Below are 69047 nucleotides of genomic sequence, written 5' to 3'. Positions count from 1 at the left end.
TTGGCCGGGCAGACGCCCGTCTAGAGAGGAAACCGTACTGTGTGAGGGTCTCCTTCTGTACCGGGAAGGCGGCTCTGAGCCATCAGAGGACCTTACTGCTGATCTTACCGCCGGGGAAGGCCGTGACTCTGGTCTCCAAACCAGCGGTTCTCAGCCTGGGGGTCTCGACCCCTTTGGGGGCCGAACGACCCTTTCCCAGGGGTCGCCCGAGACAGCGGTCGGCAAACTCATCAGTCCACAGAGCCAAATAGCAGCAGCACAACGATGGACATTTCTTTGGAGAGCCACATTTTTTAAACAAACTTCTTCTAACGCCACTTCTTCAACACAGACTCGCCCAGGCCGTGGTATTTTGTGGAAGAGCCACCCTCAAGGGGCCAAAGAGCCGCATGTGGCTCGAGAGCCGCAGTTTGCCGACCAGGGGCCTAAAGGGTTTAGAGGACCTGGCTCCAGGAAGGCAGCTGCCGTCACCCAGAGAAGCGGAGTTCAGCTCCAACTGAGTGTCTGGGAGGAGGGGCCCCGGGGCCCTCTGACCACAGCCTTCCTGTGCCCGTTGTTCCGTTTGCTGTCTTCCGTCCTGAGTCCCGTCGGTAAACGTGGCCCAGCGGACGCTCATTTACCAATATTGGCTTTCCCGCCTCAGTGGCACATGAGCTGCTTAACAGTAACCGCAGATCGGTTCTCACCCAGTGTGCTTCTGGAACCCCCCCGTGGGCCTGGCCATTCTCTCCCGGGGCCGGTCTCGGGTGTGCCGGCCCCTCACACCGGCCAGAGGAACTCAGAGGAGCGGAAGGGAAGTGGCTGCTCTTTCCTCACTCGGCCAGGAAGCGGACGGCGCTGGGGTCAGGCCTGGGCTGGTTCAGCTTCCAGCTCAGCCGCCTGGCAGCCGTGTGACCGTAAATGAGCAAGCAGATTGCTTAGCCCGACTGGGCCTCAGTTTCACCGTCTGCAGAATGGGGACAGCGATGACACGGCGGGACCGGGGAGCTCCGGGCACCGGGACAGTGGTGTGCTCAGGGAGGAGGGAGGCTGTTTCTGTCATTGTCATCCCAGGCCCACACCCCCTTCCACGGACTCCAGGCCTCCCCCCTCACCTCCAGTGAGAGCATCGGGGATGTGCCCGCACCAGGTGATGGGGAACGGGCAGGAAGGGGCGGTACCCAGCAGGGACGGGCAGTGTCCCCGCTGACAAAGCCTCTGGGAGGGACTAAGTCTCCTGTTGGCAGGCGGCACGCCCTGTGGGGAAGGTGCAGTGGGGGACTCCCTGCCCCCGGTCTCGCCGCCAGAGGAGGCCAGGTGGCTGCCGGCTGCCATGGAGGCAGGGGCCAGGGGCTTTGTCTAAGGCTCTGCTCACATCCCTAGACCAGTGGTTGGCAAACTCGAGCCACATCGGCTTTTTGGCCCTTGAGTGTGGCTCTTCCACAAAACACCATGTGCGGGCCCGCACATACAGTGCGATGGGAACTTCGTGGCCCAGCCAAAACCAGCGTGGCTCAGTGGACAGAGCATCAGCCTGCAGACTGAAAGGTCCTGGGTTCGATTCAGGTCAAGGGCATGTAGCTTGGTTGAGGGCACATCCCCAGTGGGGGGTGTACAAGAGGCAGCTGGTCGATGTTTCTCTCTCATAGACGTTTCTAACTCTCTATCTCTCTCCCTTCCTCTCTGTACAAAATCAGTAAAATATATTTAAAAAAGAAAAAGAAAAGAAACTTCGTGGCCCATGCGCAGAAGTCGGTTTTCGGCTCTCCAAAGAAATGTCGATCGTAGTCCTGCAGATATTTGGCTCTGCTGACTAATGAGTTTGCCGACCCCTGGCCTAGACCTTTCCGATCATGGGGGAGGGGAGAGTGGAGTCTTCCAGGCCCGGGGGGTGGGAGGAGGGGGGAGGAGAGAGGCCCTGGATGCAGGCTGTGCAGCCACAGCTCTTTCCTTCTCCTCGCCCCACCGAACCCCACCCCGGCCGGAGCCTCGGTCACCCAGGGAAAACTCGTTCAGGTGAGAAGCTTCCGGGTGCCTGGGTGCTTAATTTAATCCTCATGGCAATGCTATAAGATGTCTTTTTTAAATAGGTTTCTTTTAAAAGTATGTTTTTATTGACTTTAGAGACAGATGAAAGGAGAGGGAAGCATCAGGTGAGAGAGAAACATCCACCAGCTGCCTCCTGCGTGCCCCCTACCGGGGATCAAACCTGAAACCTGGGCCTGGGCCTGGACCAGGATCAAACCAGAGGCCTTTTGGTACATGGGACGGTGCTCCACCAACTGAGCCACACCGGCCAGGGCGAGGGGTTCCATCACTAGTCCCGTTTTACAGGTGTAGAGGCCGATGCCTGCAGGTGAAGGGACTTGCTGAGTCAGAGTTAGTCACGGAGGTGGAGTTTGCACCCAGCGGCCTGGGATCTAACGTTCACGTGGGCTGGGGAGCCGGGTGTGGGCGGAGGACCGGCCCGATGAGCCCGAAGGGCTGTGCTTGAGAGGGTCCCGTGGGTCAAGCTGAGGATCAGACTTTGTCCTCAAACTGCGGGATTTTAAGGAGAGGAGTGACACGATGAGGGGAGCTTTATTGTTTTTATTGCTTGAGATTTGGCCTTTTTAGGGAAATCATTTTGGCAGCATGCTGAGGGGAGGTTGGAGGTGAGAACCCAGGTGGGGAGCAGAACGGGAGGGGGTGGGGAGGAGAAACAGCCCGGCCGTTTCATCCTCGCATTTGGACAGCTGGTGGCGCTCGCGGGGAAGGGCTGGGGCCAGGGGGACGGTCGGGAGCCCTCCAGAGTGCCTCGCGCAGGCCTGTGGTTGCTCATTCTTAGCATTTGAGAAACGAGACAGTACTTGGGACTTAAAAGGAGAAAAGCTGTTATCGAAAAGCCTCCACAGCTCCCATTCTAAGAGCATCTATCCTCTATGATAACAGGTAATATCTAAATCAACCGAACGGTGGAACAACCGGTCACTATGACGTGCACTGACCGCCAGGGGGCAGACGCTCAGCGCAGGAGCTGCCCCCTGGTGGTCAGTGCCGCTCAGCCAGTAGCCGGGCTCACAGCTGGCGGTGGTGGGAGCCTCTCCCGACTCTGACTCCGAGGCAGCACTGCCGAGCGGTATGGTAGGTTGTAGCAGAGGGTACAGCGGGCCAGGAGCCCCGGTGTGGGGTCCTCCCCGGTCACCTGCAGCTGGGTGCCCTGCTACACCCCCAGGGGTCCCGACTGCTATGGAGAGGGCGCAGGCCAGGCTGAAGGCCCACTCCACCCACCTCACCCCGCCCCGCCCTCCATGCACCAGTGTTGTGCACGGGGCCTCTAGTATATAAATACGGCCCGGCACAGAAGCACCCAGACCCTTTTGGCCTCAAGGGGGGGAAAAGCAACGCAGAGAAAGGAAAAAATAACCCACAGTGACAGCCACCGTTCAACCTCCTCTCGATCCTGTGCATGTACAGATTGCGAGCACACCAGGCGATTTTAAATCCCAGCCCCGTGCTCCTCCTGCCTTCTCAGTGGCTGCTGGCCACCTCCTCTTGGGGCCTGGCCAGAATGAGCTCAGGGGATGCTCATTTTAATTCTGGAATCAGTAAAGCATATCGGGAGAGGAAACCCACAGGCGAGGAAGCACACTGTGAGTTCCAGCGCCGAGGGGAGCGACTGTGAGGCGGTGCGTTTGTCGGGGACAAGACCCTTTTACTCATTTTGGCGTGGGGTCCGCCCGGCGGGTTAGTTTGGTTGTTATGGCCCAGGATCCGGTCTCTTCTACTCTGCGTTCCCCCTTCCAGCCACACCTTCAGCTCCGCCACGGAGCTGGCTGCCGTCTCGCTTTGCTTCTCCTGGCAGCAGGGGAGAGGGCCAGCATTCCTCATTACACCGCCCACCCGGGGCTTTGCGTGAATGCTTGAAAGGCTTTTGTAAACTCTGATGCGCTATCCACATACTGCCATCTCTTCTTCGTTGTTCTGGTTGATGATTTAACGGACACTTGCTTGACTGCATTGCAGAATATTCAAGCAGATTCAGATTCTATTTTTAAAACGACTGTGTGCTCAATATTCTACTACTGTGCCGTGTGTAGCATGCTGCGTACTTCCATGCTTAGTCCTCACAATAATTTTATTATTTTACCAAAGAGGCTCAAAGAAATTACCTTGCTCAAGAATATAGTTTTTTGTTGTTGTTGTTGTTGTTCTTTTTTAGGCCCTCCTGAAACTGGGTTAGAGCCCTAGCCAGTTTTCCTCAGCGGTTAGAGTGTTGGCCTGTGGGCTGAAGGGTCACAGGTTCGATTCCAGTCTCGGGCACATGCAGACTTCATCCCTGGTCTGGGTCAAGGTGCTTGCAGAAGGCAAGTAATTGATGTCTCTCACATTGATGTTTCTCTTTCTTCCCCCTTCTCCCCTCCCTCTCTCCTACTCTTTTAAATACTGTTGAGATGAATGAATGGAGGCTGCTGTTATAGCCAGTGCTCTAGCCTGAAAACCGTTTTCTTTGTAACTGACGGTTCTGTCTCCCCTACCAGAGTGAGATGCGTGGTGTTAAAACACAAAACTCAGTGAAGTAGATTTAAGGTCTAATGGGCTTTCCCGAGCTATTGATCCTTTCTGACAACCGGAAGGTGCTCGGACGAGCTGTACGAAACGGAAGGTTTTATTCGCAGAAAGCGGGTGGGACGGAGAAGTTAAGAGACTGGATTGCAGGCAGACACCTCTCAGGGCAGGGGTGGGGAACCTTCTTTCTGCCAAGGGCCATTTGAGTGTCTGTTACATCATTCTTGGGCCATACAGAATTATCAACTTCAAAATGAGCCTGCTGAACGTGGTCCCACATCTAATGAGCTCACCCCGAATGCCTTGACCAGGCCAGACCAGATGATTTCCCAGGCCTCCCGGGGCGGGACCCGGATGTTCCCACCTCTGGTGAGGGAAGGCCGTGGGTCTTATCAGGCAGAGCACCTCAAAAGCATCGATCAGGAAATTCCAGATGGATTTGGTTGAAATTCCACTCCCGGGCCCTCTCCGGTTTGGCTCGGTGGATAGAGCGTCTGTGTTTCTTTCATGGCTGGATTCTCGGGGCCAAGAATCATGCTTAGGACACAGTGAGGGTCCGATAAATGCTGCTTGGCAAATGAAGTGAGAGCTGGGGAGATGGCAAACCCGTCGCCTGCTTTGTGTGTGTGTGTGACATCAGAGTGTCCTTTTCTGATGCTGACTTCAGGCAGCTCATGTTTCAGATGCGGCACTGACGTGGGTAACTGCGGGATACTCTGGTTTCCTGAGTTAAACATTCATTGCGGCTGAGTGATGAAATCCTAACGAGCCCACTGTGCTTTTTTGCGTTCATGTCACAATCACTTCCCTTTCATCAGAGGAACTCTTGAAGCAGCAGGAGAAAGTGACGCTTGTAACAACCCTCGGCTTGTTTTGCTAGACCAAGTGCAGTCCCTTCCCTCCATAAACCAGCAGTAAAGTAACCACCATATTAATGCGAGTTGGAATACGGAGAAAATATGGGAAAACCTCTGCTCTATTGGTCTTTTTCAGATCATGGTAATTGGTGTTCTCCATTTTTCTTCTGTTAATCCTCACCTAAGGATATTTTTCCCTATTGATTTTTTTTTTTTTTTTTTTTTTTTTACAGAGAATGGAAGGGAGGTGGGGGGAGAGAAACATCAATGTGAGACACATCCATTGATTGCCTTCTGCACGAGCCCCAATCAGGGCTGGGGATTGAAACGGAAACCCCCTAGTGCACAGTCTGACACTCTAACCACCGAACAACATTGTATGCGGGCGAGGCCCAAACCTGGAATTCTAAGTAAAAGATAGGAATTCGTGGTATTTGACACAGATTATGAAACTGCTTTGCCAATATGTTATACCGACTTATTCAACCACCAAACGATGATAACTTATTTAAATCATATTATCAATGTAGTAGGGAGAAGAAAAACCTCTTAAATCTTTCAACTTGCATTTAAGAACACTGCTAGGGGGAAAAAACTTGAATTAAGACCTGTTACTGGTTATATATGTCTCCCCTTTTAGAATCATCACTAATACTGAGGGGGAAAGTTTACCTGCTAGTTGGGCACCTGTCTCTTCCCTGTGGAGGCAGCGTGCTGTGAGGGTAGAAAGAACAGGACCTTTGGGATGCGAATCCATCTTCCCAAAGAGCTGGACATACATGCACCAACCCTGTGAATTGTTAGTTTCATCCATTCATTTAGACTAAAGGGAGAATCTGATCTGATCAAAAGGGAGAATTGGACCATTTAGCTAATACTTAAAAAAAAAAGTTTGATTTTTAGAGAGGAAGGGAGGAGTAACATCGATGTGAGTGAAAAATCCACCAGCTGCCTCCTGCACGCCCCGTACCAGGGATCCTACCTCCAACCGGACATGTGCCAGGCTGGAAAATGGTACTAACGCCTGACCAGCTGAGCCACACCAGGGCTATTCTCATCTTTTAAGAGTCACTCGCACACTATCCTCTGCAAGTAAGGATCCATTTTAGGAATTTAAAGAGCTCATTTTTTCTCAAGTCTCAATTTTCTTCGATTTTTAAAAAATAGTAAGATGCTTACACTTACTATGAAGCCCTTGCTTAACGTGAGATGTCACATATCAACTCACCTTCATGACAGCCCGAGGGAGGTTGATACGCATTATTACCAACACCTCACAGAAGAAAACACCTGGTGTGTAGGGGAGACTAAGCACCTTGTTTGAACCTTGGCAGCCTATATTGTTAAGCAGCCGATTGACTACCCCAGCCGCCTCTAGCAAGTCAGAGGCAAGTCAGCAAAAAGCAAGCGAACCACCGCCGTGGCTCTGAGGAGAAAGACACTGCCGGTCACTCTCACAGGAGTGTGCTTGTCCCTTCGGGCCCAGACTGGACGGAGGGAAGGGCGGCCGAATCTAAAACTAAAGCGCAAACCCATTTCAGGAGTGTGTACCGGCAACCCCTTCGGATGCTTCTGAACTTGGAAGCAGCTGGGCGGACTGCTCTCATTTAAGCAAGTGCGGTGGGCTGTGCCTTCCCGTCCGGTATGGAAGGGCTTCTCAGCGACACAGTCCACCATGAACCTCTTTCTCCAGGCTTCTAGGCAGGTGACGGCCCGGTTATTAAAGAGCCATGTTGCAAAGGTGGGAATTTGCTGTTAACCTTTCCTCATCTTTCCAACCCAAAAGTGTGTGTGTATGTGTATGTGTGTATGTGTGTGTGTGTGTGTGTGTGTGTGCGCGGGTGACACAGGGGAAGGGCACACGACTGACTGTTAGTTTATATACGTGAACCGTTTGCTAGGAAAGGTAAAACCCAGACATTTGTATTTTCCAGACACACCGATGCAGGCAGTCCTGGGGTTACACTGGGCTCATCATACGTGTACGCCGTTTCATGGTGAGTCACCATCTCCCATTTATTTTATATATAAAAAAAAGTCCCATCATTTCGACGTCTGTACATGTGTGCTTTATGTATTTTAATATTTGTTTACCACAAGTAAAGGTCAGGGACTGTTATTCTTCTTTTAAATGTCTTGTGCTGTTTCACTTCATTACTGCTGTGTCTGTGCTCCATGTGAGTGACACAGGTGCTTACGTCGGTGGGTTCCAACTTACAGCGAAAATCGGGTAAGTCGCGCCGTAGGAACCATCTCCGACATACCCCGAGGACTGCCTGTACCCAGCTTATCAATCTGAAACTTGGTACAATAACATCTATGGTACAAACATAACGTTCTAAGTTCAGACAACCCAAGAATCCAGAGGCTTATTCACCAGTGCGATTAAATCGGGGATAAAATACCTCTCAAAGTTTTCCATAATTTGTTTTACATCATCCTTTCTTGGATACTCTTTGTAGAAATCACTCATTTGTCTTAGCTAGTTAAGATTATTTAAGTTCTCGGGGATTTGAGTATCAGGTGCTAATAGTCTTGTTTGGTACCAGATCATCTGCAACTGTCTAACCATCAGTTTCTTAAATAACTGTTTTAGCGGGACTTCTGCAGCGTTTGGGCCGTCCCGCCATGGAATGCTGCACGGTTCCCTCTGAGACTTCCGGAGGGGGGGCAGAGAAAGGACAGACAGGCAGTACTCTGTGGTACATCTATTTTCCCAAAGCAGCCTAAACTGTGTGAACTGAAATAAACTTAGTTCCCACCTAAGGCAATTGGCAACAGACTGGTCAGAAGGCCTACCGCCTCACTGTTTAAGGCAACCTTGTAAGGGAGGGTTAGCTGCTTGTTAACAAGGACAGATGGCACAGAGTAGGCCCAGTTGGTTTATGTTGGCTCTGTTATCAAAGCTGATTTTAATTCGGTCCCTTAGGCCTGTGCCTTCAGGGGAGAGTCAGCGTTGGTCTGGGTTCATAACGCTTCAGGTCCGGCTTTGAGCCAGGGTCTGGCCCGTGCTTCTGGTACAGCAGCTTCCGAACCCGTCCGGCTAAGAAGTGCTGGTTGGTTTGCATGGTAAGCCCTTCCCTTCACTAAGATTCAGATCATGACCAAAGACCAACAAGCAGGGGCTTCTGTGTGGGTGCAGCTCAGCAATGGGGATGGGGAGAATCATCCTGTACATCTGGTTAGCCATCTCCCTCCCCTCCCGACATTCCCTTCGCCATTCCCTCGCTGGCAGTGATCCTCGTTGTTATAGAGGGAAGGGAAAGAGGCACATGGAAGTTATGGAAAACGGCGAGTCCAAACGAGAGCCAAGCCTGCCGCAGTCACAGGCTCCTCCGTAAGCACCACCTCCACGGGCCAGGACACACAGGCGGAGGACTGGGGGCTCGTTAGGTCTGTAAGGCTAACTCCTCTGGATGCTTTCAGAGAGGAGTTTCAAAATTCCTCTCATTAGCCTTTAAGTAAAGAAGAGGAAAGGAGAAAACTTAAAATAAAATAAGCCATATGCACAAAGCTCAAAGCACATAAGCCAAATGATTTAATTTAATATCAGCAAGGGCCAAAGGGTATCTTAATAATGAAAACAAAGGCAGTAATGCTTTCCTCAAATAAAACATTTGAAGGAAGAAATATTTCTAAAAAAAAAAAAACGAGGGGAAAAGTTTATTTGGAAAAGTTAGCCTCTAATACAAGGCTTTTTATCTATTCTTTCACTCTGTCAATTACAACAATATTTTAAAATACATTTAATACAATATATAAGCCACTGAATGTCTGTCATCGTCCTACCTCCATTTAAGATACTGGGTTAAAAATATTTCATTTTCATTCTGGTCCGTCTTCCCTTCTGTCCTTATACTAAATCCATTTCTTTACTTTTCAAACAGGTGAAATGAGTCACAAAATTTTTAGGTTTATGTGGAGAAAATGTGTCTTATGAATGTGTCCAATAATTCTAACCAAAACATAATTTTCTTTAAGAAACTTCTCAGGAAAAAAAAAAAAAAGGAGTTATTTATTGAATTAAAAACACTCAGCAACATCCCTCCCAATCTTATCCTTATATGTTTGCCTGGGACCAAATCTCTTTGGCTCCTTTTAACCAACAAACATGAAACAACAACAACAACAACAACAACAAACAACTAAGCACACAAAGAACGAGAATCGCAGACACAGCTCTGAGCTACACATAGATATGAATGAAACCACTATGAATCGAAGGGGGAAAACAATAACAAAAAGATCCTAAGTCTCATGGTTTAACTGAGGTTCTAGGAAAACCTAAGCTGAGTCCAGCTGCTGTTTGAAATATCTGTCTACATTTAATTAGAGATGTTGGATTTACTAAGGAGGCACAAACAGATAGTCTTGCATATTTTAATACTAACTTTTACAGTGAAAAAAGAATACTAAGTGATTTCAAAAGGGACAATGATCTATAAGTACTCAAAATATATCTTTGAAAAGGAGTAATAAACATCCTAAGGAAAGAAACCAGATGGGGTGTTGATGAGTGTACAATGTGTCTAGAATAGACAAGGTATTTCCAAAATTTTATGCCTTAAGTTTCCTATGTGTATAGCAGGCAGGCACACATGCCAGGCAAATACTGATGCTAGGAAAATATTTCAGTCAGGATTTTAGAAAACCCCCAACTCTCAGCCAAGGTTTCTACTCAGTCTTTCAGTGATAATGTATGACAATGTGTTGCAAATAATACTGAAGCAAGATTAGTTTTAAATTCTAGATTTGCTTCCATCAAGTTATTTGTCTTTTTAACGGAACACTTCAAAGAGATGAATTCAGCAGAGTGGTTTGTAAAGTTAAGGCTCCTTAAAGATTCTAAAGACTAAAACTTAAGGCACATATTATAATCTTCATGACACTGTTAAAAGCTAAGATTAAAAAAACAAAACAAAAACATACCCGACTTCTTCCCTTCATTCTTTGCCAACCACTCCCTCCCCACAGGATATGGCGTTTTAAATTTGGGTAATGGTAAGGAGTGAAACAAAAATTCCATCCAGGAACACCTGGTAGGATTTCCACACAAATGTCCACTGCTTGCTGTGAGCACCACTGGAGGTTACAGGCCAGCGGAACATCTTCCGAGATCTTGGGCCACAAGCTGCTCCGTTTACCCTGCAGCCCACGGCTCAGACGGGACTCTCCTCCTCTTTGGCGCTTTCTTCGGTGCTTTTTGGCTCCAGCGATTCTGCTTTGCTGGTAACTGCTTTTGGCATCTCATCCTCTACACCGGCCTCTTCCTCTTTCTGCTGCGCCGATTTTCTTCTGTCAGTCATTCGATAATTGATGCCCATGCCAATGAACAGATAGACGCCTGAGAAAATGAGAACTATGCCACAGGCCCAGTACGTATATTTGTAGTCTCCGTAAATGTCATTGAGACGACCTAAAGATGTCAAAAGAGAGAGAAAACAAAACAAAACAAAACAAAACAAAACAAAAAACACTGAAAACACCCACCAGTAAACAGTTATGTGGATAAAAGTAATATCCTTTTCTAAATAAAATTCAAGGACCTACCCAGAAAGATATCAAAAAGAAACTACCTTTTGTTTATGATGTCACGCTTGATTTTGGCTGGCCTTGCATACTGTCATTTTTAATAACTTGAAAATAATTAAATCTTGGCATATTTGAATTGGGAAGGAGCTAGAGATCACCTAGAATCAGTTTTCTCAATACATATGGTGGTGGTGGTGGGGGATTGTCGCAATAAAGGTTTAAGAGCCTGGCCAGGTAGCTCAGTCGGTTTGAGTGTTGTCCTAATAAGCCAAGGTTGCAGGTTTGATCCCTGGTCAGGGCACATACAAGAGTCAACCAATGAATGCACAAATAAGTGGGACAACAAATTGATCTCTCTCACTCTCTAAAATCAATCAATAAACCTAAAAAAAAAGGTTTAGGAATGTGCCCAAGGTCACAGAGCTAATTTCAGTCTCCCAGACTCCTGCTTTCTCTGACGTCAGCACTTCCCGAAAAGCATTCCTGTGAAGACTTGTCCTGTGCTAACAAAAATGACCGAATGTTAGTGATAACCTTTGCCTCATTCTGAGTGCTGCGTGCTCGGACAGGCAGATGCTACCATCGCTCTCATTGTATAACGTAAAAACTGAAGCACAGGAGCCTTAAGTAACTTGTCCGAGGTCACAAAGTTAGAACCGTTGGCTTTAGACCCAGGAAGTGTGACTGAAGCTGCAGCTGTGCCTCTGAGCTGCGGTACCTGCTGGTGTCTCCAGAGTCAGAGTTTGGGGAATGGCCTATCTTATTCTCGCTCAGAAAAGCCGCACAAAGCAGTTAGCATGGCAAAGGCTTGGCAAGGTCCTGCAGTAAAGAAACCTCGTTGGCTTGGTGTTTCCAAACCTTGTTTTTGGCCATGAAATCCTCGTTATAGAAAAATTCATTAGCATCTCATCTGATTGGCATCTCAAGGAGTAAACTCTGGAAAACCCTCCTCCACACCTAGGCAGGACTTCACGTAACCGATTCAAAGACAGGATTTTATATAGCAGGGGAGGGAACGCCCAGCTGCAGGCGGGCCGTGTAAGGCTGGTGCAATCATTAGGTCTGGCCTGCCACTAGGGGTGAGTTAATTAAATGTCTGACTAAATATAGCAGGCTAATTTTTAAGTTGATAATTTTGTATGGCCCACAAATGATGCTATAAATATCCAAATGGGCCTTGGCAGAAAGAAGGTTCCCCACCACTGCCACATGGTTTTCTAACTCAGGGCATTATTCACTCAGAGTATTTACTGAGCCTTTCCATACACCAGTCAGCGAGTCTCTTAGGCCCTGAGGAGAAAAGTGGGCAAAGGAAATAATATCTACAGTTTAGTGGAGGAGAGATGTTAATCAAGTAATCGTATAAACTGACCAGTGCTACTAGGAGGGCTGAAAGCAGAAAATGGGGGAAGGGCAGTAAGTAGGGTCAGGAAGGCTTCTCTCAAAGAGTAAACTAATAAGCTAGACTGACAGGAGGAAGGGTTATCTGGCAGAGAGGGGGTGGGGGAGGGATCCAGGCAAAGAACACCGAGTTCAAAAGCAGCGATGGGAGGAAGTACAGGGGGCACGAGGGGAGGGAGGAAGAGGGCCAGGCTGCTGGAGGAGAGCACAGGCCAGCAGGTAGGAAATGAGGCTGGAGAGAAAGGTGGGGGGCCCAGGAGGGGCCCTGTGGGCCACATAAGGGAATTTGATCTTCACCCTAAGGAGATGGAAGCAAGTGGAGGGTTCTAATTAGCTGAAATATCCAATTTGCATTTGTCTGCCGAGTAGAAGCAGATTGAAGGCTAGCTAGAGTGGATCTAGATAGACCAGTGAGGGGGCTACTGGAGCAGCTGGAATAGGAACTATGGATAAGAGATCTATGGAGACGGAGAAAGTATACTGATTAGAGATTTAGGAAGTGAAAACTGACAAGATTGGGCAACTCACTGGATATGGTGGAAGGAAGTAGGAGTTACATCTTTTCAGAAAGCCCAAATTTTTTTTACTGTCTTATGTATTGATTTAAAAGATGAAACACTGAATAACTTTAGGAAATAGTTTCCCAATTATATACTCAATTACTAGCTGTGTGATACAAGGCAAATCGTTTCACTTTTCAAAGCCCCTTTCTTCACTAACAAAGTGGGAACTCCATCAGTCTCTACCTCATAGACTGGTGAGAAATAAGATATAGGACAGTGCACTATGAGCTTCCATGTAGCCATTATTATTACTACTACTATTGCTTACTACTATTAAAATAAACTCCCTTATTAAAATGAAATTACCACCGGTGCCTTAGAGGTGGCGTTGTGTTTTAACATGTCTTCTTACAATAAGCATGGAAGTTTTACAAAGAGAAAACGTTTTAAGAAAAAGCATCATTTAAAAAATATTTTACTCCCCTTTCAGCTTGATGGTTCATTTTAACTCAGGTCTGTGTTTGAGCAATTAGTGCCAGCTCCGAGGACACAGAAATGAGGAAGGCCTGCTCTCCCCAGCAAAAGGCTCTGTGTCCTCGCTTTCTATCCCCTTCTCAATCTTCACGCTGCTTTATGTGAACAGACCGCGGAGAGGGGGACACACTTACCTAAAAGTGGTGGCCCGAGGAGGACAGGACAGCACTCCACAATGGTCACCAGGCCCACAGCGCTGGAGAACTTCTGGGGTCCAACGAGGTCCATCAGTGTTTCAAACAATACTGAGCTGAGCCACCCAAATGCAAACCCAAAAACTCCAGCATAAATACAGAGCCCAACGTAGCTGTTGGTCAGCGGTGCTACCATATGACACACTCCATTTGCAATGACAGAAGCAGCAAAAAAATATTGGACTCGAGGTCTTACCCACCTCGTGTTGGCTAAAAGTCCCATAGATGGTCTGGCAAACATGTCAACGAAAGCCAGGATGGAAAGAAGGAAGGCGGACTTCTCATTAGAGTAATGCCTACTCTTGCCATAATTACTGAGAAAGACCAAAGGAGCAAACAGTCCAAAAAACATGACCACGTTTCCGGAGAGGTATATCAAAAAGCCTCTGTGAGTGAACAAGGAAAAGTCCAGGAATTGATTAATTGTTTGCAATACTGACTTTTTCTCCTTTTTGGGGGTTTCTCCAATGAGATCTGTATTTACATCACCAGACTTCCCAGCTTCCTGAGTGCTTTCTGCAGGCTGGTACTTCTTCGCACTGCCTGCGGGCGGCCCTATGGGTCGCATCAGGGACCCAGCCACACAGCAGTTTAGCAGTAAGCCTCCCAGAATGAGGAAACTTCCTCTCCAGCCAAAGATGCCGAAGAAAGCCTGATTGAGGGGGGCCAGGGTAGAGAGGAACACAGGGCTGCCTGCCATGGCCAGCCCATTTGCCAACGGCCGCTTCTTGTAGAAATACTTGCCAATCATGGTCAGAGCTGGATTCAAGTTGAAGGCAAGCCCAAGACCTGAGAAAGAGGGGAAAAGAATCACAAACTGTAATAAATGTCAGAGAGATATCTGGAGTTACTTACCCAGTCAAATAAAAGAAAGGTATAGTAATGGAAGGAGACAAAAACCCTCGTTGTTGGAGGATATACTGTATTGTGGTTAAAGTGTGAGCTCTAAAACCAGACTATGTGCTTTCAGACCTCAGCATCATCACTCACTGTCTGAGTAAGAGAGAGATACTGACGTGAAAAAGACACAGTGATTGGTTGCCTCCCATATGCATCCCCTACTGGGGCTGGAGAACCTGCAACCACGGTACCTGCTTTGCCTGGGAATTGAACACTCAACCATTTGGTCTGAGGGACTGATGCCCTAGCCACTGAGCAAACCAGCCAGGGCTCGTGCATTATTCTTAAGTCAAAAGTGGTCAATACAATAGTGGTCAATAGCGTTTTTTTAAATTAAATTATTATTTGTGTACATATTTTAACATTGCCCTCCCCCCATACATACCCTCCCTCCCCAGAGTTTTGTGTCCACTGGTTGTACTTATATGCATGTATACAAGTCCTTCAGTTGATCTATTATCTCCCCCAGATCTCCCTACCCTCCCCACTGTAATTTGACAGTCTGCTTGTTGCTTTACTGTCTCTATATCTATCTTTTGGTTCATCAGTTTATAATGTTCTTTATTATCCATAAATGAGTGAGATCGTGTGGTATTTCTCTTTCATTGACTGGCTTATTTCACTCAGCATGATGTTCTCCAATAATAAGCATTTTCTTTAAAACAAAAACAAAACACACAGACACAAAGATATAAAAATACTTTTCTAAAAAGATGAAAATTTAAAAGACACATTTATTACTACTGACTATTCTTAGGACAAGAGATGCAATAATCTCTTTCAACTCATTTATTCATTCAACAATGGACACCTGTTATCACAGGAATTTAAAATGAATCAACAGCAACTCACCTCCAATGACTCCAATACAAAAGTAAAGCCCCTGAACACTGTTAGAGAACGAAGCTGCAATCAGGCCACTGCCTGACAAGCATCCACCAACAATCACGACTGGACGACTGCCATACTTATTCACGAGGATACTGCTGATAGGACCTGCGAAAAGACCGAACATTTAGTGGCCAGAGGAGGAACTGCCCCCTACAGAAGGCATTAATGAACATACAACAAAAGGTGATGGTAAGAACACTGCTTTCTTTTATACCTGGATAGTCTGGATGGAATTTTACTAAAATATAAACGACTAGATCCTTAATCTTTCCCTTGTAAGGCAGAATAGGCTGAAAATATCCTGGTAATGGATGTTCACAGGCTTCTTGATGTATGTAGGATACCACCAACATATATTTTGTAAGTTTACTTTGTTTTAAATTTTGGACAGACACACAGATATGATGATGTGATTTCAGAGCATTATTTACATATTATAAATGTGGTTTATTTCTTTTTAAAAAAATATATATTTTATTGATTTTTTTACAGAGAGAAAGAGAGAGGGATAGAGAGTTAGAAACATCAATGAGAGAATCACCAATCAGCTGCCTCTTGCACATCCTCCACTGGGGATGTGCCTGCAACCAAGGTACATGCCATTGACCGGAATCAAACCTGGGACCTTTCAGTCCGCAGGCTGACGCTCTATCCACTGAGCCACACTGGTTTCAACCTATTTCTTTTTTTTAAAAAAGGGAGAGAGAGAGAGCTAGAAACGTAGATGAGAGAGAAACATCGACCAGCTTCGACTCGGCCTATTTAAATGTGCAAAGTTTAAAAAAAAAGGGTTGAAACTGACACCAGGTTAGAAGCCTAAGGCTCAGTTTTAACAGTTAAAATGTAGAATATTTATATTGGCTATTAAAGAGCTACACATTCAAATGATTATTTTCTACTCTCTCTAAAATTCAATGGAAAAATATCTTTAGATGAGGATTAAGAAAACAAAACAAAAATTTTCATTGACCTTCTAAGTCACTTCATGCAAATAGTAGGCCACAGCTGGTTTGGAAATAATTTTTACTTATAGCTTGTGTAAGAAGAATAAAATATCGCCACACTATTGATTCTGTGAAGTATAAGTTAATGCTGTAAAGTTTCCAGTATTTTATTTTTTTAAATATACTTTTATTGATTTCAGAGAGGAAGGGAGAGTGAGACACAGAAACATCAATGATGAGAGAGAATCATATATCAGCCGCCTCCTGCACACCCCCCACTAGGGAGGGAACCCGCAACCAAGGCATGTGCCCTTGACCAGAATTGAACCTGGGACCCTTCAGTCTGCAGGCTGACGCTCTATCTACTAAACCAAACCGGACAGTGCAGATTCCAGTATTTTAGATGGAAAATGTTAACATGACATCACTGTAAAACTGGAAACACGTAAATTTACCCTTTTCATTTTAGGAAAAAAAAAGGAATAACTCAAGGAAATAAAACAACACTAGGCAACTAAGATCTCCTCCCCTAAAAAACATATGGATGTATCTATGAACCCAAGCATTAAAAAAAGAAAGAAGAGCAAATTAAATCACTCACAGCTCAAAACATATTAGGGTGGGTGTGGCCCAAATGCACAAGTTAAAGGATTATGGCCCTTGTAAAAGTTATGGTAATTCGTAGGGGACATACTACTTAGGAGCCAATCCAAACAAAATCACCCATTTAGTAAAAATTCTGCCACAGACTCATGATAGGCAATTTGTCTTTTGAGTTATTTCTGGAAGGATGGCCCCAATTAGCTATAATTAGAAAAAGAGAGGGGTACAGTTCATAGGCCTATTATAACAAAATTCAGGGAAATGTGCTAGTTATCTCCGGATGAGGACAAAGAAGGAACTGTTTTCCCAAAAGAAAGTGTCATGTGCAATTTGTAGAACTGACATCACTTACTTTTGATGCAAAATGTAAGAGGCTTTCAAGCTCTTTGACAGCTCGGAATTACAACAGCAGACCTCTGGTCTGTAGTCAGCAATTGGAGCACCTCTGGAGAATATTTATACCAACTTTTCAAGCCATCATAACCAAAACCTGATTAGAAATCCTGGCGGATGGAGTCCAAGGTTCCTTTTCATTTCTTTAAACTTATATTTTTAAAAAATGGCTCAGTGGTTGAGCATTGACCTATGAACTAGGAGGTCACAGTTCAGTTCCTGGACTGGACACAGGCCCGGGCTGTGGGCTTGATCTCCAGTGTGGGTTGGGCAGGAGGCAGCAGATCAATGATTCTCTCATCATTACTGTTTCTCTCTCTTCCTCTCCCTTCCTCTCTGAAATCAATAAAAACATTTTTTAAATACTACAATTTAGCATTTACATTCTTTTAAAAAGTACCTTAATAGAAAAAACAGGCTTATGTTCAAAATTTAAAAGATTCAAAAGATATACAGCAGGTATTAAATAATTTACTTTATGAATTCCAAAAAAAGAAAAAAAGATATACAGCAGAAAAAAAAATGTATTCACGCACCCATTCCCAGTCACTCAATTTATCTTTCTCTAAGGCAATCAGGTTACCTGTCTTCTCTGTGCAATGAAATTAGGCACTTAATCCAATTATGACTCAACTTCTGTTTCCTCAGTTTATGTTATTGTCTCAACCGGATTATAAACAGGATCACAACCCCTAACCCAGTGTGCTAATAGGTAATACTCAGCTAAGTATATATACTACTAGAGGCCTGACGCACGAAGGTCCGTGCAGGATGGGCCTTCCTTCCCTGGCTGCTGGCACAGCCTTTGCTCTGGCCTAGAGCTGCCTTTCTGCCTTCCCACGCTGCCCAGAGGCCCGGAGCAGTTGGGATGGTGCAAAATGCCCATGTCGTTGCCATGGCGACAATACAAGCATCCTGCCCCGGCCACTGGGTGCCTGTATATGTAAATTAACCATCATATTTGTTGGGTTGATTTGCATACTCACTTCTGATTGGCTGGTGGGCATCATGAAGGTACAGTTTATCTGTATCTTTCTCTTATTAATGTAGATAGTAATACCAAGCATAATGCTTAATAAAAATGGGTTGCAACTGACACCAGGTTAGAAGCCTAAGGCTCAGGTTTAACAGTTAAAATGTAGAATATTTATATTGGCTATTAAAGAGCTACACATTCAAATGATAAAGAGAGAACCAAGATAGTGGAATAGGCAAATGATGATACTTGCAGCCTCCCACAACCACATCAAAAAATACAACTGAAATACAGAACGACCATCATTCAGAGTCACCTGAAATCTGGTTGTATAGAAATCCTATACCAAAACAAGTAAAGAAGGTCTGGGGTGGGCAGGAACTGTGAGGAGAGGGGAATGAGGGAAGAGAAGGGGGACATCTGTAATCATATATAATAAAAGGCTAATATGCAAATTGACCAAACAACAGAATGACCAGTGCTATGATGTGCACTGACCTCCAGGGGGCAGATGGTCAGTGCAGGAGCTGCCCCCTGGTGGTCAGTGTGCTACCACAGAGGGAGACCTCTCAGCCAGAAGCCAGGCTCACGGCTGGTGAGCACAGCGGTGCGGGCTCTCTCACCTCCACAACAGTGCTCAGGATGTTTACCTGCGGGGAGCAGGCCTAAGCCCCCAGGGGGGTAAACCCCGAGGGCTCCCCGACTGCAAGAGGGAACAGGCTGGGCTGAGGATCCCACCCCCCGTGCACAAATTTCATGCAGCAGGCCTCTAGTACTTTCAATAATAAAGATTAAAAAAAAAAAAAAAAAAAAAAAGAGCTACATATGAAAATAATTTGAGGTACTAAACAGCCACCAAAAATAAGATTATCAAAAATGAAAGTTTGCCTAGCCGAAACCGGTTTGGCTCAATGGATAGAGCGTCGGCTTGGGGACTGAAGGGTCCCGGATTCAATTCCGGTCAAGGGCATATACCTTGCTTGCGGGCATATCCCCAGTAGGGGGTGTGCAAGAGGCAGCTGATCGATGACTCTCTCTCATCGATGTTTCTAACTCTATCTCTCTCCCTTCCTCTCTACAAAATCAATAAAATATATTTAAAAAAAAAAAAATGAAAGCTTGCCTAAATAAGCAACTTGAGACACCGTCAATCCCAGTAAATAAGTACAGTTGGCTTTAGAATCTCTGCTTACTAAGTAACTATATATTTTCAGTACTATGGTAGGTTTTGACTTTTACATGTTAAATTGTGATTTGGTGTTCCAAAGTGAAACAAACAATATTTTAAATGTTATTAAGTAAGCACTAACTTACTCTTCACATTTCCTTCACATGTCAAAGACATGATACAACTTAAGCTTAAGGTGCGGCTGAAATGCTTTTAGGACTGTATTATCACAAGGAACCAGAGCATTTCTTTAATTCTAACACCGTGAAAAGTGTTTTTTCAGAGACTTTGAATTAGCTATTCAAGTTAACTCGATTTATTTTAATTCTCCTGACATTAATTTTAAAAAATCTTTGTTTACATTTTAAGAGTCTGCCGGAGAACAACAAGAAAAATCAGTTGTGCATGTGTCATTTTTCTGAGAGCTTTTTAAAGCTCAATGATACTGAGTAGGAGCAAATCACAATTTCTCTTTTGTTTCATACTATGGAACTAACAGAGCAAAAGTTGTCATTACTAATAGGAATGAAAATGTGACTCTAAACATAAAACTTTAAGTAATAACATTTTAAAACACGTCACTGAATGAGACATAAAAAAGTGACCTAATATAGAACTTCTGGCTGCTTTATGAATATTAAAACTGCAGGCCGTTGTGGGTACTTACCCGCACCATACATGACAGCCAGCATGATGGAGGATATCCATGACACTTCACTGCTGGTGGCATGGAATATTTCTTCAATTTCTTTGAAGAACACAGTAATAGACTTGGCAAATGCGTACGAGAAGCCGATGGAAATGAAAGCTCCAAATACCACTGCCCACCCCCAGCCTCCATCTGGGGGGGTGTATCCCACTGGACCTCCAACTGCTGGTGGCATTTTAAGGGTAGATGAATTTCGAAAGGCCGTTCAAATCGAGTATCTGAAGGATATAAAATTAAAACAGTATGTCAGCTATGTCAGCAATATAGCACTTCCGCCCACACCGCCAACAACACACACTTCCACTCTTTACACCACGCTTTCAAAGAACGGAACTGCTTTCCAGTGTTACTTGTCTATGACATTATCTTCTCAGGATCTATCACAAAAAGTCCAGGGCCATGGCATTACAGGCCTGTGTGAGTTTATGCTTGGCAGGGCAATGTCTGGAAAACCTGTTCTTCCAAAGATGTAATATGTTTGATCTTGCTGGCAAAGATTTCCCATAGGCAGTCCTGCCAAATATAAACTGACCATCTAAAGTAGGGGTGTCGAACTCAATCAGAGAAGGGGCCAAAATCTAAAATCCAGCCTAAATCGCGGGCTGAATGGTTTACTGAACAGTCATAAACTGACAATGTCATAAACTGACAGCGGAGTGCAGTGATGACAGCGCGGTGCGGGCCACATTGCAAGGCCTGGCGGGCTGGATTTGGCCCGCGGGCCTTGTGTTTGACATATGTGATCTAAAGCTTCAAAACACATCAAGAATCAATTAACCGTAAGTGAAGCCAAGCCAATCCAACATAGATTACATACTCAAAAACTACAGATATTGGATATGGATATTTAAATGGCTAAAAACAGTTGATTTGAAACAGAACTTCCAGAAATGAAAAGTATACTCAATGCAATTAATAATAGGTTAACCAGCATACTGAACACAGCAGGAGACAGTAAACCTGCAGGATAGGGTTGAAAAAGTCAGAATTAAATGGAGAGCTTTCTTCTGAAGCTATGAGAGAAAGGGTTAGAAACATGGAATTTAGAATAGGAGTATCGAGCATACATCTAATGGGACTTTAGAAAAAGCTAAGAGTGGGAAAGAGGCAACTTTCAAGGGTTAGTAGCTAAGAATATAGACTTAATGAATAATACGAACCTACATGAGGAAACCCAACAAGATAGAGAAAAATCTTTAAAAAAACTATTGAGAAAATACAGATTACATAGATAATCAGTGACAAAACAGAATTCTCATCAATTTTGAAAATTTAAGCCACTGTGTCTTTAAATATTGGTTTTCCCTGTTCTCTCTTTCCTTTCTTTTGAGACTCTAACTGGATGTGGGCAGGGCCTTCCCATGGTATCTACTCTTTTTCTTCTGTGTTTTCCATCCTTTTGTTTCTCTGTACTAAGAATTTGAGGCCTAGAGTATTATCTTTCCCCAGATATATTTCTAGGATCAAAATGTTTTAGGTTGCAGTTCATTTGAGGACTGCTTTGCCTCCAGTCCGTCCTTCATCCTACAGCACAGCCCTTTAGCATCCCACCCAAAGGACAGGATTTTCATACCTTAGCTCTCACTCTCGATGGGCCCTTGACTCTAAACATTTTTTCTGTTGGGCCCATGAAGCTTTCCAAAGCACTACTCAGGCACTGGAAACTGATCCTCTTTCTATAACCTGAAAGCTTTTGACTCCATAATCATATCACTATTGCCACAAGTATTGTAGAAAGCTGGTAAGATAAGTTGCCAAAATCAGATAATCATCAATACCAGGAAGCCACCAATCAGAGGCTGTCAACATCTGCTGTTTTTGCCGCCTATGACAGCACCATAAAAATGGATCCTACATATCCTGCTTGTCAAATCTCAAAGCCAGTATCTAGACTTGGAGATATCTGTTCTGATTCTGCCTTGCAAATGTCACAAAAATGCACTTGATTAGCAGAATTCAAATCAAATCCAGAAACATAGTTGCAAGGGAACCTGGGAATTGTAGTTTTTAGCTTTAAAGCCAGGACGGTATAGCAAAGAACGCCAAGAAAAAAGATGTAATGGATGCCAAACACTATTTCCACAGACACATGTAGTATGATACCACTTAATAAATTTTAATCATGCTATGAGAGAATAATTTTTTACAGACATACATAGGTAATAACAGTCATGATTGCTTTGCTTAATGATGGGTATACATTCTGAGAAATGCAACCTTAGGTGATATTGTTGTATAAACATCATAAAATGCACCAACACAAACATACATGGTACAGCCTACTACACTCCTAGGCTATATTGTATAGACTATTGCCTCTAGGCTATAAACCTATATAGCAAGTTACTGTACTCAATACGGTAGGCAACTGTAATACAATGGTATTTGTGTATCAAAGCATATCTAAATAGAAAAGGTATAGTAAAAATGTTATGGATGGGCACTTATCATACATGAAACTTGCAGAACTAGAAGTTGCTCTTGGGTGAGTCAGTGAGTGAAAGGTGAGTAGATGCAAAGGCCCAGGAATTCCACAGGCTGTGGTTGAGATGGCAAACCACTCTAACCCTACATGACTGTAGACTTTATAAACACTGTCCACTTAGGTCACACTAAGTTTATTAAAAATTTCTTTTCTCAATAAATTAACCTTAGCTTACTGTAATTTTTACTTTATAGGTTTTCAAATTTTTTATTATTTTGTAACACTTCGTTTAAATCAAACACCTTATGCAGATATACAAAAATATTTTCTTTATATCCTCATTCTATAAGATTTTTTCCTATTTTTAAAATTAAATTTTTTTTGCTTTTTAAACTTAAAAAAAAAAGAAAAAAAAAAAAGACAAATACACATTAGCCTAGATCAGTGGTCGGCAAACCGTGGCTCATGAACCACATGCAGCACTTTGGCCCCTTGAGTGTTCTAAAGCCACTTCTTCAAAATAGACTCGCCCGGGCCAAAAACCGACTTCTGTGCATGGGCCATGAAGTTCCAATCGCACTATATGTGCACGCCCGCTCTTGGTATTTTGTGGAAGAGCCACACTCAAAGAGCCGCATGTGGCTCATGAGCCACGGTTTGCCGACCGCTGGTCTAGATCTACGCAGGCCAGGATCATAAATATCATTTACTGTCTTCCTCTTCCACTTCGTGTCTCACTGGAAGGTCTCTCATGCATGTAATTGTCATCTCTTATGATAATGCTTTCTTTTGAAATATCTCCTGGAAGACCTGCCTGAGGCTCTTCTTAAGCAGGTGTCACTCTTCAGAAGTATGTCCATGGTGGTTTGCTTGTTTCTATTTTTAATCACAGATTTGCCTGTAAGCAGAAAATGTACCATGAACATTCCTCTGTATTAACGAAAGCCTTTCAGTGTGGTTTGTCTTCAAACTTTTAAAAGAGCTTGCTGAGGTCTGCAAAGGTTTCTGCAAAACCCTTCACTGTGAATTTTCTTAAGTATTTTCTTCTTTTTCTTCTGCAGCTTTCTTTTCTCTTGCTTCTTCTTTGGCTATACAGTCATGTCCCAGTTCTAATAATGCCCCAATCAATTCTCAGAACCACCGCTGGTCATCCTCAGTCACACCAGGGTGAAAGGTGTTTGTCATCTCAACCACAGCCTTGTGGAATTTTTACAATCTCTTCATCCTTGGCAATTCCTTTTAAGTTATGAATGAACCTCTTGAGTGTTTTCTTACATATGCCATTCATACATTCCTTGGTGACATCACCCCCCCAACCCCCCCCCCCCCTCAAAGCAATGTTCTTGATGCAGTTATAGATGTAATCTTTCCAGCACTGCTGTCTTCCTCAGTTGCAGGAATAGCTTGAGCAAGTAGGTAATCGACTTTGAACACTGCTGTAACTACTTGGTCCACTGGCTGGATCAAAGGGGTGGTGCTCAGAGGAAGAAATACCACTTGACGTTGGGATGAAGATTACCAATAGGAGGAGGATGCCTGGGAGCATTCTCAACAATAAGCAAAACCTTGAAAAGTATTTTATTCTCTAAACAGTACTTCTTCATCTTCCTGGTATTGCAATTCCAAAGGGCATCTTGGAAGAGAAGCTGAGTCTCCCATGATTGCTTACTGCTCCCGTAGTGTGCTGGCAGTGTGCACTTACTGATACGCTTGAAGGCCCTGGGTTCTCAGTGTGCCAGATGACAAAGGGTTTCAATGTGAACCTGAAATACTGCCCCCAAGCAAGGCTGCTACCCTTAAACGCATTTGAACCTGGCAGTGACTTGGGTTCCTTAAGGATGAAAGCCCATCCGTTTCCAGAATAAGGTTTCAGCCATATTGAATATTTGTTCTGGCAAGTACTTTCCCTCCACAATCAGCTTATCTCAAGTTTCCAAAAATTCCTCGGCTACTTTCACATCAGCAGTCACTTTCACATTATGGAAATCTAAGGGATAACGATTCTTGAATTGTTTAAACCACCAGAGCTAGCAGTAAATTGAACACTGTAGTCCAGCCTTTTTTCCAACATCACAAACAAAACTTTTGCTTTGGCCATAACTGTCATGGTACTGAGAGGGACACATTTCTGTGTCTGGTCTTCAATCCAGGTTATCTGAAGTTTCTCATAAAGGTCCTCGAATTTTCTCTTAGTCTCATTGCCTTTGATGAAACAGATCCTTCAACTGTTTCTATCACTTTGTTGTCTTCAAGATTGTAGCTGTGCTGAAATGGGACATGCCTGATTGGTGAGCAAAAACCATCACTGATTTCCCACCTTCTAGTCCTAAATTACTTGGCTTCTTACTGGCAACATTAACAGTGGATTCCATACACTTAGGGGCCACGATGGACAAAATAACATGAGATTAAATAACACAAGATAAAATGATCCAATTAAGAAATGCAGCAAGCCGAAACTGGTTTGGCTCAGTGGATAAAGCGTCAGCCTGTGGACTGAAAGGTTCCAGGTTCGATTCCGGTCAAGGGCATGTACCTGGGTTGCGGACACTTCCCCAGTAGGAGGTGTGCAAGAGGCAGCTGGTCGATGATTCTCTCTCATTGATGTTTCTAACTCTCTATCTCTCTCTCTTCCTCTCTGTAAAAAATCAATTAAAAAAATATTAAAAAAGAAAAAAAAAAGAAAAAAGAAATGCTGCTGCAGGCTAAACATGCATACTGGTTTACAACAAATTTTATTTTTATTTAAGTAGAAAGAGAATGCTCAAAAATAACATTAAGAAGTACTATAGTATAGTTACAGTTGACCCTTGAACTGAACAGGTCCACTTATAAACAGACCCATGTAGTTCAAACCCAAGTTGTTCAAGAATCAACTGCGCAGTTGAGAATCTGTATGTTCAGGGCTAACCGTAGTTATACGTAGATTTTTCGACTATGTGGGAGATTGATGGCTCTAATGTGTTGTTCAAGAGTAAACCGTACATAAACCAGTAACACAGCTGTTTATTATCAAGTACTAACTTTATGTGGTATACTTTTTACGACTGGCAGAGCAGATTTGTTAACACCAGTTCACAAAACATATGCGCCATGTGCTACTACCTTATGATGACTATATTACTAGGTAATAGGAATTGTTCAGCTCTATTATAATCTTACTAAAGGCCCAGTGCACGAGGGAGGGGGGTCCCTCAGCCTGGCCTGTGCCCTCTTGCAGTCTGGGACCCCGCGGGGGATGTCTGACTGCTACCTTAGGCCCACTCCCTGCAGTCAGGAGAGGCTCCTGCCACCACTGCTGTGCTCACCAGCTGTGAGCCCAACTTCTGGCTGAGTGGTGCTCCCCCGAGCACACTGACCACCAGAGAGCAGCTCCTGCATTGAATGTCTACCCCTGGTGGTCAGTGCGTGTCATAGTGACCGGTCATTTCACCATTCAGTTGATTTGAATGTTAGTGTTTTATATAGGATGGGACCACTGTCATATCTGTAGTCTGTTGTTGACTGAAAATGTCTTTATGCGGCACATGACCATATCCTATCTAATAAAGGGGTAATATGCAAATTGACTATCACTCCAACACACAAGATGGCCGCTCCCATGTGGACACAAGATGGCCACCACAAGATGGCCGGCAGGGAAGGGCGACCAGGCCTGCAGAGGAGGGACATTGGAAGGGACCAGGCCTAAAAGGGAGAGCAGTTAGGAGGGGACCCAGGCCTGCAGAGGAGGGCAGTTGAGGGGGACCAGACCAGCAGGGGGTGACCAGGCCTGCAGGAGAGAGCAGTGTGGGTGACCAGGGCCTGCAGGGGAGGACAGTTAGGGGCAATCAGGCCAGCAGGAGAGCAGTTCGGCATCAATCAGGCTGGCAGAGGAGTGGTTAGGGGGTGGTCAGGCTGGTAGGCAGAAGTGGTTAGGGGCAATCAGGCAGGCAGGCAGGTAGGCAGGCGAGTGCTTTGGAGCCAGCAGTCCTGGATTGTGAGAGGGATGTCCCAAATTGGAGAGGGTGCAGGCTGGGCTGAGGAATAACCCATACCCCCCTGGGGCACGAATTTCGTGCAACGAGCCTCTAAAACAAACACAAGATGGCTAATGAAAAGCTGAGCAGAGAATATAGAAGAAGTTTATTTACTCTTAGAAGAAGTTTAATCAGTATGAGTAGACATTTCCAAGTAATTGCTAACCTCACTAGACATGCAGATCAACTGTCAAAAAAGTACTGTTTGCATAGTCAGAACTGCTGGCTTGTCCTCATTTCAGGCACTTGGCCCATCGGAATGTCCTGAAGCTTGTTTCGTATGTGACAACAATGTCACAACCCAAATTATACTTTTCCTTGGAACTGTAGTCTTGATGAGTAAGCTTTACTCCTAGTATGTATATCAGCATGATACACATCAATACCAAGAGTTCATAATTTACCTTAGGCTTTCACTATTGGTATTGTACATTACAGGTTCGAATAAATTAATAATGATATAGATCCACCTGTATAGTATCATAAGGAGTGGTTTAGAGAGAAAGGAAGGGAGAGGGAGAAAGAGAATCATCAATGTAAGAGTAGAACATGGATTGGCTGCCTCTTGCAGGATGGAGCATGCAACCCAAGCTTGTGGCCTGACCAGAACTGAACCAATGACCTTTTGGTGCACAGGTGAACACCCAACCAATTTACCCATACTAGCCAGGGCTGGCCAGTACATTTTTAAACCAAACAAAATTTATTTCTGTCAAAGCCACACCTCATTTTCATTGAAATAAATGTGTTGATAAACATTCCTGCGATAACGGTCTCACTTCTATTTCTAATGCATTAAAGAGATTCCTGTCAGAGCACAGGCCCAGGCTGCAGGCTTGCTCCCCAGTGGGGGCCATGCAGGAAACAGCTGATCCATAATTCTCTCCTATCATTGACATTTTTCTCTCTCACAAATCAATAAAAATGTATATATAATAGCCGAAACCGGTTTGGCTCAGTGGTAGAGCGTCGGTCTGCAGACTAAAAGATCCCAGGTTCAATTCCGGTCAGGGGCATGTATGTTGGTTGCGGCACATCCCCGGTAGGGGGTGTGCAAGAGGCAGCTAGTCAATGTTTCTCTCTCATTGACGTTTCTAGCTTTCTCTCTCCCTTCCTCACTGTAAAAAATCAATAAAATATATTTATAAAAAATGTATATATAATAAAAAGAGAGAGAGAGAAAAGGATAAGCAGAAGACCTTGGCCATTTATTTTTAGGAGAGATGATTTTTAGGTATGGGTACATCTGAATCTGAAAATCTGGATAATAATTCCCTTACAAATATAACCCAGTTTAAAGATTAAAGATCTCTGTCCTTGGATTCAGGTAGGATAAAAATATTTATATGTAGAAACTTCCTAAAATTTCTCTTATAATAAAAAAGCCAACATCTCAGTTCTGCTGAGGGAGGCAGACTGGAATCTAAAATTATATCAAATAGAACTATTCCAGGCATCAATTTTATGAGTTTTCCCGTCATTTAAGTATGAATAAAGAGAAAAGCTCTTGAAAATTTTCAATCAAAGAGCCACTAAAAAGATTAATTCACTTCAGAATGTTTACACATAGAGGGAGACACCCACACACAGACGGTAGAGCGATTTAACACGTCAAACTGACTCAATCAGCTAATACGTGCTGAACGTGAGTAAACCTTGAGCTTAGCTGCCAGCTATGATTTGTCCCAGTTAGTTAAAGCAGTAACAGTTTTTAGTCACTAAGACTTGCCTCATCAAGTTCCTATTACCTTCTTCCATAGTGTCAAAATTACATTTAAAATTTCAAGCAGCTTTAGAGATTCAGAAGCAAACAAGAAGAAATAAGAGCATCTGAATTTTGAAAAAGCAAAATACACACACACACACACACACACAAATACTTCAAAAAACCAGACATGGATTCAACACAATTCTGCCACCATCTGACAAATGGCGGTTCTTAATAACTTCAAAATTCTGAGGGTATGTAATAGGGGGGAAAAATGTATAACATCATTATCTAAACATTTTCTTTTAAAGTTGACCAAATCTCAACTATAAACAAAGGATTCATTTAAGAAGTAAGTATGACAGCAGGTCCCTTTGTACCGTATTCAAAGTCCAATGAGAAGAGGCAGTCCTCAAGTCCAGAGGCTAAGAGATTAAACTTTAAGATTATAACCCTCACAATGAGCACAGTAGCCTATTAGATTAGCTATGTATTTTATGGGGAGATTAAAACAACAACAACTGGATGACAAAGTTCATCAATTTGCCTCATGAAAGTACAACGGGAAACAATAAGCCTAACTTCCCTTGGCAATGATGGTGGCGATAAGACCCATCTGTAGAGAATCTTCTCATTTCTCTCTCTCTCTCATAACTCGGGAATTGTCCAAATAAACTAATCCGGAAAGTCAAAATTGTGCTCCATAGCCCCTGCCCCATGCTCTGCCCATTCAAGGACAAGGCCCCGTGAACATGAGGACAGATCTGGCGATGCTTCTACAAGCCAAGGAATGCCAAGATTGCCAGCATCGACCAGAGCTAGGAAAGAGGCCTGGGACAGATCTTTATCCAGCCGCGGAAGGAACAAACCCTGCTGAATTTTATCTCAGGACTTCTAGCCTCCAGAACTGTGATAATAAATATCAGTGGTTTAGGCAGTGGAGAGGGAGGAGAGGCAAAAAGTATCTAAAATCAATAATCTTAAAAGAATTTGTTACTAAGTATATACCAGTTTTTGGTTTGAAATTCACTTGAAACATTTACATCCAGAAAGACCCATTTACTGAAGCTATTTCTGCTAAAGTAGCAAGTCTACTGAGCTTTATAACTGGCAGCTTCATGGCTCAGAGAACCACCTCCCCAAGGTAGATTCCTAGATTCAAGGTCTAAGGAATCTTTCTTTCTTTCATTTTGAAACTGATTAGAGTGAAGAAAATTTTTTTTTTAAACCAACCAACTAACCAAACAAACCAGAAAACACCAGTGAAAGAAGAAATAGAATTATTGTAGCTGACTAGCCAATCAGCAGTTATGCAATATATAGTTTGACCAAACTGTATATAAACAACCTAAAAATATGTAAACCTGGCTCTATAAACTTCCAACTGTTTGTATCTCCCTTATCATTCTGATCAAATCCAACACACATAATAAGAATTTAAATATGCTGTATTATCCCTGAACTTAACAGTTTGCTTACCAGAATGCTTAAAACAAGATTTTGGGTCTATCTTTCAGACTATATGAAAATTGATTCTGGATCTTATTTTTATTTGGCTGATATTTATAATTCTTAAAGACATTTTAGTTATTAATAATTTCCAGATTTTAATATTATTTACATGGGCAGACCATCCTACCAGTAAATGATAAAGTATATTTCTCTTTAAGACAACAGATCTCAAAGTTTTTGGTCTATAGTTACCTTAAGCAGATAGGTAGTTGGGAAAGGATGTATTTTAATAGTTTTTTCAGATAATTATGGATATTCTTCTTTGATACTGCACTAAAACTTGGTAATTGTTCCTTAATGATTAGTTACAAGGACTCCAGTCCCAAAGTCTTCAGGTCCTGGAGTGGTCCATAACCAAATTTTGAAAATGGCTATTGTGCCCAGCCAGTGTGGCTCAGTGGTTGAGTATCGACCTATGAACCAGGAGGTCACGGTTCATTTCCCGGTCAGGGCACATGCCTGGGTTTCAAGCTATAACCCCACTGGGGGTTGTGCAGGAGGCAGCTGATCGATGATTCTCTCTCATCACTGATGTTTCTCCCTCTCTTCCCCTTACTCTCTGAAATCAATTAAAAAAAACCCATTATTTTAAATGCCTGTTGTTTGAAACCATTAACTTTATGTGATCACAAAAGTGACTAAAAAGTGATTAGGATGTATTAATTACCAAAAAGGCTAATGAATATGAATATGGGAAAGGGTGGTAAGAGATGGTACAGAATAGACTAAGTCTTAAGTCTATTTAAACTACATATACATGTATTTAATAGTTTGATAAAAATTGTAATGATATGTATAACTGCTATTATAGAACAAAATAACTAATATTTCCTTTCCTTTAAGAGTTCCCTGGTCCTCCTCACATTTTCTTTCTTTTTTATAAAATATATTTTATTGATTTTTTTTACAGAAAGGAAGAGAGAGGGATAGAGAGCTAGAAACATCGATGAGTGAGAAACATCAATCAGCTGCCTCTTGCACACCCCCTGCTGGGGATGTGCCCACAACTAAGGTACATGCCTTGACCGAAATCGAACCCAGGACCCTTTAGTCAGCAGGCCGACACAGATAGGAGACAATGGGGTGAGATGGAAAGTTGGATCAATAGACACTATCAGTTAGTGGAAAGCCTGAAAGTATTTTAAGAAGCCACTCTGGTCTTAAATCTAATCGAAAGCAGTTCATGGGGTTGTAAGTGGGGTTGGAGTCAGCATGCTCAGGTTTTGCATTTTCAGAACATCACTCTTTATACAAGGCGGAGAATGGGCTGGAGGGAGGCTGCAGGAGTGCTGTAGGCCCATAGCGATAGGTAAGGTGGACGGCGGTGGAAGAATGAAAACAGACAGGAAGAGTGGAAACAGACAGGATTCAGTGGTGCACTGGAAGTGAGAGACTGGGGAAACCAGCAGTTAATCTCCCAGCCCTGGCTGGGTAGCTCAGTTGGTTAGAGCATGGTTCAGGTACTATGTCAAGATCGCATGTTCAATACCCCGTCAGGGCACAAACAAGAATCAGCCAATGAATGCATAAATAAGTGAAACAAGCAAATTGATTTTTTTCCCTTCCTTGATCTCAAATCAATAAAAATTAGAAATCTCTCAGGTTTCTAGCTTGAACAAACAGGAGTTTATGAGTTTACTAGGTAGTATTTGTCTCCATTTAACCACAGGGACATTAAGAAGTTGTGTGACTAGCCGAGAGCTGCTCGGCTTCTAAGGCTTGGAAATAAAACTCAAACCCATTCCTGTCCTGTTTTTGTTGATGTTATTGATAGTGATGGTTTTTCTTATTTTTTCCTTCCAAACAATTTATAATGGCAAATTTAAAGCACAACAGAGAGCCGCTACCTGTTTCATCCATACTCCTACCTACTCAACCCTCCCTCAATGCCTTCTGGATTATTGTATAGCAAATCCTATTTCATCTACAAATATTTCAGTATCTCTCTAAAAGATATGACAATTTAAAAATCATAACAACCATAATACCATTATCCCACCTTTAAAAATTATCATCACCAAATAAACAGGTGATGTTCAAGTTTTCCTAGCTTGTTTTTAAATAATTGGTTTGTTTTTATTTGGGCTACAAACAAAGTCACACATTATATCTGGTTAGTATATCTTTTAATCTATTAGTAAAGGCTCCTCTTTTCTGTATTTTCCTCATAATTTGTTGAAGGAACCAGATTATTTTTCCTGCAGTTTCCCTCATTCTGGATTTTGTTGAATGTGTCCTTCTGGTATACTTTTAACACGTCCTAGTTTAGCATGTCCTCCTACCCCCTGTAGCTACATTGAAGGCTTTGAGCATGCTTAGATCAGTTCAGCTTTGATTTCTTGAGAGAAGCGACCGTGTGGGGAGAGGGCAAAGATAATTCATAGGTGGTGGTATGTATATTCTATCACACGGTGTAGGATATGATGTTTGTATTAACATCATTATGTTGTATAATGTCCTAGTTCCGTTGTTTTATTAGTGGTTTGCAAATAGCAATAATTTAACTGTGCCTATAATTTTTTTAAAGTATATTTTATTGATTTTTTTTTACAGAGAAGCAGGGAGAGGAATAGAGAGTTAGAAACATCGATGAGAGAAACATCAGCTACTTCCTGCACAACCCCCACTGGGGATACACCCACAACCAAGGTACATGCCTTGACCGAATTGAACCCGGGATCCTTTAGTCAGCAGGCCGACACTCTATCCAAACACTGTTAGGGCATAATTTTAACATTTCTTCTTAACTGGTTAACTAGAATGACTTAGTAAAGAGGAAGGGCAAGTTAAAGTTTGTGTGCTTTAATACAAATGATTGAGACTTATTTTGGGGGGAAAATCTCTAGCTGTAATCAGATTACAGATTTTAAATTCCTTGAAGATAGGGATTGGCTCCTCTTTTAAATGATCTTTTCCAATTATCTCAGACATTTCAAACTTCTATGTTGCTTTTGAAGGTCATTTTCTCTGCCTGTTCTCCACTTCCCTTTGTAACCCAAACCTAGTCTTTCCTTCTGTCTACCATTCTTCCGAGCACCTGGCCTAAAACCTCTAGGTCATGTTAGTACTTCTCCAGTGGGGTCCCTGCTCTACCAATGCAATTAACCCTTTGTTATCTCTTGTGTCCATTCCTGCCCCCTTTTTCATTCTTATTACCGTTACCGGGTTTAGGTTGCTGCCACGATTGGTGCAGGGGCCTCTTACCTGCTATCACTGACATTCCCCTTTTCCAATCTGTACTGTAATATGCTGCCAGTTCTGACTGTCATTTCTTTATATAAACAAACACAAAAAACCTCAGGGCTTTCTAGTGCTTACCACATATAGTATTTGTCTGGATTGATTTAAGTCTGCTATAATTATGGCTTCAAGTTACTTTTGTAAGTTGTATACCTTTATTTTTCCTTTTATTTGCCCTGGCAAATGAATATTTTATCCCATGCTCTTTCCCTGCAATTTCCCCCCTCTTCCTTTTTGATGGTAGGATTCATTTTATAATGGATCTGTATGGCAGAAGACTAGCATAGGCCACAAGTTTGAGGCCTGATATTATGCATGAAAAAAGATTTCTGTGGAAAGTAACTTTGTAGGATAATCTGATCATAAATTCCTAACTGGGCAGGTTATGATCATGCCCCAAGTATATCACATTTAGTAAAAGCTTTTATCTTTGCCTTAAGCAAACCCTGTCCATTGCTTTGTGCTCAAACTCATAAAAATTCTCAACAGGTTTGGACATTTCTTACTTGACAGTATCATGCAGAGCAGTGATCAAAAGAGCAATAATGATCTTATGGAAATGGTGTTTCTCTTTGGGGGCCACAGTATACACCATAACAGCAGGAGTTCACATCCACTGATGTGATGCCACTGATCATTTATGCAGAAGTAGGAAACAGCTCTGCTGGTAGCCATTACCCTATTGCTAACCACAACAGCTCATAATTTTGTTGAATCTGACTTGATTACTATGACTTAGCCTTTATATAAAGAAGAAACTCCTCAAAATACACAGGCATTATAAGTTATATATTTGATCACTGATTGATCCTCTATTGTGGGTAGAATTCAAGGAGTCTGTGAACTGGGTTGGGGTAAAAAATTACATTAAAAGATCTTTCAGTTAGCCTCTAAGTAAAGTTTAGAATTAATTTCAACTGTGAATGTAGGCAACAAACCATAGCAGCATTAGCATTATCTGTGACTTTGTCACCTACAGAAAACACATTTTTATATCCTGATACAGTGGCTACAGTGATCTTGAAATTGTTTAATATTACTACTTCAAAATTATTGTAGACCTATTACAAGATCGTATCTGTTATTTTAAAAAGCACTTAATATCCAATTAAAATCATTAGACAATTCTACCTTTGTGTTTTACTTTATGCATTTAAAAACATTATTCTGACAGGGACCCCATAGATTTGAACAAACTGCAAAGGAATCGTGGCAAAGAGCCACCGAAGGATGCCTGCTCCTAACTCTTGTACTGATGTGCGAGTGAAGTTAACGAGAACCTGATGCAACACACACGAAACGATGTCACAGCCTTATGTAATCATGATGTCACAGGTTATGTAAATCTTTGGCCATTGACCTTTGTGTACTAAATCATAGATTCTGATCTCACAGATGAGAGGGAACAAAATGCAAAGGAAATATAAAAATTTTCACAAGTTCAGGCAGAATGATTTTCCTTTGCATTAAGGAACTACATGTTTATATAACTTAAACAAAAACAATGGGCACCTTCACTGACTTGGGGATCTCCTGGCCCTCTTTTGGGTACATCAGCAAAAGTGCTTGAAATTGCTTCAAATCTTGTTTTCAACAGCTTGCTACATTGGATGCAGGCCTTTGGTTTGCTCAACTAGGGGGACCCCAAAGAGGTCGGTGTACCTCAGGTTTGAAATACTTGCTCTGTAGATTAGAAATACACATCCCTATTCTCAGTCTACCATGGCTGTGTGTAATGTTTGTATTTACTCTGTCACCTAGAAAACTACTTAATGAGAAGAGGGAAGAGGAGTGGTTTAATTACTGTAGTTTCCAAGAAAATAAAGCACTCATTTGAAAACTCTTTCTAATAAAGGAACCGATAATTATCTCAATGACAACATAGTCTTAATATTTATATGTATTGTCAGCAACAAAAAAGACTAAGTTTAACTGTGGTGTATTTTGAGGTAACAATGCTGACTTCTTTTTGATACATCTTTAGGGTCTAAAAAAAAAAAATCCTTAAAAATAAAAAGTTGTCAATGATGGATAATGCTTCCATACTAGATCAGTGATTTTCAATCCTTTTCATCTCATGCCACACATAAACTGATCACTAAAATTCTGTGGCACACCAAAAAAAAATATATATATATTTTTGCTGACCTGACAAAAAATAGGTCTAATTTTGATTCGTTCACACTAGATGGTTATTGTTGTGTTGGCTGTTCTTTTTTTATTTGACAATCAGGGAAAAGAGGTCAGTGCCCCTGACTAAATATTCAGGTATTGCATGTTTTTTTAAAATTCTTGCAGCACACCAGTGTGCCTCTTGCGACACACTGGTTGAAAATTGCTGTACTAGACAAACAATACTCAATTTTAATACACTTTTGTGGTTTGTTACTAATCAAAGAAAACTTAGTTCTTTGTGATAATGAGGATCAAAGGTAGCATAATGATATTCAGATTCCTTCAAGGGATATTAATTAATAAACAATTACTATGTGTATAAGAATTTACTAGAAAGGGAAAGAAGACATATTTATTTCAAAATATGGTTTGAAAACTTTTAGAATGAGAATAAAGCTTTGAAAGGAAATTTTACATCCCAAGACTCTCATAGTGCCTGGTAGCTAATAGCAAATTGCAGTATACATAAAAATTCACAATTTTCTCACACTCTTCATCTGCAACAAAAACAGAATGGCCATGTAGGCATTTACAGGGACTTAAATCTTGCATAGGAATGCAAATTATGAAGTGGATTGAAAACAATGGAAAAGAAGGACATAAGCTGGGAAAAGTTATCAACCAAAAATATCAAATTTTAGTGTGAAATAATTTATATCCATATTTGTAATTTTAGAGAAAGCTCAAGGATGCACATCTGATTCAATGGGAGTCAAAATACATAATTCCCACCAAACCATTAACAAGATTTCAGAACTAAGATTACACATCACAAACTCTCCAACGTGTTTCCTAATCCTATCTATATAATAAAAGGCCAATATGCAAATCGACGAAACGGGGAACAACCAGCCATTATGACTTCGAACTGACCACCAGGGGGCAGACGCTCAATGCAGGAGCTGCCCCTGGTGGTCAGTGCCCCTCAGCCAGAGCCCTGAGCCCAGCCCAAGGCTGGTGAGCACTGCAGCAATCTCTCCCGCCTGTATTGCAGTGCTAAGGTATCCAACTGCAGGCGTAGGCCCGCCCCCCTAATTTAAGTCCCCCCCTCAGATAGCACCCCCCCACACACAGTGCACGAATTTCCTGCACCGGGCCTCTAGTCTGAAATATTAAGGGAACCTCACTGTTCATTAAGGTCTTTTCCAGAGCTTATATTATATGCGTTACAATTGAAACACTAATCTGTTGTTTCATCCTATAGTGTGGTGTGACCCCTCCACCACCCTTTTCCATCTGTTTAGGTATGTTATGGATAGCCTATCGTGTTAAGCTTACAGCGGAACCTTTAAAACTATTCAACTACTAAAATCTCACAAAATGCTCTCCAGACCAGAACTTTGCAAAAGTCACTGCAATCCGATGAAAGAAACGAAGGAACGGCATCTTTACTGTTAATTCCTGAAGCATGTTCAACTTCCAAGTAGCACCCACTACCTGTTTTAAGGGCCAGATGTCTGGAACTCTTTACCTATGTGTGGCCATCCGAAGGCACACTTGTACCCCAGGGGGTGAGAGTTGCATTTACAGGTGCCACTTCATGCCTCACTAAAAAGCTGACGACACACAGCCCGGGGCGGTGGGCTGACAGGGACACTGCGAACGCCCAGTTGCTGCTCCCAGCCCTGCCAAGCTCGCACACGACGCCGGGTGCACCCTATCAGCACAGCCCAGCAGTTCACAGCGCTCCCACGTTCGTTTTATCGGGGCACTGGCTCTCTACACATTTTACTTATTTTTTTGAAACCAGACCATTGGAAGAAGAAGAAGAAAAAAATCTTCAAAACTGGTTGTGATCAAGGAGCCTGTAAACATGCTTTCGCTGGTATCAGCAGACGCTGGAAACTCGGCTGCAGCGGGAAGGCGTCTGCGAGGATGAATTCATTTACAAACTAGTTTCAGCAGCCGCTGGCCGCGACAAAAGAAATGAGACGTTCGCAGGCAGCACGTGGGGAGGAAAGGATGCGCTTGGGACCAAAAAAAAAAAAAAAAAAAAGCGTGCCTCCGTCCTCCTCCTCCAGGTTCGCGGCCCCCGCGCCGCCCCGCAGCCACAGGTTGGATGACAAAGAGCCCGGTCGGCAGAGTCCCCGAACCCCGCCGGCACGCCCGGCCGCGGGGTCACCCGGCGGGACGCGGCCCGGCGGCCGCGGGGCTGGGACGGGCACTCCCGCCCGCGTTCTCTCCCGGGGCCGAGGGGTCCGCAGGCACCACGTGAACCAGCCCCTCATCGTCCCCTTTGAAAACATGTTCTCCTCAGACCAAAGGCATCTCTCACGGCGCCTCCCGAAGGCGCGCGGGGCAGCCACTTGCCCAAGGTCACCGGCACCGCGACCCGGCTTCCCGGCCAGGCCGGTGCCGGCACCTGACCGCGGAGCCGCAGCCCGGCCGGGAGGCGCCGTCCCCGAGCGCCTCAAGGTCTCCGGCCCCAATCGCTCCGGGGCCACGCGGCCGCCCGCCGCCGCCGCCGCGATGCCCGGCCGGCCGCCTCCCGCCTCCCGCCGCCGCCGGGGACCCAGTCTCCGCTCCCCCGGGGCTGCCTGCGACCCCAGAGGCGGCGGCCGGGGCACCCCGGGGTCCGCGCCCCGCGCCCGGCCATGGCCCCACTAACCGTTATGTGCGGCTCCGGCGGCGGCGGCGGCGGCGAGCGTGTGCGTGACGCGGCGGCGAGGCCGGAGTCCCGCGAGGCCCTGGGCCCGGTCGCGTCCTTCGCCCGCCCGCCCGCCGGCCCGCCCGCTCCCTCGTTGGCTCCCTCGGGCACCCACGCGGCCCGGCCGGTCACGTCGCCGCACGCCAGCACTTCTGTGGGCTCGGCCGGCGGGCGGGGCGGCTTTATAACCTGCGGCGCGGGGGGGGGGGGGGGGGCCGAGCATGCGCACAGGGGGCGGAGCCGGCCTGCCCGGCCGCGCCCCCTCCCCCCGGCGCGTCCACCCCAGCCGCCGCGGGCGCCTCCGCACGCTCCCGGCGCCGCGCGCTCCCGTGCGTCCCCGTGCGCGCGCCGGCGCCCCCTCCCCGGCACGTGACCCGCAGCCCCGCGAGACCCGCGAGGCCCGCGCGCCGCGGCCCGGCTCAGCGGCGTCCACGCGGCCGCGCGCCCCGCGGGGCTAGTGGTCCCTCCGCCGTCGGAGGAGCTCGCGGCTGGACGCGGACGTCGGCCTCCCCCCCACCCCCTCCCCGGTGTCTGGCGAAGAAATGGGGGAGAGCCGCGAGGACGGACGGATGGACGGAGGGAGGCGGCGCGGCCCGGGGCCTGGCTCAGGTGCGGGGGGCGGAGGGCGGAAGGCCGCCGGGCGCGCAGGGCCGGGCCGGGCCCGTTTGAATGGACGGCGCACCTGGGCCGGGCGAGGCGGGCGGGGACCTGGCCGCGGCCCCGCTGGAGCCCGGTGACTCCGGGAAGTCATTCCAGCCCTCGGGGCCCGTTTCCTGTTCTCCGAAGCGGCGGCGGCGGACTCGTCGGCCCCCGGTGGTTTGGACGGGAGAATTTATGGCGCTTTCGCCTGCGGCATTGGATGGATGGATGAATGAATGGTGGGTGTTAACACACAAGCCAGGAGAGCAGGGCGGGTCTGAGGGCGACCACGCCGGCCCGAGAGGGAGGGCGTGAGCGCCTGGGACATGGACCGGTGAGAAGGCAGCGGGGCCGAGGCCCGATGGACGCCGCGGGCCTGGGACAGAGCATGACTGCAGCCGCCGACTTCCAAGGGCAGATGACGGCCGCAGCCATGCACCTGGGCTGTCCTCACCTGCCTGTCCCTGGGAGGCAGGCGTCCCTGGACCAGGATGGGGGCCTGGCCCGGAGCAGCCCCGCCTCTCCAGCCGGCCGTGGGTGGGTGGGTGGGTGGGTGGGTGCTGGCCTCGGTGCCCGAAAGATGAAGTCACAGCATGCGTCCAGGTGGTTTTGAGGGTCCATTAGCTAAAGCTGGGGACAGCGAAGCGCGGAGGGGGGTCTAGGATGGAGGAAGCCGCAGGGGGATGCTCCCTGCCAAGTGGGAGAAGTGGGGGGCCTTGGAGAAAGGCTCAGGGGGTCAGCTCCCCTGGTGGCAAGTCTCTGTGGGACCCTTGGAGTTGAGAGATGCACACGCCCGTGGGGAAGGAGAGGGGGGCAGGGAACGGCCGCCATGCGCCTGGTCCTTTGTTTTGAGGGCTTTCTGTCTCTCTTGTTGGCGGGAATTTTAGGGGAGGTCAAGGGGTAAGGGGGTTCAGAATATTCACCCGTTTTCCAGGGTGCTCTTTCAGGGTCCTAGTCTCTACTGACTCATCAGCACCAGGGTCATTAATCATTGCAGCCGGTCCTGGTGCCGTGGGTTTTGCAGCTTTTCTGGGCCTGGAGTTAAACTACATACAACTGAGGCCCAGTTGTCCTCTCTAGTGAGGCGGCCTTCCCTATCTGACTGCAAATTGCTCGGTCAGTTTGTTCCGCTACCTGTCTCAGTTTCCCCATTCTACCTGCCGAGGGATTTTCCTGGCTTCTTTCTTCTTACTGCCTCACTACTGCTCTTTTACCAATAAGGAGCCTGAGGCTCAGAGAGGTTAAGTAACGTTCCAGAGGTCACACAGCTAGTAAGTGGCCAGCTGCAGTCCAGGGTCTGATTCTGTCATAAGAACCAGTGTAGGTTCTTGAGCAAGACCAGATACCAGAGTGTGTAATTACGGAGTGTCTGTGGCATCCAGGACTTTTGAGAAATGTCAAAAATGTACGAGCCTAGGCCCCTGCCTTTCAAGAGCTTCCAAGTTGTTTGGGGAGGCTGGGTCTGGCAGAAATCAGCCAGGATCTGATGAGCACTGGCTGTGTTTCCCAACCTTCCCTTCCCTGTAAGCACACCCTCCCCTCTAATTCTTAGAACTCTCTGGGGTTGGCCTTATCTGTTTTGCAAATGAAGAACCTGAGATTGTGGTGGAGTGGGGGTGAAGGATCCAAGTCTGAGAGCTCCATGTGTGTTCTTCCCACCCGCTGCATTGTGTCTCTTACACACCTCAGAAAGTTTAGCTTTGTAGTAGAACATAATTTAAAAATTTAAAATATATATTTTTTAATTTCAGGGAGAGATACAAATGTCAATGATGAGAGAGAATCATTGATTGGCTGCGTCCTACATGCCTCCTCCTGGGAACTGAGCCCTGAAACCCGGGCATGTGTCCTGCCTGGGAATTGAACGGTGACCTCCTGGTTCATGGAGTGGTGCTCAACCACTGGGCCACCCTGGCTGGGCTAATAGAAGACAGTTTAGAATATATGGCCAAGTGCTGCTTATGAGCAATAATTGATTTTTACTCTTCATACATGCTGAGAAGGGGAAGGCGCTTCAGGTCACTGTGGGGACTGGGACTTGGGCAGCAGCGCTTTAAGATTGTTAGGGCGGCAGCGGCATTCAGGACAGATAATAGGAGAGTTAAGGAGACGAACTAGGACTGGTTCAGACCTGAAACCCACCAGGGCCTGGACTGTGGTTGTGTAATGGAAATAAGATGACTCCCAGGAAACCCCAAAAGAAGACCTAGGGGAGCACAGTGTGGTAGGTTTGCGACATGGACCTGGAAGCCTGGTCTCTTGGGTTTCAGCCTGGCACTCACCAGCCCTGTGTCCTCAGGGAACTCATTTTATCTCCCTGAGCTTCATTCTCTGCTGTCAGACAAGCATTGTGTCTGCCTCATAGGGTTGAAATGATAATAAAATTAGTATCTACTTTAGTGTTCGGCATATAGTAAGCACTAAGTAAACATATAACCATGGAAAACCATAAAACTAAATTCTGAAGATTAACCTTCAAGGCCCTCACTTAATACCGCCCCGAGAAGGGTCCTAACAATCTGTTCACAGGATCTTACTCAGTGTACATTGTAGTTTTGTGTTCCTTTGCTTGAAGATGTCACTAAAATTATATATGCCCGAGGCCCCACAAAATCTGGATCTGTGCTGTTGTGAAAAGAGGATAGGCTTTGGGGTCAGAAGGCTTGTTCCCATAACTTACTGTCTGTGCTTTTCTGGGCCTGGAGTTGAACTACAACTGAGGCCTAGATGTCCTGTCTAGTGAGGCGGGCTTCCCTATCTGACTGCAAATTGCTCGGTCAGTTTGTTCCACTACCTGTCTCGGTTTCCCCATTCTACTTGCTGAGGGATTTTCCTGGCTTCTTCTTACTGTCTCACTACTGCTCTTTTGCAAATAAGCAGCCTGAGGCTCAGAGAGGTTAAGAAACTTTCCAGAGGTCACACAGCTAGTAAGTGGCCAGCTCCAGTCCAGGGTCTGATTCTGTCATAAGAACCATTGTAGATCCTTGAACTATAATGAATGTAATAATAAGGCACATTTACATGGTTTTTAAATATTTATCTAAAATGAATTTAGATTCAGTGAACTATTCTGGGCCTCGGTTTCTTTACCAGGTAAATTGAAGATAATATCTACCAGCCTGAGCTTACAAAAATGATTGGTAAAACTTGGAAAGCACTCTATAAGTGTTTACAAACTAATATTATTACAGTTTGCCCATAAAGCATATAAGAAACAAAGATCAAGAGCAACACTGTGGTTTTTAGCTTAAAAAGTAGAAACAGGGCAGGTGAGCTGGCAAAAATGATGTAACGATACAGATAACATTCTTGCTTTTCTGCCAGGTTTTCTTTCTGATTAATGCCTAAAACATTGAAGAAATAAACTAATAAGCATAGGATCAGAAATGTAGAGCTGACAGGCCCGGAGCAGCCGGGTCTTGTGCGGCCAGGCCCGGAGCAGCGGCTGCCAGGCTGGGAGTGGCCAGGCCCGGAGCAGCCGGGTCTGGTGCGGCCAGGCCAGGAGCAGCGGCTGCCAGGCTGGGAGCGGCCAGGCCCGGAGCAGCCGGGTCTGGTGCGGCCAGGCCAGGAGCAATGGCTGCCAGGCTGGGAGCAGCCAGGCCCGGAGCAGCGGCTGTCAGGCTGGGAGCGGCCAGGCCCGGAGCGGCCGGGACCGGAGCAACCGGTCCCAGAGCAGCCGGGTCGGGTGCGGCCAGGCCTGTAGCAGCAACAGCCAAGTCCAGAGCAACTAGGTCGGGAGCGGCAGTGACCAGACCCGGAGCAGCTGGTTGTGGAACGAACCAGAGCAACAGAGGCCAGGCCCAGAGCAGCCAGACCCGAAACAGCTCGCTCCTCGCCTGTACCTGCCCACGGCTGCCTCTCAGACATGGCTGGAAACTTTTGCGGGAACTTGAGGGTCTGCTGAATCAAGTGATGAAGGCTTAGATCTGGATGTGTTGAGTTAGTATAGCGCTGGGGTGTTGATCTGTAAGTGCCTTGGGTGGGGCCTGGATGAGGCTGGTTGACCTATTTGGAAATGTCTTTTGTGTGAAGTGTATCATTGGGCATGTGGAGGTATTATTGATATGAGATAATGCTAAGTAACAGATTTACTATCTGAAAAGGGATTTACTATCGGGGAAAGGGAGGGAGGAAGAGACTGAACATAAACTGTGCACCTATGGATGAGGACAATGGGGGATGGGGAGGGGGCGGAGGGTGGGGTGGGAACCTGGTGGAGGGGGGAAGAAATGAGGAACCTTTGTAATAATATGAACAATAAAGATTGATTTGAAAAAAAAAAAAAAAAAAAAAAAAAGAAATGTAGAGCTGAGAGGAGATTCAGAATCATTGAGAATACACTATACACACACACACACATCCACACACACACATACACACATATATTACGAAGTGGAAATTAAGGCCAAGAGAAGCTAACATACTTTCCAAGGCCACCATCTAATAAATGGCATGGTCAGAAGAGCCAGATCTCCAAGTTCTTCTGTAACGAGTGAAATCTTTAAATGAAAGTATTTTGTTATGGGGTCTTTCAAAATCAAGCATGGTGCTTGCTCTCTAGTGACTTTTGGCTTTGTCACAACATTCCCGAGATTCGTTTTTTTCTTTTAAAGGTTGACAGACTGGATGAGGCGTGGGTAATCTGCTGTTCACAAGCGGACTCAGTGAGCAGAACTGAAGATTTCAAGGTAAGAGCTATAGCTTCAGAAATTAGTAATGGGATAAGCAGGGTAAGTGTAAAATTTGAGAAGTCCTAACAACTAGTTATGATTCAAGCTGTGAAAGATAATCACTATGTGGAAAGGAGAAGAATAAAATTACCAAGTTTTTTCCTCTGGAACTCCACTACTTCACTTACATTCTCTCAGTGATTCCATTATTTCTGAGGTAGGAAATAGGAAGTGCCATGATCCCCATTTCACCAAACAAAGTAGAAGAGGATTCTTTTAAAACACAATAATACTTACCGTATTTTTCGGACCATAAGACGCACCGGACCATAAGATGCACCAGTTTTTAGAGAAGGGAAATGAAGAAAAAAAGATTCTGAAACAAATAGTGTCCTAAAATATTTTATGTGCATTAAAACCCAACATCACAGTCATAAACACATGTAATCAACCCTGTAAAGTAAACAGCAGCATTTAGAACCATTTTAGAGCCGGGCAAGCACACAGAGACCACACAGAGCCGGGCAAGTAAAAAAACTTTTTTTTTACAGTATATGTGTGGGCTATATTTGGACCATAAGACGCAGGGACTTTTTCCCCCTACTTCTGGGGGGGAAAAAGTGCGTCTTATGGTCCGAAAAATACGGTAATCAACTAAGAGCACTCCTCCATTTATAATTTAATAAGGAAAATGAAATTTTATTTTGTACCATATGTGAAAAAGAAGTCTGCAGGTAAATGCCTAGGATAAAGGAGAGAATGCCGATTCTAAAAACACTGTTTCTTTAAAGTAGAGAATTCTCATTCAGAATATCTGCCTCTGGATTCATGTTGTGTCAAGTGTAATCCTGCCGCTTCCCGAGGGCTGGGTCTGAGATGAACTTGAGGGAGACGGATCCAAGTTGGGGAGATGCCCTCCAAGCCCCTCCCTGTTTCTCCCGGGCTCTTCTCGCTCTGCTTTGACCTTTCACTTAATCTCACCAGCCTGCACTTTGGCATCCTAATCAGTTGGCTTCCCTGGCTTTCTGTTAGCAGGAGATAATTTGGTCAACAGAATTTGGTAGAAAACAAATTAGGTGCAGTAAAAAATTTCATCAGTATGCAAGTTAGTCAAAAATGTTTTTCTCCACTTACTCGCTTTTTGTGAGTTTGATAAATTTTGGTGGTCAAGGATTTATTTTACTGCTTTGTTTTTTTTGAGAATTTTTTAATATACAAGTATATATTTTTCAAGGAAGCATACTGTATGTGCTGTTTATCATATTTTTTAGTATTTGCCATGACTTTGATAATAAGGCATATTTAGATGGTTTTTAAATAATTATCTAAAATGGATTTCCATTCAAAAGCACAAAATTGGGGGGGGGGGGCCTAAAAAATTAGGATAAACTGACACTTTAAAGTTCACAAAACAATCCGTATGGGTAACAAGTAACTTGTTTTTAACACATTGCCTGAGGACTTCTTTATCTGGAGCCGTCCAGTACCCATGCCCCTAATCCATTCCTCGATGTGTTGTGGCCTGGTTCCTGGTCCTTATATGTTGGCACAGGGAGAATTTTGGCCTATGCTCTTTGTAACCTACATCACAGTCAGGATCTTTCCTAGCAAACATTTTTCTAGACGTGGTCTTACGTATTTGCCAGACTCATCTACCTCCTTGACCTTGGCTAACCCTGAGTGCCTTCCTCTTTTTTATTTCTCCCTGTTTCCCTTTTTCCCTCCCCTCTTTTCCTCCATTCTTCTTTCTTTTCCTCCCTTCCCTTCCTGTCTTTAGTATTCTGGGCAGTTGAGGGTAGGAGAATACTACTAATTATAATAATGATAAATTGATGATAGCTAGGATTTAGGAAGTAGTTATTATATGCCAGGCATTTATCTAAGCACTTTATACATATTAACTCATTTACTCATAAAATTCTATAAACCAGGTACTACATAAACCTAATTTTGTAGACAGATACAGATACAGTGGTAACAGATACAGAGTTTAAGTAACTTGCCCAAAGTCAAATAATTAGTATTGTCTGGAATCATCAGAAAGTAGTCATCATTTCGTTCTCACCAAATATGCATGAAATTATCATTATAGGTGACTAATCCATAGACTTAAAAGGCCATCTTGATTTAGGAAAACACTCTTTTGGGTTCCTTCTAACCATGGTAGAGCTGAACATTCATTGTGAAAGCTGCCTCTGAAGCCAGAAGGTTTAGGATCGCCTACATTCCAGACGTACTGGGTGACCTGGCGTCTGTATTTCATGTTGTGAGTGCGAGAATGTGGACCAACAGCAGCAGCAGGTGGTTGGAACTCCTGAACTGTTGCTCCTTAAGCCTGGTGTGGCTCAGGAACAGTGAAGATGCTGCTACTGACCTGAAAAACACCTTGGAACGAGTGATTTGCTGAAAGTGATTGGTTTAAGGCCAGTAGGGTGGTTGGATAAATTTAAGAAAAGTGGCATTCATAGCGTAGGGAGCCATGGGGTGGCTGCCAGTTCTAACAAAGCAGCTGCTAATAATTTTGTGACAGAATTTCACGAACACATAGAGGCCGAGGGATTTGTTTCCCAACAAGTGTTCAGTTGTGACAAGACAGGCCTCTTCTGGAAGCAAGAGCCCAAGAGGACCCACATCCCACAGGAGGAGCCAGGGCACAAGGCTGTGAAGGACAGGCTGGTGGTGTGTGGGAATTTGAGTTAAATTGAAGCCTCTACTTGTCTACCATTTTGAAAACACACAAGTTTTCAAGAAAAAAGAATGTCATGAAAAATAAGTTGAATGTGATGAGGAGGGCTGATAGCAAAGCTTGGGTAACCAGACAATTTTTTATTGAGTAGACTCAAGTGTTTGCTCCAAGACTGAAGAAACACTTCTGGGAAAAGCAGTGGCCACTCAGGGCACTTGTTGTCATGGATAACGCTCCTGCCCACCCTCCATGCTTTCGGAGGGCGAGGTGGTGGCGGAGTACAGGTTCATCACCCCGGGTTCTCGCCACCTGACACACCACCTCTTCCCCAGCCCCGGACCTGCAGGTCATTTCTAATCTTAAGAAACCGCAGCTCCCGCTGGTTTGGCTCAGTGAATAGAGCATCGGCCTGAGAACTACAGGGTCCTGGGTTTGATTTCGATCTGAATTGCAGGCTCGATCCCAGCCCTGGTTGGAATGCGCCAATCAGTGTGTCTACATCAATGTTTCTCCCCTTACCTTCTACTCTCTAAAAATCAACGGAAAAATACCCTCTGGTGAGGATTAACAAAAAAAAGAGAAAAAGAAAAAAGAAACTCTGCACAAAGGCACTGTTACAGAGGTGTTTTGAGGTGACCTCTGGAACTAATTTAACCCTCAGGGAGTTCTGGAAAGAGCATTTTAATGTCCTCACTGGCTTGAGGCTCAGACACAGCGTGGGGGGGAGTGTGTGCAGGACCGTGCAGTCAGCCTGGAAGGAATTGTGGTCTGAGTCTGTTGCTGAAAGAGCCTTTCAGGGGGAGCCTGTGTCTGAGGTGGAGGATATCGTGTCTCCGGACAGGTCCATGGCTAGGAGGTGGATGATGGTGGGGAGGAGTTGGTGGAGGACCACAGCACTGAGCTGACCACCGAGGAACTCCAGGGCCTTCAGAAGGAGCAGCAGCACACAGCAGCTGAGGCGCGCTCTCCAGAGGAGGAGGGAAGGGAGGATTTTCCCACTTCACTGATCGAGATGCTTGGGAAACGGGGAGAAATGCACTTTTATTGAGAAATATCACCCTGACAAAGAAGTAGCAAACCGTGCAATAAACTTCTTCAATGACAGTGCAGCGTTTCACTTCAGGCCAAATGTGAAAACACAGCCAAAAACTATCATCACTGGACAGATTTTTATGAGACAGGCTCAGTGAGCCTGAAGCAGGTTCTAACGGAGCACAGAGACCAGAGACAAAGAATCCCAGAAGAACCGCTACCTGATGTTCTTACGGAAGGGGACTCCCCTTCCAAACATTAACATCCCTCCTTTCCACATTCAGTCATCGACAGCTGTCAACATTAAAGTTAAGTTCTAGTGTGTATGCAAATTTTCATTGTACGTGTCATTTCCTTTTTGTTAGATTTACATTTCATGTCCTTTCGTTTTTAAAGTGTTTATAGATTAAACAGTACATTAGACATGTCCTGTGTATAAGAAAAATTAAGCCTTAGTTAGCTTAGCTCAGTGGATAGAGCATTGGCCTGCAGACTAAAAGATCCCGGGTTAGATTCTGGTCAAGGGCACATGCCCAGGTTGCAGGCTCGGTCCCCAGTAGAGGGCAGCCAATCAATGATTCTCATCATTGATATTGCTGTCTCCCTCTCACTTCCTCTCTGAAATCAATAAAAATATATATTTTTTAATTTAAACAGGAAATCACTTGGGGTCTGGAACAGATTAACTACATTTACATTACTTGTAATGGGAAAAAATTATTTCAGTTTTCAAACATATCGATAGTTTCTTTTGGTATACATATTGCTTGGTAGGTCTACATATATGGCTATAAAAATGGTCTGGTTATTTCAAAATGGGGGTCGTCAATGTAAAATAATGATAAATAGCAGCTAACATTTACACAGCACAGTCTCTGTGCGAGGCACTGTCATAAGCATTTTGCACAAAGTTACTTAATGTAAAGCCACTTTATCTGGTTGTCTTTATTTTTTAGCAAAACTCTTTAGGAATCTGGGCTGCAGTAAATTCCACAGTTCAGCTTTCACTTCCCCAACGAGAGTAATTAGAATTCCAGTACCTTTCGTTTATCATTTTGACTTGAAGAAACCATTACTGGTTAGATCCATGTTTGTCTGCAAGGCTTGACTGGTGTGGCTCAGTGACCAAGAGGTCACTGATTCATTCCGGGCCAGGGCAAATGCCTGGGCTGTGGGCTCGATCCCCAGCAGGGGGCCTGCAGGAGGCAGCTGAGCGATAATGTTTCTCTCTCACTAATGTTTCTATTTCTCTTTTCCTCTCCCTCTGTCCCTAAAATAAATAACCAAACAAATTGCCTGGAACATGCAGGGAGGGTACTTGTAAAATCTACTTCCATAAAAAATGAGGCATTTGAGATATCTCAAAAAGAAAAGGGGTGAACAGGTGGGGAAATGGGCAAAAATAATGGAATCAATATTTAAGCAAAAAAGTGCAAGTCACCAAAATACAGGAAAATGTACAATAATATTCAGGTATGGATATCGAAAAGGGTTTCTCTAAATTATAAAGCCCAGGACCTCAAGAGTTCTTCATGTGGCACACTGGCAAAAGTTTCTTTAAATTATAAAACCAGTTTTATTGCCCTCAAGGTGTCTGGAAACCATCAGTCATCTGGTTTCTGCTTATGAGAATTTATCCTTAGGAAATAATCAACTATTCTTGTACAAGCTTGTTCACTACAGTATTATTTAAAATAAAGACTATAAGAAACTTAATCTTTTTTTTGAGTGTGTGTGTGTGTGTGTGTTTCTAAATGATGGATTACAGATGCAGTCTTGAAAAAAAACATACTTTAGAAAAATGTCAGGAAATGTTTATGATGTGTTATTAAAGAATGCATGTTTTGCCCTGGCCTGTGTTGCTCGTTATTTGGGCGTCATCCCGTGCCCGGAAAGGTTGCAAAATCTGAGTTATTGATGGCTGATGTTGAAATGTCTGATACAGTTTTAATCTACAATTAAAATATGGTGGTCAAAAAATGTAGTACACACTTGTATTGGAGAGGTAACATCAGGTACGTATTTCTTCATACAATTATACATTCAACCAATATTTATTGAGCTTCTCCTTTGAGACAGACACCCTGGACATAAAGTAGTAAAAGAAAGTCTCAAACCCTGACTTTGGAGCTCACAGTCTAGTATGTAATCGTTTCTATTAAATTGTATGTTACAAGGCAGGAATCTGGTCTTATTCATGAATAAAATGAATATGTAGTTTTTCTTTGAATACTGTAGACTAAATGAATGAATTTACCAGGGGGCTACTTTGCCTTAGACATAACTACACATTTCCTAAATGCAGCAGACATAAATTTGTGGGAGTTGAGAAATTAATGTGGACTAAGTGGCCCTGAAGTAACCTCACTATTAATTTTAGCATGCTCCTTCCAAAGCCACCCAGTCAGTCAGATCACCCAGAATTGGGTCTAATACCTGGTTATGAAGATTTCTGACAGAACTCATTTAAATGTGGCCACCCAATGATAAAGCAAGTAGCCATGGTGCTCACAGACTACTGTCATTTCAATTATAGTAGATTTTTGTAATCATTGTAATTTTGTTCTTTAAAATGAAAACCCGCCGAAACCGGTTTGGCTCAGTGGTAGAGCGTCGGTCTGTGGACTGAAAGGTCCCAGGTTTGATTCCGGTCAAGGGCATGTACATTGGTTGCAGGCACATCCCCGGTGGGTGTGCAGGAGGCGGCTGGTCGATGTTTCTTTCTCATCGACGTTTCTGGCTCTCTCCCTTCCTCTGTAAAAAATCAATAAAATATATTTTTTAAAAAGATAAATAAATAAAATGAAAACCCTTTGACGTGTGTTTTAATGGTTTCCATAGTAACATGAGATAATTTAGGGATGTAATCTAAGAGGTTATATGACCCAGCATGTTTTTAGAAACAAGTAACAGATTTTGGCGCCAATACTTAATGGAAATCTCTAAAGTAATATATTTTTAAATGATTAGGACTACAGGAATTTTTATTTTTTTGGAGATTGTTCATTGTTACCATTGTGCAATGGTATCTTCTCATTTGCTGATATCTCACTCAAATCAGGATCTGTACTCTTGGATCAAAGAAGCAAAAAGCTCACCATGGCTTGCTTCTGTTATCTCCCCTGTAATAATAGCTTTTTCTACCTTAATTAACTACAACCCAAGGGAAGTAAACACAATATGAATAGGCAAAGACTTGGCCCTCCCTGGGTCTGGACTACGTAACGGATAAAGCGGTGCTTACCTGGGACTACGAGTTACCGTAGCCTCTACTCTGGGTCTTCCAAAGGAAAGAGGGTAGATTGTCCTCTGGGCTGGTCCAAATGGGGGGACAGCAGCAGTATGTGACCTTGTGTTCTGGCATGGTTCTGGCATTTGGACAGAATTGAGTAGCCTGTGCTTTGTCTCCTCCTAGCAAGTACAGAGACTAGGTACCTGGGCCTAAGACAACCCATCCACCAGAGTCCGTGCTTCCGTGAGGGTAGGAGAAAGGGGTCCCTGTGTTCTCGGCATTTGGTTATCACTCAGCTGAGCTTTAAAGCTCTGCTAATGAGCAGGCAGCACGCTAGGAAGAGATACGTGAGCTTGGATCTCAAAGGGTATGTACTCTGCAGCTGAAATCATAAACCAGAACATCTGATGTGTGTCATGCACAGTGAGGGAGGAAGGCCTACTGACAGAAATGTCACAGGCAGCTGCTTTTAGCACTTGGCTTTCAGCAACGAGCTTCCTCCTCTACCGCTACACCCCCCCTCTTCCTGCGTGAACGGCATTTAGGGCTCTGCACGTCTGCGCTCAGAAAGAGGCTATGTGTCTCGTCAGGCTAGCTCATGGCTGTTTGATGTGCCTGATGGGCTGTGGGAGTGATGGCCTCGGTCACTGTTTGGGTCAGGAAAGAGTCTACCTTAGACAATTGTGTGTCCTCCCTAAAAGGTAAGGGATATGACTTCTGGTCCTAATTGAACTACTTGTTAATGTCCTTTGAACACTTTCTTGTACTACTTCTCCAGCTCTGTAATTATGTAATCCTGTGTGACTCCATAGTAGGGGCTGTGAGGACAAACCCTTCCCTCCCTCTGGAATTCTCTTCCCTTCACTTTTCCACTGACAGATCCTCCTTATCTCTTGGATTTGAGTTGAAACATCAATTTCTTCCTGATCACACTATACAGTTCTCCATGCCTGACTCCTGCTTGCCTTTGCACATCACTGCAACCTAAATTCTTACCATCCAGGAGAAAATTTTCAACTCCCTAAGCAACTATTTCTGTGAAGATTGCAGTCTGTTTTCATCTTTAAATGAAACCAAGAATCAAAACTGAGCCTGGCCTATGTGGCTGAATAATTGAGCATTAACCCATGAACCAACAGGTCCCCAGTTCAATTCCTGGTCAGGGCACATGCCCAGGTTTCAGGGGGTGTATAAGAGGCAGCTGATCATTCTCTCTTAATGTTTCTCTTCCTCTCTGGAATCATTAAAAATACATTTTTTAAAAATCAGAACTGGCTTTTGTGTTGAGTGTTTTGTGTCCTCATATTTTAGAGTCAATTTAAAAAATCACTAAGCCCTGGCCTATGTAGCTCAGATGGTTGAGTGCCATCTTGTGCACGGAGAAATCACTGGTTCAATTTCTGGTCAGGGCACATGCCTGGGTTGTGGGCTTGATCCCCAGCAAGAGATGTACAGGAGTCAGCCCATGAAGGTTTCAACCATCAATGTTTCCTCAACCAAAACATTTTTTTTTTTTTTTAATTAAGCCTTGGTTGGTGTGGCTCACTTGGAGCATTGTCCATACACCAGAAGGTTGTGGGTTCAAATCCTGGTCAGGGCGCGTAAGAGAGGCAACTGATCGGTGTTCTCTCTCATTGATACCTTTGTCTCTATTTCCCCTCTCTTTCCTCTCTCTAAAATAAATTTTAAAAATAAAAAATCTTTAAGATCCTGAAGAAAATATTTCATGTAATCTAATTACTTTTGGGAACAAGTTTGCCAACTCCAAATAAATTCTTACAAAATACCTTCTTGTAAATTCTAAGATGTTTCTGAAATACCTGACCTTGAGTAATCCAATCTAGAAACTTTTCAGGGTAGATTCACCATTCCTTAAGGAGGGTGCGGCCATTTGTTTCCCCCTCCCCCCAAGCTTGTGGCATTTATTATGCAAGTTTTGACACTGGTATTTTCTTGGTCTTACCTGGTGTCAATTGAGGGATTTTTTGACTGAAATGTCCATGGGTTTTAGTTGTTCTGTGATGCCACCAGGAATGACAACCAGGCTTGCAGATGAGCAAACAATAGCAACCATGTCAACAACTGAGCAGTGGAAACGACTGAAAACAAGTGTCTCAATTTCTGATGTTGAAATGCGAAAATATATGTATCTTGGAATAAAATATTGATGTGTGTGTGTGCTTACAAATAAGCATAGATGATGAGGCCCTAAGAAGCTCAGACACCCAGGATCTCTCCGTTCCTTCCTTGATCTCCATCCCACTGTTAGCATTCTAATCCAAGCTATCGCAGACTTAAATCTATAAGACAGCCCAAAAAGAAGGGCCTGCGGTTTGGGGGAAAGAGAATTGGCTGTGGTTTCTGAAGACTTGAGTCTGACTCTCAGCCCTGCAACTTTTCAGATGTGCTGCTTTAAGGGGCAAGGCACTGCTCTGGGGGAAATACTCAATTCAGAAAGTGTAGGGAGGGTTTAAAGCTCACTCCGTGCGCTGTAAAATCTATGTGTAAAAGGAAGAGGACTAATATGTGCTGATGGCTTGGCATTTTGCAGGCATTGCCCCATTCTATCCGCATAAATTCTAAGACACATAGTGTCTTGATGGTTGTCACCTTGCTATCCACACTGACTTCCTGTTTATACACATTGGCTTCCTGTTAATCCATTGTATGCTGTATGAAGCCTTTTTCCCAAAATACCTTTCATTGAATCACAAGGTGGTGAGTCCCTAACAGAGCTGCCCCCTTCATTGCTTTTGACTTATAGTCAGAAACATCTGAAATAAGAGACTCCCAGGTCATCAATGTCCTCTCTGTGACTCTGGTGTCAAACTATCCCCTTAAGCTCACGCAGAAAGTTTTAATTCCAAGATGAATCCAAGATTCAGGGTGCTGATCTAAACAGATACTGGACAATTTAAACAGGTCTAAGTTCACAGAAAGTTGGCATCCAAACAGTTGGCCATGGAAACCTGGGGTCCCAGTGACAAGGATATAGTTTTGTGACCTATAACTCTATTCATGGCAGGACAAGTTACCAGCAGGAAACCTAGTTCTGGGGGAATAGAAGTATTAGGCAGGAACCCCCTAAAGCTAGATTGCTTTTGAGATGGACTCTTAGAAATAATCACCTAATCTTGTCTCTTTCTAGCAGGAGGAATTTGAATTTTTGAATAGGAGTGAAGCTTAATCTACAAGTTAGGGTTATTGATTCAGCTCAAAGGCTAGAGGAATATGAGGTTAAGAGCTAAGCACATGCTGAAACCGGTTTGGCTCAGTGGTAGAGCGTCGGTCTGCGGACTGAAGGGTCCCAGGTTCGGTTCTGGTCTAGGGCATGTACGTTGGTTGTGGGCACATCCCCGGTAGGGGATGTGCAAGAGGCAGCTGGTCGATGTTTCTCTCTCATCGATGTTTCTAGCTCTCTATCTCTCTTCCTTCCTCTCTGTAAAAAATAAATATATTAAAAAAAAAAAAAAAAAGCTAAGCACATTTTCACACTAGGTATATGATATGCTATCTTGAAATACTAATGGGTGGAAGGGGGTGTAATTAAAGCAGTAAACTGTATTATATTTCATATGTCCACAGGAGAGAGGACTTTGTCAAGTTTTACAGGAGAAAGACCTACAAAAATTGGGAGACTCCCAAGACCTACCTGAAGGCCACCATCTTTAGGACACCTTCTCTAGCGCCATTATTGTAGTATTTAATTTGTAAATGTAACGTTCATATTGCTCTCTGATTAATTTTATGTATATACACATTGACTTCCTATTAAAATTTTAAGCTTGCCCAGACGGGTTTGGCTCAGTGGATAGAGTGTTAGCGGACTGAAGGGTCCCAGGTTTGATTCCAGTCAAGGGCATGTATGTACCTTGGTTGCCGGCACGTCCTCAGTAGGGGGTGTGCAGGAAGCAGCTGATCAATGTTTCTCTCTCATTGATGTTTCTAACTCTCTATCCCTCTCACTTCCTCTCTGTAAAAAAAAAAAAAAAAAAAAAAAAATTGAGGCTTAAGGGTAGTAATAGTATCTTACATTTAAAAATATTCTGTATGTACAATACATAGCATAATGCTAATGTAATGCTAAGAAAACTTATTTATGTCAGTCCTTCCTGTTTAAATCTGGCAGAGATTATGTCCTACATGATTTATAAAGGTGAGAACACAGGTAACTGTTTACCACTCAAAACATGTTTTTCTGCTAACCCTGCCACTCCAGAAAATCTATCTTATTTGCAGAGCTATTGCAAAATCTGACACTCTTTTCAAATGCCCTTGCAATTGCCAAATGTTGCCTTGCCTCATGGAAATTCTTGACCAGATCTATGGATTTGCCAGCCCTTGTAACTGTTGACTTTCAAGTCCAATGCATCTAAAACATCAAAGCAAGCAATATTTCTTAAGGCAATAGACTAGTTGCCAACAAAGGTAAAGGCATACCTTGTTTTATTGTGCTGTGCTTCATTGAGCTTCACAGAGATTGTATTTTTTACAAACTGTAGGCAAGGCCCTCCTCCAGCAAAAAAAAGAAAAAACTTAACCTAACTGTGATACCTGCTTTATTGTGGTGGCTGGGAACTGGACCTGCAGTGTCTCCAAGGTGCGCCTGTACAGGGATATGATCGTTACCCTCAAGTAGTTTGTAGTTTATGTAAAAGCAAGCACGAATATTTCAATAGTAGGTTAAGGCAAGTCACAGTTATAAGTAGTGGAAGGGTAATGATACAAAAAATGGCCCGAAGAATTCCCCGGAGGATGAAATGGCATTTTAACCTAGAAAGCCCAGAGAGCTTCCCGTGTCCTATTTTCCTTCGTGTCGTTGTTTTGACAATGCGCTTATGGGAAATGTGTGATGTCCTGTCCCATCAGGTCTCTCACGTACCTTGTCCAGCTCCTGGGTGTTAGGTTCTCACCTCTTGGCGAAGATTACTCTGAGGCCCCAGTGAGATTCCTGCCTTGGGTAGGCCCTCTTCCTCTCGTTACTACCGATTCTATACATTAGAGCCTGTATTCTTAGTGATTTACTAGAGGCCTGTTGCATGATATTCATGCAAGAATAGGCTCCTGGCTTCACTCGCAGCCGCCCTGGAGCCATGAAGTCCCGCTCCCCACCTGAGCCACCCGGGAGCTGGCAAGTCCCTGCTCCCCTGCCGCCTGGAGCTGGCCCGTCCCTGCTCCCCTGCTGCCTGGAGCCAGCAAGTCCTGGCTTCTGTCTGGAACACCACTCCAGTAGCTCCCTCCGCCGCCCCCCTTCTCCTTCCCCTTCCCTTGATAGCAGGCTTCTGTGCCTGCTTATGCAAATTATCCTACATCTTTGTTGGGTTAAAGTGCATACTCACTCTGATTGGCTGTGGGTGTAGCGGAGTGATGGTTAATTTGCATGTTTCTCTTTTATTAGGTAAGATTTTTATGTTTTCTAGTCCTGTGGTCCTTGGACTGGTACCAGGCTACAAATATGTATTTCTTCATGTTGTTACAAGACTTAATTTCATCCCCCAGGACATAATGTGATTTCTATGCATCCCCATCATTCTGGCTGGAAAATATAATCTTTCTTGAACAGCCTTTTCTTCTGGGACTAAGGGCTTTGTCAAAAGCAGTGCAATAGCCACTGCCTCCTATTCCTTCACCTCATTTTCCCTGCTCCCTCCCTACCTTCTCTCCCTTGGCAACTTCATCTGTTTCCCTATGAGAATGAATGTTATCCCATTCCAACTCTTCAGTGTGTTCTAAAAGGAGAGAGAGCCTGAGTATGAGTCAACTTTATTCTTGGTACTGAACCCTGTCTGTTCTCTGGTCAGTTGACCTAAGGAACAGGGGAGGTATGTGTAATTTCTGTTTCTCTTGCTATGAAATGGAAATGAATGACAGTTAACCAACTTTCTTATTTTAAAATAGATCCCTTTAAAAGAGAGTTATAAGGGGATGTGTGGGAGGGAGGGAGGGGGGCAAAAAAAATCAATAAAATATGTTAAAAAAAATAAAAATAAAGGACTAATTATGTTTAAAAAAAAATAAAAGAGAGTTATAACATACTAAGTTCCTGTTATTTGCACATAGGGCATTACAAAGTTCTTATGGTGCTTAATATGTTACCATTGTTTTGTATATGTGTGTTGTTTTTTTAAAAATCTTTATTGTTGATAGTTTTACATAGGTCCCGTGCATGTTTTTTAATTGATTTTGGAGGAAGGAGGGAGATGGGAGAGAAAGATCGATGTGTGAGAGAAACATCAATCAGTTGCCTTCTGCACAGGGATCGAACCCGTCACCTTTTGGTGTATGGGACAACGTTACAACTAACTGAACCACACTGGATAGGGCATTTATAAGTATTTTTAAAAATACATTTTTATTGATTTCAGAGAGGAAGGGAAAGGGGGAGAGAGAGAGAGAGAGAGAGAGGGAGAGAGAGAGAGAGAGAGAGAAGCATTAATGATGAGAGAGAACCATTGATTGGCTGCCTCCTGCATGCCCCCTATTGAAGATCCAGCTCACAACCCAGGCATGTGCTCTTGACCAGAATCGAACCCAGGACCTTTCAGCCCATAGGTTGATGCTCTCTCCACTGAGCCAAACCAACTAGGACAGTGTTGTTGTTTTTTAACCTTGGTGCTGACTTCTTAGGCAAAAAATAGAATCAGAGTGCCCTAGGAGGTAGATCTGCAGGCGTCTGTCCGGTGGCTGGATAGATGAAAATGCTCTTAAACTTTTCTAGGTGTAGAGAGTGTACCTGCCGCCCGCCCCTCAGTCCTCACCTTTAATTACAGTGATTAGTGTTTGCCCCTGTGTCTCCATTAGAAGGCCGCTTCCTGGAGGAGAGAGCCTGTTTTCTTATCTTCATTTCCCTCCACGTGGTCGAGCGGCACACAGCACATGCCAGGGCTCAACAAACCTTGGAATCAGTCAAGCAGGCCTGGCCAGAGTGGTGGCTGGCTTTGTGCAAGTCTTTCCTCTGTGTGCCCGCTCTCACAACAATAACTACAGCGGGAGTTCCCCGTGGCAGCCATGAAAGGCAATGCCCCTGAGGGCCAATGACAAGAGAGAGGGCAAGATGGCCAATGGCGCTAGGGAACAGCCCCGAGGAACTGTGCCCAGAACAGACCATTGGAGAGCACCACATCAACGTCGGTGTCTCCGACCGGCAGCACTCAGCAGACAGCCTCCCAGAGACCCTGCCCACCCGTGTGTCCCGGTGCGGGACAGGGGAGCCTCTGTCCCGGGCCCAGGCCTGTAAACTCGAGAGGTCCGCTGACATCGGGATTGCTGAGAGACTGAGCAGATGTACTAGGAATGCCTGCACTCTTCCCTGCTGCCTATTTTGGCCATCTCCCTGCTTTCAGACTCTGCAGTGGAGAGGGAGAGGCTTGAGCCAAGCCAAAGATACAGGAGGAAGGTCTGGAATCTACCTCCGTGGGTAGGGCCAATCCAAAGGGGAGTGCACAGGAAGGAATGTTCGGAAAACAAGCCTTTTGCAAGAATCTGGAGTCATAAAGGGGCCAAGGCTGCCTACTTGGTTGACCCCTGAACACTGTTAGGAGCATCATTTAATGGATGACTGTTGGAGAGAGGAAGGATGTGGTAAAGGTGACATTTTGAATGAGTGGACTTGACAATCTGGATCTCTGGTTGGCCTTCAGTGAGGAGAATCAGTAACCAAAGCCTGAGTCCCTGATCAGCTCTACCCTTCTCTCCCCGCGTCATCCAGAGAGCTTCCAGGGAGAGGATGCGGGCATAATCGGCTCCACCCAGAGTTCCTGAGATTCTTTCCATCCTGAAAACGGGAACTAGGAAAGGTAAGCCTCGAAAGGGAGGGCTCAGTTCTTGTCCCTTCCCAGTGTGGCAGCTGGAGAAACTCTGCTCCCAGGACCCTTCTCCTCCTGCTCCCAGGACTCTCCTCCTCCTGCTCCCAGGACCCTCCTCCTCCTGCTCCCAGGACCCTCCTCCTCCTGCGTGTCCTCTGAAGATGGGTCAAGCGCTCCCTGCAGGAGAGGAGAGGGGTTTGTCACACTTTTCTTTCCCTGTGGTCCGCTGTGCATGGCTGTCAGGTACACCCAGAGGCAGTGAGGCACCCATCCCTGGACCTTCTGTGCAGTGACCCCGGGCCCAAAGGTTCCGGAGGTAACTGCCCTCCGCTAAGTCTTGGCTGTTCTAACTGGGAGGGCTTCCAACTTTTTCTCTTACTAGTTCCAAGCATTCCATGCTGTTATCAGCAGGAGACTCCCAGGCATTGGAAGCTCTGCAGGAGAGAGGAACCACTGCTGGTGCTGTGGCTCCTGGGCCCAGAGCAGAGAGCCAAGAAAAACCACTTCGCACCGTGTGCGCGGATTTCCCCCGCCTGCCAGAGCGTCCCCAGAGCCACGCAAATCTCTCTCCGAGCAGCGTGTCTCCAGAGCCACAGACGCAGTGTTGCCTCTCCTCTTCTGTAGATGGGCGAAGACCGTGCACAGTCTCTGTTTCTGAAGGCGAGAGCCCTGAGCAGCACCTTCAGAGAGGGGGAGGCAGTCCCACCAGCGGGTTTGTCTCCTGCCACTGGCATTACTTCGGGGCCTCCGGGAGAGGGCTCCCCTCCGAGAACCTGAAATTAAAGTTGCCCTTTTACACGTAAACCTTAAAGCCAATACATAATGGATCAAAGTGAATTGTCAACATCTTCATGGAAAAGAAATATGCTGTAACCTGGGGGAAAAATTATTCTAAGCTCAAGAAAGAACATATTTGAGCCACAGCTGGTCAGCCCTGAAAATGTAAAGAGAAAGAGGAGCTGGGAGACAAATTTGGTGTTTAACCAAGAGTTTGTAGGTCAGAGGTTGCACGGGCCTGTTCAGCGCTGGAGGCAGGTAAAAGGCTGCTTTGGGGGTGGTTGAGTCTGCCTCTATCAAGCATTCAGCATGAACAGACGCCCTTGTTTCTTATTCCATGCTCCGCAAGAGACTACCTCTTACCATCTGATTAATAAGTGCTGGTCACAGGACATGAATATGTTGGCCCTTGGCCATTATATTTCTATTTCTATTCATAAATTGTATTATGAGTCATAACTGGTAGCCTGGTTTTGAATACCATTCTGTGGGAGCTTGAGGTGACTGTGAATCCACCATCTGTGTGTTTATAGATTGGATTTCTGAGCCTAGAGGACTGAGGACCAGAACCTCACCCTGGTGAATGACCAAGGGAAGGCCATATACCATGGAGGACCTCCCGGGGTCTCTGGAAATTCCCCGACTGGCTGGTGGTCAGTCTCCTTCCTACTCAGACTTGTAAAGTTATCAGACTTAGCGAGGGTCCCGTCTGTATGCCAAGAATTGGCAGGATAGAATTTTGTTTGAGATCCTGGGCTGGACACAGACTTGGTATATATCCTTTCGTTAATTGTTAAGTTAAGCCAATTGCCTAATCTTTCTGTGATTTTTCACATCTGTGATTTGGGGAAAATAAAAGTGTCTCCCTCATAGCATTGTTAGGAAGAAATGAGGCAGCATGCTAAGTCTTCATGAGTGGTAACATAAAATGATGCTTAATACACAGTAGTTGCTCTTATTTTTAGAGCTCTTTCTAGATGCCAGGCACTGTGCATTGATATATTTGCACCAAGTCAAATAGCTGGCAAGCAGTGGAACCCGGAGTTGAGCCAGGCCAAAGCTAATGTATTTGACTACTAGGTTAAACTGTCTCTGATGGTTTAACAAACATGGCAAAACCTGCACTTGCCAAATGCCTCTTCCCCTTTAAAGGAATAAGTTTGGAAGACTGTGTACTTATTTCTAAGACTGTTTGGAATTCCACTTTTGGGCTTACCTGAGGAAGTGATATATTTTTTAAACATTCCTAACAAGGACGGATCTTTGCATAAAGAGAAGATTTAATCTTTCTTAATAACCAAAACTTATTTTGTGCCAAACTCAATAAATAAAGTGGAGAATTGTGTGGTATAGAAAGCAATTTCAGGGATTTTTTTTTTTTTTTTTTGTGGTTGTTTTTTAAATATATTTTTATTGATTTCAGAGAGGAAGGGAGAGGGGGAGAGAGAGAAAGAAACATCAAAGAAAAGAATCATTGAACCCTAACTGGTTTGGCTCAGTGGGATAGAGCGTCAGCCTGTGGACTGAAGGATCCTGTGTTTGATTCTGGTCAAGGACATGTGCCTTGGTTGCGGGCACATCCCCAGTAGTGGGTGTGCAGGAGGCAGCTGATTGATGTTTCTAACTCTCTATCCCTCTCCCTTCCTCTCTGTAAAAAATAAAAAATAAAAAATAAAAAAACATATATATATATATATATATATATATATATATATATATATATATATATCTTTTATTTTTTAAATTTCTTTATTGATTAAGGTATTACATATGTGTCTTATTACCCCATTACCCCCACCTCCCATTCATGCCCCCACCCTCCTGTTGTCTGTGTCCATTGATTAGGCTTATGTGCATGCAAATAAGTCCTTTGGTTGATCTCTCCCCCTTACCCCCACTGTCCCCCATCTTCCCTGAGGTTTGATGTTCTGATTGATGTTTCTCTGTCTCTGGATCTATTTTTGTTCATCCGTTTATGTTGTTCATTATATTCCACAAATGACTGAGATCATGTGATATTTATCTTTCTCTGCCTGGCTTATTTCACTTAGCATAAAAAAAAGAATCATTGATCAGCTACCTCCTACCCGTCCTCCCACAGGGGGTGGGGGGGCACTCAGCCACAAGCCTTGAGCCGGGCTCATGGCTGGTAAGCGCAACAGCAGTAGTGGGAACCTCTCCCGCCCTCCCGGCAGTGCTAAGGGTGTCTGACAGCCAGCGTAGGCCCACTCCCCCAAGGGCTCTCCTGTGAGAGGATGTAGGCCGGGGTGAAGACTCCTTCCCTCCCCCGGGCACGAATTTCATGCAGTGGACCTCTGGTTAATAAATAATAATACAAGAGTAAACTCTACTTCCTGTACTCACAACTATTAACTTACTCCCCCGCCCCCGTATAAATGAAATTTCTAAATATTTGAAGTTTACTCTTTAAAAAATTGATTTTTTTTTTTGAGAGAGAGAGGAAGGGGGGAAGAGAGAGAGATACATTAATTTGTTGTTCTACTTATGTATGCATTCCTTGATTGATTCTTGTATGTATCAAAGAATCAACCAGGGATTGAACCCACAACCTTGGTATATGGTGATGATGCTCTAACCAACTAAGCTACCTGGCCAGGGCTTGAAGCTTCCTTTTTAAATTTATACATAGTAGATTTAAAATGTCCTAAAACATATTACATTGTTTCCTGTTCTCTTTATCAGGCAATAAGAAGTACAGATTTGGCCCTTACGGTTTGGCTCAGTGGATAGAGCATTGGCCTGCAGACTGATTCCATTCCAGTCAAGAACATGTACCTTAGTTGCAGGCACATCCCCAGTAGAAGGTGTGCAGGAGGCAGCTGATCGATGTTTCTAACTATCTTTCTCCCTTCCTCTTTGTAAAAAATTAATAAAAAATATATATTTTTAAAAGTACAGATTTGTGTGTGTTTGTTTTTTAAATCAGCAAAACATTAGAATTGGAATATAGGGCAATAAAGCAAAATAGTTAAGACTTAAGTATTGATAGAGGTGGGTTTGAACTTGCTTCTGTCAATTAGGGCATGTAAGGTACTTAATCTATATCTTAGTTTTCTCAACTGAAAATTGGGGATAATATTCATACCTACTACATAGAATAGAGCCCAGCAGACCTTAATAAGTTCTCAGTAATTGGTATTTTATCATTGTTAATATCCAACGAAGTTTCTGTTGGAGCTAAGTAGCTCCAGCCAAGTTGCATTGTTTTCTAGATCATCTGAATAGTCTGCTATCAGTATCTCTGCACAGTACACTTAATCTCTTTATTTTAAACACGATTGAGTGTCTGTGTGAGGGCACTTACACCTCCTAAGGAGCAAAGTGCATGTGCCTTTGATGGCTATTGATTCATTTATATCTAGTCCCTGAACTGTTTCCCAAACATGCAGGCGTTCTGGAAACATTGCTGAACTCCAAGTGCGGGATTACAAAAACCAAGCTGCCTATTTTACCAACAGTTTGAAGTAAAAAAACAATCATTTTCAAACATAATTTTACAAAAGGCTCTTCTCTTAGTTCTAACACCCAGTTGGTCTCCCTAAAAAGTTCTTATTCTTTTTTAAGAGCCCTCAACTACTGAAGAAGTACTTGAACAAAATGTGCGTCTGCATTGGAGAACTGGATTAGTTTTCCTGGGGAAGCACAGGGAAGGAATATCCCTAAATGTAAGAATGAGACGTTTTTTTTTTCTGCAAAAAGCTTTTATTGGTTCATTTGGTCCAATGCATGGGAGAGCGCTTCAGGGCGGTTAAAAGAATGGCCAGTAGAGGCTCGGTAAAAGCTAGACCCCAGGGGAATGCAGAGGGACCTGGGCACCAAGGGCTCCTAGTCCTGCTTGAGGGTGAGCCTTTCAGAGACACTCACCCAGCCCAGCCTGGGGCCAGCTGGCCTGTGGAAGTTGGTCCCCCATCTTCTTGATGAGTTTCACCTCATCAGGAAATGCTTCTCCAGGAAGTCACAGAGATGAGGGTCTATGCGGGTAGAATCCAGGGCATGCAGCTCTAAAAGGGCCTGGTTCAGATTCTTCTCCAAGAATGTGAAGCTAGTAATTATTTTTCCTCTATAACTCCACCATCGACCCTGTATTGAAAAAGCAGTGGATAAACGTGAGCGAGAGTCACAAGAAGGCTCCAAATTAATATAGGAATATGGAGGCACTGAATGTGCACTACTTCCTTCCCCTATTATTTTTTTCCACCTGCAGCTCTAACCATTGCAACCCAAATCTGTAGGTCACTACCCAGCCCGCTGCATTCCTCACTTCAGGTCAGGGCAAAGATTAGTCATTGTTCTCTTAAGTACAGCTCCGAGGTGTCCTCTGGGAGATAGGAAATACTTGAGAAGAGCAGATAAAGCCGTGTTTACTGGCATCATGCACGTGTCTGTTTGAAAGATGCGGAGTTTTAAACAAATCTCTTCAGTCCAAAGTTAACCTATTTGAAACCGCTGGGAGTTGGCCTTTTGTCTAAAGATTTAACTGTAAGTAAACAATCTAAAAAAAAAAATTTAAAGACCTTGTTTTTGATCAGACTGTTCAAAGAAAGACTTTTATGGGTAAAAGTTCACTAGGGTGAAACAATAGAAACATTTGTGAATGGACTATGGCCTTCACTCTCTTTCTTTTAGCTTTAATTTTATTTCATATGGGAAATTGAAGATCCCATACAAACCAAATTCATGTAATATTTTCTTTAGTGTTTCCAGTTTTTCTAAGTAGCCATAGTATTTAAAAAAAAAATTAAAGTATAGGTGACATACAATGGCCTTCACTCTTAAAGTAGAGATCTCAGTTCCTCTGCTAGCGTCCTTCATGGGAGAACATGCACAGTTTGGTTCACCTCTCAGAATGTTTTTCAAGTTGATCAGTGATATTAGGAGAGTCATAGAAGATATTGTGCCTTTGGACATTTATCTAGGTCTAGGAAAAGCTGGGGACAAATTTCAGAAGGGTTGGTCTTTACTTGGCAAACAACCTCCTGAATCATTTGTCCAAAGCTCACTTAATGATTAAAAGGCAAAAGAAAAAAGAAGCAGGAACTTTTTCACTCCCATGGCTCTGGATCAGTTCCATTATGGATTATTATAAAAACCGCCCAGAACTGAAAAAGAAAAGATAACCAGTTTGACCCTAATTCAAACCTTACTTTTAATATTTAAGTGATCTGAATCTTTTATTAATGAGCTCAGTGAATTACTATTTCAAGAACGTGAAAGTAATTGTATGTCCCTGGGTTTGCCTATGTGAAGTGTAGAAAATTTTCAGTTTGTGAGATATATGATTAATTTAGCTATAGCCCCATAAACTCTGTTAACAGTAATGTACAAAGCTATTTTAGGAGGCGGGAAGGCTGTTGAACAGTCTTCTTCTACCCCTCTTATGACATCTTACCAATGTAATAAGTTATATCCTCTATATAAATTTAATGCGCACCAAAAGAACAGGGCTTGTCACAATTAATGCTAGAATTATCCCAACCTCCTTACTTTAGTGTGTATGTGGAGAAAACAGGAGAGGAATAATGGTTTATGTCCCTTCTGATCTGTCCCCTTCCTACTTGGAAATTCCATGCTTTTCCCAGGTGCCTGTCGCATCACCTGCTCTTCACTGACCATTTGCTCCATCAGGGATCATACTCTCTTTACCGCTATGTAAGCTGTCTTGATGGGACATCAAGCTCCACTTGATTTCATTAAATAGAAACGTAGATTCATGACCAACAGAACTGCTGCTTTAAGAGCAAAGTCCATAAAATTTCTCATGTCAGTGTGATTTCAGCCTGCTGAACCCACAAGAGTTTGTAGAAGGGAGGCCAGCAAAATGAAATGCCCTACACACACCCTCAACCATAAGAGGAAGACAGGGGTTGGAGAACAAAATGAGATTGGTAATACTGATGGATCAAGTTATATATTTTTCTACATCCTAGTTTTAGTATGTCAATGGTAATCGTGCTAAATGACCTTTCTAATGGTCCCAGAAAAGCTAACGACATTATACCCTTCCAAGGAAATGGCCTTGTACATAAACTTTCAGGTCTAAGAGCTCTGCCATGGAGCTGTCCGTCTGCCTGGGGGAAGTTCTAGTTGGTTTCATTTTAGGAACTGTCTCTCGATGCTTCCAGCAGTTCATTTTCTCAGTCTGACTTATCCAGTCAAGAAAACTCAAATGGACCCTGGCCAGGTAGCTCAGTTGGTTAGACCGTTGTCCCCATATACCAAAGTTTCGGGTTCAATCCCCAGTAAGGTCACATATGAGAATCTACCAAGAGCAAGTGGCACAGGTTACAGAAAAGGTATTCTAGTCCTTTCATGCTCAGAACTTTAGCTCTTCAAGATGCTGGGGTCAAGGGTGTTATTCTTGACCAGGGTGACAACTAAACAACAATTGTCACCCGTGTGTGGAGTCCAGGCACTTGATACTTGAATTTGTTTCAGTAACTATGCCTTTTCTTTTTCAGCATTTTTATTTTTTAATTTAGAGAGAGAGAGAGAAACATCGGTTTGCTGCTCCACCTGGAATAGCATATAGATCTGGATGCATTCATTGGTTACTTCCTATATGTGCCTTGACCAGGGATCAAACCCACAACCTTGGCATATTGGAATGATGCTCCAACTAACTGAGCTACCCAGCCAGGGCAGTAAGCTGTAGGATGGAGCTATCTGTCCAATACTTGCTTCACAATATCAAGAAATGGAAATGTAACAACCATGAGGATATAGCAAACCAAACAACCACTGATAGGAACTGAAAAAATACAAAGTGCATATTCTGGGAACCCCCAAATGGCCAGAGAATCCCTTCATAAAACAAACAAAATACAAAATGGAATATAATAGATCCCCAAGTACAAGATGGTTGATCCATAAAAAAAATGAATTTCTAAAAGCCATCTTTACAGTGACTATAATAACCATGACTGTGAAGACCAAGGTGCCAATGTCCAGTTTCCAAACTTCTGGCCATTTCCAAGCAGATATATATCTTCTGCCATTAGAAAATAGGATCCATGAAACCCAGAAGGGTCCAATACGAAAAAGTTTTAATTCTTAACTGATGGTTTTTACTAATGTCTCAATATAGAGTGTGGGTTTGTTCTGTAATCTGTAACATATGCAGATCTATATGCTATACCAGTAGACTATCGGAATAGGCAGGGAAGTAAATCAAATATTGTATAAAGTCATACAGTGTTTGTAGAGAAAACAAACAGTAGAACTGATATAATTGGGGTGTGATAAAGCACACATTCTTATTTTAAAAAATACTGTACAAGGGTAGCTAATATAATATAATACAAATGACCAGGAACAAAAAGCAACTTGGAGAGAAATTTAAATCGAGTTATTGCATAGTCACTGTTTCTTGCAGCTTGTCTTCCTTCTTTACCCATGATTCCCATCCAACATGTGTATCATGTGTATCATGCTTACATCACCAACAGCCAATGTTATAGGTTTCTCAGTTGAGATTTTTATTAGTTTTATTACCCTGGCTTTCTTCCCATTCCTACAAGGCAGTCCTGGCTTCAAATAGACATCTATTACCCCAGACTCTTTAGATGTCACCTCTAGGTGGCCATGCACAGAGTTCTTAGCCCTTTCAAAGCAAATTCTTTTACATTAGGGGTGTCGAACTCAATCAGAGAAGGGGCCAAAATCTAAAATCCAGCCTAAATCGCGGGCCGAATGGTTTACTGAACAGTCATAAACTGACAATGTCATAAACTGACAGCAGAGTGCAGTGATGACAGCGCGGTGCGGGCCACATTGCAAGGCCTGGCGGGCTGGATTTGGCCCGCGGGCCTTGTGTTTGACACATGTGATACATGAATTCTGGTGTGTATTTAGCAAATAAAAACTTCCACCTAAAGGTGCCTGAACAATTATATGCATTCTCCTACTATCTGAACCGTATTTCAGTTTCCCAAGTGTTTTTGCACTGTTCCAGTTTTCCAATTATTTCAACTTTTTTTTTTTCCTTTGGAACAAAATTCCACACAGTGTACTTAAATGAAACGATTCAGTTATCCATAAATTTCTGAGGTGAGTAAAGGCCATTCTGAGGTAACCTGTTGGCTATGTAAATAGTTCTTGTCTCACTTTGATGTGGGATCGAACCTGTAACCTTGGTGTCTTCTGACGATGATCTAACCAACTGAGCTGCCTAGCCAGGGCTCATTTAATAATTTTTAATTTCGTTATAGTACGCCACCAAACATTTTGATATGCTCAACATCTACCCCACCCCACCCCACCCCCCCGCCAGGGGAGAGCATGAAAAAATTATGCAGTTGCATTTCCCACTTTTTGGGAAAATCACCGGGGTCAGCACATCTGGAATGCAATGGATAAACCTTGCTCTGGAAAGACCACCTTTGTGACCATGGTATTTCCCTTGCCAGTTAAGTATTCAATATATATATATATATAAATTTATATATATAAATCAATCAATATATAAATTTATATATATAAATCAATCAATATTATTGATTTTTACAGAGAGGAAGAGAGAGGGATAGAGAGTTAGACACATCGATGAGAGAGAAACATTGATCAGCTGCCTGCTGCACACCTCCTAATGGGGATGTGCCCACAACCAAGGTATATGCCCTTGACCAGAATCGAACCTGGAACCTTCAGTTTGCAGGCCTACTCTCTATCCACTGAGCCAAACCAGCTATGGCTCAACTAATATTTTTTGAACACCTACTATGAGACAGGCATATTCAAACAGGAAATGGAGCAATAAACAAAACGAAGCTCCAGCTCTCATGAAGCCTACATTCTAGTAAAGGAAACAATTTCCGCTTAACAATAACCCACAACCTTCGGACCAACTAGGAAACAATTTCAGTAACCACAGTGGACAGCCGTTGTCGATGTCTGTAGTGCTGAAGGTTTAATGTACTCTGGCTTTAATTACCTGTCTTGCAATGTACAAACTTTTCATGTAATCAGGAGATTTTATCTCCACTGCATGTTATTAAAGCACCAACTTAGTAATAAGATGTTCAAATGTAACTCAACAGGTAGGGAAGGGCATAATGACATCAAGGTCATTAACTCTTGGGCTTATTCTATGCACAGATTCGTTAATACCCTTCAGCTCATACCCACAGACTAATTTGCTAACCTGGCCAGTCTTACTTCAGAGGCATGCCATTGGAAACGAGAAGCCAGGCAATGATAGATTACCCGTCTATTAGCACTATTGGAAAAACAGTTAACATCCACACCCAGAGGCTGGTACTCTAAGAGGCTTATGAGACAATGGTGTCATTGTGATCAAATGTGGCCCAGGCAGCCTTCACATGAGAGCTCTCCAGGCTTCCTCTGCCTCCGCCAGCCAGGAAGATCATGAGGGAGCTCTTCACCTTGGATGAGATCCTGGGGATGGGGATGGGATTGTAGCCTTTATTTAGCCCTAGACAGTGTGTGTGGCTGTTGATTAAAGCACGTCCTGTGCATGGAAAGGTTGCAGGTTCGATTCCTGATTGGGGCACATATCCAGGTTGCAGGTTCAGTCTCTTGTCTGGATGCATAAGGAGGCAACCGATTGATGTTTCTCATGTCGATGTTTCTCTCTCTCTCTCTCTCTCCTCTCTTTTTCTCTTTCTCTCTCTCTCTCTCCTTTTCCCTGTCTCCAAAGTCGATAAAAATGTATCCTCAGGTGAGAATTAAGAGAATGACAAATGTGATGGGACAATCTGAGCATCATAATAAATAGTATCAACAACAAATTATGACCCATTGAATTAAGTAGGAATCTATGAGTCTATACTGGTATAAATAAATAGCCAAACAAATTCACAGAGAAGAGAAACATCTTCCTTAGCATAGAATGCCAACTAAAAAATACAGAAGGGACAATAGAATTATAAAATCACCATTTTTAATCATCACAGTAATTAATAATTGACTCAGGCAAGAATCATTAATGGGTACTAAAGCTAGTGGGTGAAGTTTGATGAGAAACAGAATATTTACAGAGTCTCCCCACAAGCTACTTTTTAACAATAAAATGAAAAAATGATTATTTTATTTTATTTTTTTAAGAGTTTATTTGAGCCAAAACCGGTTTGGCTCGGTGGATAGAGCATCAGCCTTCTGACTGAAAGGTCCCAGGTTCGATTCCCGTCAAGGGCATGTACCTTGGTTGTGGTCACATCGCAATTTGAGGTGTGCAGGAGGCAGCTGATTGATGTTTCTCTCTCATCGATGTTTCTAACTCTCTATCCCTCTCCCTATCCTCTCTGTAAAAAAATCAATAAAATATATATTTTTTAAAAAGAGTTTATATATATATATATATATATATATA

The 69047-nt window shown here is 43.9% G+C and overlaps 1 protein-coding gene and 1 long non-coding RNA gene across 3 annotated transcripts; one reads left to right on the top strand and one right to left on the bottom strand.

Annotated features, from left to right (window-relative positions):
* Positions 1-8899: 8899 nt before the first annotated feature.
* SLC16A1 (solute carrier family 16 member 1) lies at positions 8900-38015 on the bottom strand. The gene is made up of 5 exons (XM_084866243.1): positions 37820-38015; positions 20091-20350; positions 15301-15444; positions 13489-14337; positions 8900-10800 (listed from the first exon to the last, which is right to left on the bottom strand). The coding sequence occupies exons 2-5, from the start codon at positions 20305-20307 to the stop codon at positions 10544-10546; spliced, it is 1467 nt and encodes a 488-aa protein (XP_084722369.1). The 5' UTR covers positions 20308-20350; positions 37820-38015; the 3' UTR covers positions 8900-10543.
* A 90-nt stretch (positions 38016-38105) lies between these two features.
* Positions 38106-60367, top strand: LOC311612937. 2 transcript variants are annotated; one of them, XR_014793375.1, is made up of 3 exons: positions 38106-38467; positions 43111-43185; positions 57826-60367. It is a non-coding gene; the product is annotated as an uncharacterized lncRNA (long non-coding RNA). The 2 variants fall into 2 exon arrangements; XR_014793376.1 differs by lacking the exon at positions 57826-60367 and adding an exon at positions 45335-48737.
* The last annotated feature ends 8680 nt before the right edge of the window (positions 60368-69047 follow it).

Source organism: Pipistrellus hanaki, assembly GCF_964339955.1.
Source record: "Pipistrellus hanaki genome assembly, chromosome: 18".
In the NCBI taxonomy this organism is placed as follows: domain Eukaryota; kingdom Metazoa; phylum Chordata; class Mammalia; order Chiroptera; family Vespertilionidae; genus Pipistrellus; species Pipistrellus hanaki.
This window is presented reverse-complemented; position numbering and strand designations above follow the sequence as displayed.

What these genes read in the sequence shown, in the direction of transcription:
- SLC16A1 (XM_084866243.1), bottom strand. Translation starts at nt 20,307, where the DNA reads ATGCCACCAGCAGTTGGAGGTCCAGTGGGATACACCCCCCCAGATGGA. An exon ending in GGCTGTCATGTATGGTGCGG is followed by an intron (nt 15,445 to 20,090) that starts GTAAGTACCCAC and finishes GTCTTTTCGCAG; the next exon opens with GTCCTATCAGCAGTATCCTC. An exon ending in CCTCGGGCCACCACTTTTAG is followed by an intron (nt 10,801 to 13,488) that starts GTAAGTGTGTCC and finishes TGACATCTTTAG; the next exon opens with GTCGTCTCAATGACATTTAC.